At 39.3% G+C, this 72,089-nt stretch overlaps 3 protein-coding genes and 1 pseudogene across 3 annotated transcripts; 3 read left to right on the top strand and 1 right to left on the bottom strand.

The window, feature by feature from the left end:
• Window positions 1-1,333: 1,333 nt before the first annotated feature.
• On the top strand, window positions 1,334-2,214 carry LOC121997882 (F-box/LRR-repeat protein At3g48880-like; the record flags this gene model as incomplete). The annotated part of the gene is made up of 2 exons (XM_042552550.1): window positions 1,334-1,647; window positions 1,731-2,214. Coding segments are annotated over 2 exons (798 nt in total), but the record flags the coding sequence as incomplete, so codon positions are not given.
• A 26,957-nt stretch (window positions 2,215-29,171) lies between these two features.
• On the top strand, window positions 29,172-54,402 carry LOC121997865 (TNF receptor-associated factor homolog 1b-like). The gene is made up of 12 exons (XM_042552531.1): window positions 29,172-29,346; window positions 30,184-30,401; window positions 31,116-31,227; window positions 43,484-43,572; window positions 43,669-43,737; window positions 43,830-43,959; window positions 45,466-45,624; window positions 45,780-46,143; window positions 46,411-46,523; window positions 51,733-52,245; window positions 52,320-52,503; window positions 52,953-54,402. The coding sequence occupies exons 2-12, from the start codon at window positions 30,215-30,217 to the stop codon at window positions 54,267-54,269; spliced, it is 3,237 nt and encodes a 1,078-aa protein (XP_042408465.1). The 5' UTR covers window positions 29,172-29,346; window positions 30,184-30,214; the 3' UTR covers window positions 54,270-54,402.
• Window positions 54,403-57,511: 3,109 nt separating this feature from the next.
• LOC122024604 (protein WAVE-DAMPENED 2-like) lies at window positions 57,512-63,745 on the bottom strand. Its single transcript, XM_042583262.1, has 6 exons — window positions 63,377-63,745; window positions 62,954-63,042; window positions 62,785-62,869; window positions 62,630-62,701; window positions 58,629-58,739; window positions 57,512-58,024 (listed from the first exon to the last, which is right to left on the bottom strand). Exons 1-6 carry the CDS (start codon window positions 63,632-63,634, stop codon window positions 57,725-57,727), a joined length of 915 nt encoding a protein of 304 aa, XP_042439196.1. The 5' UTR covers window positions 63,635-63,745; the 3' UTR covers window positions 57,512-57,724.
• On the top strand, window positions 60,606-60,787 carry LOC122039129 (annotated as a pseudogene).
• Window positions 63,746-72,089: the final 8,344 nt, after the last annotated feature.

Genomic DNA, 72,089 nt, shown 5'->3' with positions numbered 1-72,089 from the left:
CACACGCATGTCCGCCCACAGTAACATTCTTTATAAGATTGTTATTGGGTGTATCCTCCCCATTGTCACTAGAGGGCAAGCCAAGATTCGGTTGCCTCATCTAGTCCTCATGTATGCTTTGGAGCATCGGCTCGACATTGACATTGCCCTTCAGATCTTTGAGTCCATCTTGCACTTTTCTAGCCCTATCCAGGACAAGTTGTGCATGCCTTTCTGCCACATCCTGACATCCTTCTTTGCATCTCAGGGTATCGATATTTCTAAGAGTCAGCAGCATCAGTTGTCCAAGGACTATGATCAGATTGGATCCCGTCAGCTATCTCTCGCAGGGATTGAGAGACGCCAGGGGGTGATGGTGTGGCATGCTCAGGCTGCCGCTGACTTTGACGATGAGGAGGAGGTGGATGTCCCTGCTCCAGCACTGGCGCCAGATCCAGCTCATGTGCCCGTCGAGGATCGACTGACTCAGCTGGAGGAGACTGTCCGTCAGGGCTTTCAGGAGTTTCATAGCTTTCGGCAGGATTGGACTGCCTCTCAGCAGCGTCAAACTGCGATGTACGAGATGCTGCAACGCTGGGATCTGGCTTACCAGGCCCCTCCACCTCCGTCGTCTGGTGACGATCATTAGGCATGATGTCTTGTTGTTTTAGTTGGTGTCGAGATGTATCTTGGCACGGATAGGGTTATTTTCTGTTGTATCTCGAACACTATGGCTCATGACTATGCTAGATGTATGGTATTGTATGCTTTCTACGACATTTTGTGACTGGTGTTCACTATTGTAGCGCCCGTCATTTGCGTATGGTTCTCTATTTTCTCTCTTGCTTGTCATTGAGTTCCTCTATATCAAGATTGGTCTTCTTTCCATGACTTTCTTATTATGTGCTTTTATTTATAATTCTTGATTATCGCGGATGTTTCGAATTAAAGGGGAGTTATATTCATAGTGCCTTCAGGGGGAGTTTCAATTCATGTTAGATTAAGGGGGCACTACAAGAAAACCCCTCATAGACATCGGTGGAACAACAACGGTTTTAAGCAAAAACCGATGTCTTTGAGTATTTTACACCGATTTTTCTAAAAACTGGTGTCTATGAGCGCAGATTTTCACTCATAGACATCGATTTTTTAGCTGATATCTATGAGCGCCTTTTTTTTTTGTTAATAGACACCGGTTTTAACAGCGGTTTTTAAAACCCGGTGTTAATGAACCAAAAATATATAATTTAATTTTTTCACCAGCCAAAATTTACAACGCTTCACAAAGTTCCCTCTAAACCTAAACCAATATCGTGCCCCTTCTCTCAGCCTAAACCTAAACCTAAACCTCAGCCTCATCTCCCTCTTCCCCTTCCGCCGCCTCGCCCTCGGAGATCTCGCCATCGTCGTCCCCTTCGTCTGCAAGTCCTGGTACCGCGCCTCCCTCGACCCTAGCTGCTGGCGCCGCCTCAACTTTCGCTCCCTCGATTTCACGCCCTGGAGCCCTTTCTCCCGCGCCTTTGCGCTCCGCTACCGCCTCCACTCCCCCCTCTCCTTCTCCGCCTTCCTCCGTTTCGCCCTCCACTGCTCCCGCGGCGTCGTCGACCAACTCACCTTCCCCCTTTCCTTTGTCGTCTCCATCCACGACCTCGCATATGCCTCTGTCAAGTGAGTCTACGCCTCCTTCTGGTTTCGTCGCCCGCATCGCTCACTACCTGTTTGACGAATTTGCTCATCGGTTATTAACGCAGATGCCCGAGATTGAAGGCGCTGGCTTTGCCGGACAACCTGATGCTGGAGGACGACCTTCGAATCCCAGAGCTGGTGCGGCGGTGGAAGGATCTGGAGCATCTGGAGATGGAGACCAAGCCCTCCTCGTTCCTGGAGGCGGTCGCCGAGATCGGTCGTAACTGCCCGCGGTTCGTCGAGTTAAAGGTGTGCGGGCTAATCAGGCGTGAGGACGCCAAGGCCTTGGCGCGGTGCCTGCCGGAGCTGAAGCACCTGGAGTTGAGAAAGTCCTACTTGACCAAGGACGAGCTGTTGGTGGTCATCGGCGGCTGCCGGAAGCTGGAAACGTTGACCGTAAAGGATTGCCTCGGATTCCAGGCGGACGACGAAATTCTGAAGCTGGTGTCGCGCATCGAGCGGTTCGAGCACGAGGGGTCGACGCTTCTCGATGATTACGGGTACAAGACCGATGAGTCGGAGCAACAAACCAGATTCTTCCACCGGTGACGCCCACGACCACCATGGCACGGTTGGTCAGCAACGTGAGGGAATCTGAAGGAAGAGAGAACAACACCGAGATCCAGGAGCTCATCTTCATCAAACAACACTTGATTACGAGGGCGGACAGTGTCATCGTGGTGGGCAATAGATTCATGGGGAGGAAGGAGAACGTGCTACACCATTTGGGGAATCCCAACTTCGAGATCATTCGCCTTGATTTGGTGCATCCTCTGCTCTTGGAGGTGGATCAGATCTATCATCTTGCCTGCCCCGGATTGCCGGTCCACTACAAGTTCAAATCTTCGAAGACGATCATATCCTTTTCTCATCCTCCATTCCTTTACCATCGCTTTTCATATACCAGCGATAAAGATGGATCATTTATCCTTTTATATTGATCTTTTCATTTTATTATCTTTTTCTAAAGAAATTTATGTCTAGTAAAAAAACATTGATTTTAACACCATTTTGTATTTTCTCTTCATTTCTAAAGACTACTGTGTTTGAGTAATGGTGGTTCAGGCTTGTTTAGGTGAGATGCCAACATCCTCTTTTAATTTATATGCAAGAGGAATCAATCGAGCAAAAGGAGGAACAGATGATGATTCCTGTTACTTGTGTAATGCCTTAATTCACTATATTTTTTCTGGCTTGGCCAAGTGAGACAGCACCAGGTTTCTTGTCACAAGTACCGGTGAAGTGTATGGTGATCCCCTCCAACATCCACAAGTTGAGATCGACTAGGGCAATGTCAATCCAACACTCATTTTCCTCAACCACTTTGGTGAATTTTCTCTTCACTTGTTTGCCTATTGAAAATTGATGTCTTGGACGGAATGCTTTCTTGCATTTCTGTGTTCAGAGTTGCTATGAAGAAGGTAAGCTACGATGCAACTAATATTTTTTTTTGAAGGCTCTTATCTAGGATGTTGACTTGCAACCCAATAGCCATCCTATGTTGGGAGCTAATGGATCCTGTCCAGATTTGGTTAGTCAATAGTCAAAAGACAATTATTTCATGGATACATATGGATGTTCATCTTAATAAAAAGGTTACATATTTCAGATATTGACAGAACATTAACTGAATGTGGAATTTGCACTAGTTGTGTCCTACTGAGCCTTTTGTGCTTTCTAGAGGTCCTTACTTGTCTCTTTAAGAATTTGCATAGGTTGATACAAACAAATCTTAATGAAGTATTTATGTCTATACGTCATAATATATGGACACTTTTTTAGTTTCATCTTATTCGATTTTACTTTTTTTTTTCTAATAACATACTCTTTGATGCAAGGTCGAGAAAGCTCATACTATCGACCTTTATTGTGTGGACTGGAACCCCTATAATCAAAATCTTATTTTGACTACGTATATTCTTGATGTTTATTTGTTCCCATTCTATAACCTCTGCTGGTTCTTAGGCAGTATTTTGTTACTTTCTCCTATAAACATGATGTCTTGAGTTTGTGAGTCAGTGATTATATGCAGCCTTAGCATTTCTTTATCTATGATCATATTTTTTCTCAGGTTTGTTGATAAGTCTGTGCATATGTTTGATCAACGTAACCTAACTTCTGGTGGTGTTAGTGCACCAGTACACAAACTTGATGGTCACAAGGCTGCTGTTCTCTATGTTCAGGCATGCTATATTACTATATTATTAGCATTGGAATACTTCTGTTAACTGCTGCTATAACTTACTGTCCTTTTGACTTTATTCCAGTGGTTTCTTGACAAAGCATCAATTTTTAGAGGAGCCGCTGAGGATGGCTTCCTCAATATATGGGATTATGAAGGTATTTGTTTATCTATAATGAAGGTTTTGGAAAGTCATTTTCCCATATATTTTTTTGAGGCGAGTCTTTAAAGACAATAGAGGACCACACTCGTCTTCTGTCCTTGATCTATAAGACATACAATATATTAAATCAAAGATATTTGAATGAACTTTGATTAGATATACTATACATTTCATGATTCAACCTGAATCAAAAGTTCTGATCTTTCAAAGTTTACAACGTGCATGTTATGTTAGCAACACGTTGTTGTTGATCCTCTAAGATTAGCAAACATTATAAATTTTAAGAGGTTATAACTTTTAATCCGGGTTGAACTATGAGATACATAATCCTCTAAGATTAGCAATATCTCTTATCGAACTTTGATTTGATATATTATGTGTTTCATGATTAAACCTAAATAAAAAATTATGGCATCTCAAAATTTACAGTTCAACACATTATTGCTGGTCTTTATTACTGATCTTTTGAAGACCAATAATACATTGTTCTTGATCTTCTGAAGAACAACAACATGTTGTTGTTGGTCCTCTGAAAACCAACAACACGTTGTTTCTAATCTTCTGAAGATCAGTAACACGTTGTAGCAACTAATAAATTATAGCTACACGTGTAACACTAGCAACACGTTGTTTCTAGTCTCCTGAAGATCAGCAACATGTTATAGTCTTCTCTGGCGTAATAGCCAGGGGTCGATTCCCAAGAACTGACGACCTCTAATCACCCTACTATGCGCCTAGCACATATGTACCTGTATTTACCTCCCTCTATATTCGTTAGATCCGCACTAGAGGGGTCAATAAGGAAGCAGATCTACTTTTTTTTTTAAAATAAATTGTAGTTACTATAACAACAAATTATAACTTTGAGAGGTCATAACTTTTGATTCGGATTGAACTATGAGACTCATAATATATCAAATCAAAGATCTCTAAACGAGTTTTGATTTGATAAATTTTTTATTTTTAGAATATCACACCCTAGGAGAGTCCCTGCCAAAGGAAATTTCGGCAACATCTCCCCTGTACGGATAACAATCTGAAACTTGACTACAAATCCCTCAGGGCTCCTCAATCCTCGGCCAACACGGTCGAAACATATACAATAATATAAACAAACAATCCACGTAATTTATAATAAATCAGTCTCCGGCTGACTACACAACAAATCAAAACACGCATTTTATTATACAACCTACTCCACTAGTCGAGGAAAACACAACCCACAACGGAAAACCATCGCAACGAAAAATAAGGGTAGTAGACCAAAACTCAATATAAAATCCACAAGTACAAGATCTACTCATCACAAGTATGTAGATCACAAAATAAGGAAATAAAATCCGAAAGTAGAAACCCATATCTACACGAGGTGGAGGACTAGCAACTGGAACCTCCTGACAGCCTCAACCTGAAATAGAAATAAATGAATGGGGTGAGTTCAACAACTCAGAAGGTATCAAGCTGACATGCATAGTAAGATATATCTAACAGTAATAATCATGGAGTACTCAACAAATGAAAGGCAGAACTGAATAACAAATGAAGAACTGTACTCAACAGGGCCTCCTAGCCTGACATAAGGGTCATCAGACCAAATACCTTATGTCTCTTGTATGCATGTCAATCATATATAACCACCAAAATGCAGCATCCAAAATGCAACAATCATAAGCAATAAATGCAATCCATGCATATGATGCAAATGACATGGTCACCCCTGATGCCAGTCAGCTATCTCACACACAATGGTGAGACTGAGTGGGTAGGGCTATGATAACTATGCACTCTGCCATCACTACTCCCGAGTAACCGAGTGGACAGGATGCTGTTGGAGTACACCTATCCTCCTTCCCCAAATCATAAGTGGGGGAGCTCAATGCTCTCATTTCTCTATGTCATAGTCAAGAGGAGGGATCCCTATCCTACTGCCACGCTGCGTCACCACTACCCATGAGTTGACCAACGAAGTCATTGACAGAGCAACCTGCTACAATACACCTTGCCTGATATACCACTAACCAATGAGTGGTTGTGTGTGCATATCCATGTAACTAGCGATGTGCTCAACAATAATGAAGTCGACAATCGCTCAGCATGCAATCATGTAAAATAGTGCATGACACTAAGCATGTAATCCTAAAAATGTCAACCTCCTCATAATGTGTACCAAAAGAAAAACCAAGTCCATATCAATGATCTAGGTACACATGCCAAGTAATAAATCTAGATACGCATGTCAGGTAGTAAACTAGGTACACATGTCAAGTAGTAAACTAGGTACACATATCAAGCAAATCTAGTAGCTAGACCTGTATCCGGTAATGCACTGTATGTCGCTACATAAGTACACAATGCAAGAATTAAGAGGTGTGCCAGGTGCAGACAATTGGGATTTATCCCAGCCTCTGATAAGTAATTCCTAAACTCTCCAAAAAGGTATTTGTCATCACGATTAGACCGTAGTGTCTTGATACTTTTACCATGACGTTTCTCCACATCAGCCTTATACTCTTTGAACTTATAAAAGCATTCAGACTTGCGACACATTAGGTAAATATATCCATATCTCGAATAGTAATCTATAAAAGAGATAAAATATTTGAAGCCACCTCTTGCCTGGTTAGACACAGGACCACACAAATCAGAATGAACCAGTTCCAACACATCTTTGGCTCTATACCCCTTGGCCTTAAAAAGTCTCTTGGTCATTTTTCCTTCCAAGCAAGATTCGAAAGTTGGAAAGTTTCCAATACTAATGAACCCAAGAGTCCATCGGCTATTAGCCTTTGAACTCTACTCAAGTTAATATGACCAAGCCTTAGATGCCAAAGATATGTTTGGTTCATTTCCCAAGGTTCCTTTCTCTTATTAAATTTAGAAGATGTGTTATTAATTTCCATTTGCTGCATCGTGGGAGTTATTGGATTTGGAGTATACAAATTGCCAACGAACGTACCAGAACAGATAACTTCCCTATTTTTCTTAATAACATATTTATTATCAAAATAGACAGAATATCCATTCTTGTATTATTTAGAAACTGAAATCAAGTTCTTTCTAATACTTGGTACGTAAAGACAATTTCTCAAAACCAATATTTTATTCCTACAAACTTCTCCCACTGCAACAGCTGCTACTCCTGTAGCATTGCCCATGTAAACAGTGATTTCTCCTTCATGTAGTTGTCGAGTTTCCTGGAACCCTTGCAAAGATTTGCAGACATAATCAGTGGTTCTCATATCTGCACGCTAGGTACCGGTAGATAACACCACTAAACATGTTCCAACTACTAGAGAAAAAAGATATACCTATATTGTTTTCTTCCTACGAGGGCAGTCCGCCTACAAATGTCCAGACTGCTTGCAAATGAAGTACTTACCTTTCGGCTTCTTCATTCCTGCTTTTAGTCCAATACCTAGAGATCATACAGTCTTGCCTGTCAGCCCAATTCTAGTATCCGAAGAGTTCCTTGAGATTGTACATCATGTCATGGTCAGTAGGCATGGTCTGATGCTGATCTTGCAGCACATTTGACATAAAAGTCAAATGTAACTCTGCGCCATCTCATCTGCCTTGACCCATTTCCTATGATACTCAATCTCCTCTTCACTAGAATCTCTATTAGGCACATTAGGGCAGACCTCTAACAGTATACACTTATAGCCTTCAGCAGTTAGGACAATGTCCAGGTTTCTTTTCCAATTTATGTAATTGGGACCAGTAAGTTTGTTCTCTTTCAGTATAATAACCAGTGGGTTGAAAGTCATCTTAAGAATCATAAAATAAACTTTTGGTCAAGACTCTAAATTTAGAATAATATTGATTCCTCAAACAATATTATTTAAATTTACCAATACCTCAAAACACCGTGAATTTTGCATGTCACGTTAGTGTGGACGTATACAAATTCAAACATTTGTAAGAGGAGGTTTTACCCATTAATTTTATTCTTGTCATCTTAACTTTATGACAAATAAAATTAATAGTTGATACTCCTTTGGTCACACAAATAATAGCAGTGACTCCGTTGGGGAGGATACTATTAAATGCACCTAAGTATATACCATTACTTGATACTTAGTCCATTAAATAGGATTGTACCCCTTCAGTTGGAGAAGATCACACGCTCCTAAATAATTTCCTATAACCATCCATAAAGGAAGTTTGATCAAGTGATCCGCAAACAAACTCATCCATTGTGGAGGGAGGCACTCAGAGCCAACACGCAAGTTTGTTGCATCACTTACAAACCAGTAATGGAGATCGTGGAATTTATTTGCCAATCCCTCTCCCACTTAGTTATTTAAGATGAGGAATTTTAACCATGCAAGCACACATCACACACATCACAATAAATAAAAACAATAAATATGGAAATATAATTTTCTAACTATTATGGCTTCTTCCATTACTGTCCTCCATGTGTTGTCAACCCTAGTTGTTGCCATCTTTAGTCACCGCAATCGGGTCTAGTCACCGTATCTATCTTGCTTCTTTTTCCGCTGCGCTTCTGGTCCTCAAATAGTACCACGCCTCGCAAGGATACGATCCGTGACAAAAATAAATTTTACATTTATTGATCCTATATTCCATAAGGGAATGTACATGTAATCTAGATCGAAATAAAAATATAAAATCCTAAAACTAATACAGCTCCTGTTGTATTTAATACATACAATCATGCACATACATAAAATGTCCTTGACATGTCCAAGGGTCCAATCACACACAGTCACTATAAGCCATAATAGTTGGAGCCTGCAACCACAGAGTTAGCATATCCTACTATTATCTTACCTAAATTATGTATGGCATGTGCATAATTAAACTGAAACCCAAACACACAGAGACAAATCCTAGCTCTGATACCAATTGTTGGTTGCTACTCGGAATATCGTACCGGTTCCCCTGTATAAAATTTTGTACAAGTCCTGAACCATTCCTAACAACCTATTGTGTTCTTTAGAAATTAAATTTGGAATCGTAAATAGAACTTAACATTATTGATTCCAAATTCAACTTATCTATTCTTAAAGGTTTAGACTTGGATCGCAAACGATGCTTAACATTATTAATCCAAATCCACCCATGTTACAAATTTGATTAAATATTTATTTCAGAGATCGACTTCCAGGTTAAACATAGCAAGATACTAGATCTTCTTGGGTATGGGATCATCCACCACTTCCTAAACAAAGTCTTTCAACGAAATTTAATATTTAATCTCCTTATAGTAACCCTAAGTTTAACCATTAAGAACAATCGAACCACAAGATCGAAAAATAAAAGAAACACAAACTCGAATCATAAATTCGAAACCTAGAATCGTTAGCCTCTTGTGTTTGATATTTCAAAATCCGTACAAAGAAAACTAGTATAATGTGGAACAAGACAACTAGTTATACCTTTCTTTGTAGCTAATAAACCTCACGATCTTCTATCGTATTCCTCTTCTTATCTCAGACGTTGTATGGGCGACGATCTACCAAGATGAGAATCTACCCAAGCCTCCTTCTTCTCCTTGCAAGTTTCGGCCACCAAGAATCTCCTAGAGATGAAGGTCTTCGGCCACCAACCAATCTCCAAGGGATGCAAAGAAACAAAGCCTCCTTTCTCTACTTCTTCTCCAAGCAAAATCTGGCCACCAAGAGTCTCCTAGAGAGTTGATGTCGCCGGCCAAAGAAGAAGAAAAGGAGGAGAGGATGAGGGTCGGCCACACCAAGAAAGAGAGGAGAGGAAATAATAGATGATAGGTTATTAGGTGAGGCACCTCTACCCTCTCTTTTATATTCCTTGGTCTTGGCAAATAAGGAAAGTTTAATAAACAAAATTTCCTTATATTTCTTGCCAATATTTAAGAAGGAAAATTTAATTAAAAATTTCCTTTTAAACCCTTAATGGTCGACCACCTCATTGTCCTCCAAACAAGGAAAGTTTTAAACACAAAATTAAAACTTCCTAATTTGTTTTCGAAAATTTTTAAAATAAAAATTTCTCTTTTAAAAATTCCCTTCATGGTTGGTTATAAAAGGAAAATTTTATAAATTAAAATCTCTTTATTAAAACATGTGGATGATTACAAAAAGGAAAGTTTTCTCCAAAATTAAAATATTCCTTTTTAACTGCAAATAAAGAAAAATATCAAATCTTTCTCTTAATCTTTTGTAGAAAGCTATAAAAGGAAAGATTTAAATTTTAAAACTCTCTTTTAAAACCATGAGGATGGTTACAAAAAAAAGAAAGTTTTATCAAAAATTAAAATCTTTCTTTTAATTACAAACAAGGAAAGATATCAAACTTTTCTCTTAATCTTTTGTAGAAAGCTATAAAAGGAAAGATTTAAATTTTAAAACTCTCTTTTAAAACCATGAGGATGGTTACAAAAAATGAAAGTTTTATCAAAAATTAAAATCTTCCTTTTAACTACAAATAAGGAAAGATATCAAACCTTTCTCTTAATGTTTTGTAAAAAGCTATAAAATGAAAGATTTAAATTTTAAACTCTCTTTTAAAATCATGGTTTCCACATAAGGAAAGATTTTAAAATAAACTCCTTTTATTTTTTATGTGGTCGGCCACCTAAGCTTGGGCTCCAAGCTAGGGCCGGCCACTACTTGGTCCATCCAAGGCTTATCTTGGTCGGCCCTTGCTTGGGCTCCAAGCTTGGCTTGGACGGCCACCTAAGGATGGGTAAGAATGTGAATATAAGTGGGTATAAGACTTTATAAATAAGAGGCTATGACAAGGACCGAGAGGAGGAATTGGTTTTGGTCTCCCGATGAACTTGAGCTTCCCGTGTTCGCCCTGAACACTCAACTCGAGTTCATCAATAATATCTCATTCCACTAAAGAGTTATTATTGAACTACCACCCCAATCCCATATTACTATATGGGCTCCTTCTTTTCATGAGTGTGTTAATCTCCCTGTGTTTAAGATGTCGAATGCTCACTAATTAAATGAGTTACTGACAACTAACTTAATTAATATCTAGCTCCAAGAGTAGTACCACTTAACCTTATCGTCATGTCGGATTAAGTCCACCTGTAGGGTTTACATGACAATCCTTATGAGCTCCTCAAGGGGACATCATCAACCTAGATTCCTAGGACACCGTTTCATTATATAATCAACAACACACCATATAAATAATATCATTTCCCAACTTATCGGGCCTATTGATTTATCGAACTAAATCACACCCTTTGATAAATTAAAGAAATAAATATTAGGTATATGTGCTTGTTATTATATCATGATTAAGAGCACAAACTTCCATAATAACAGAGGTCTTATTCTTTTAAAGAGTCAGTATAAAAGGAAACTACCTCAAATGGTCCTGCTCAATACAATCAGAGTGTACTAATGTAATTTTATAGTCAAGATAAACTAATACCAAATTACACTACGACTATTCCAATGGTTTGTTCCTATCCATCTTAGTCGTGAGCTACTATTTATAATTTATAAGGAATTGATAACATGATCTTCTGTGTGTGACATCACACACCATGTTATCTACAATATAAATTAATTGAATAACTACACTTAGCATATAAATGCAGACATTTGACCAATGTGATTCTTTATTTCAAAATAAATGTTTACAAAAGGCTAGGCTTTTAGTATATACTCTAACAATCTCACAACCACTCTTGTTGATCCACAGCCAGGGATGGTTGCTATCGGAATAGTAGCTGCTCGAAACCACCTCACTGATCGGATCAAGAAGGAGATCAAGAAATCAACACACCAATTCCACAACCTAATTCTAGAACAATTTGTGCACCTTACCTCTTCCTCCCTAACTGTCTGTGATAACCAAGGATCCGGCGATGCAAACTTCCGGCTAACAGGAATGTGGTGGTTGGAAATCAATTGCTGCTGGAACCTTGTGGCTTCTGTGGCAACAACGCAAATGATTGCCAATGTTAGATCAGCAAGCACAAGGATGGGATACTTGGTGTGCACGACCAAGAATAGGTAGGCGACGGCCAAGAATCTAGAGTCGATGACCAAAATTCCCCTCCGATGATGGCACGACGAGGATAGTACTGCACAGAGGGTGATATGATCGGAAGAGGGGCAGTGGATCTAAGCTAGGGCACGCCTCAGCGATGGATGGCCTCCCCTACGATCAGGAAAATGCTCGATCTAGATCTGCGCTGGAGATGAAGAGAGGAGGTGGCTCTCGTGATCGCTAGCGACGAGCGATGACCTGTGATGGCTGACGGTAGCACAGAGAGGGGAAAAGAGAGGAATCGGCGTGAGGTGGAGAAGGATGGAAGAGGGAGGAGTTGTGCCCGATCTCCCTTGGTCGACGGGTTTTTGTTCGCAAGGGAGGGGAGGCGTCGCGCGACATTAGGTTGGCAGTGCGTCGGTTAGGGAAGATGAAGAGGGCCAGCGTCGGGTTGGGGAGGAGAGGAAGGGGGATCGACAGCAGGGAAACTAGGGCTCGGGTGAGAAAAAGGAAGAAAAGAAATAAAACGTTATAAACTTAGGTATTTTAATTAAACCTTAGGTTCAATTCCTCAACCAACTCCCATCTTTAGATATTCCAAATAGGCTTTCCCCAAACCTATAAATTCATCCCCCTTAAACTCGTCATACGAGCTCCAAAAAAATTCCAGAAACTTTCTAAAAATTCCTAAAAATTTCAATAAAATTATTCGTCTATTAAATCTTATTATTTAATTATTATTTAGGTACCATATTTTACAGAATATCCTAGGTTCATCAGCCGATTTCATCCTAAAATTGACCAATGAATCTAGAGAATTCGGAATGATATGAAACTAGGATCTCTGTGCTCATTTAGTTCTCCTGATTATAATCATATTCTTAACTATAGGTGCAATATATCATATTGAGAGTAACTTTTTTCAAAACTAACAACACAAATTTATTTTTAATGTAATGTCATTTTATAGAAAAAGGTGTCTGATAAAATCTCATTAATAATTTATTACCATTATATATTTAAATAATAATAGTTTTAAAAGATATAATATCATTTTATAATATACCAAATTATTTATAACAAACAAATTAACTATAATATGTTAACGACAATAATAATTTAATAAAAAATATTTATCATACTAGCATCAATTTATAACAGTTATACCATAAAATAACAACAACAATTTTATTGAGTTTTATAACAACAACACATAAGAAGAGTATGATAATTTTAAAAAAATAACAATTAGCTATATATATTAATAATAATTATGTAGACAATAATAATAATAAAATATTATGAAAATTTCTTCAAAATCCATAGCAAATCATTCATGTTTGCGATTTTATTGGCTATGAAGAGCAAAGTTCTCCGTATCATCTAACAAAAAATATAATTTTCTAATGTTTTCAAATATTCTAGATGATTTTATATAGTAAGATAGCTCAAGTGATCCTCCTTGGCATGACTTTTGCTTTAGATTCTTTTATTATCTTTAGTCTTTTATGAGAAGAGATAAATATTATTCAAATAACAATTAAACAAGTTCTTGTTAATTTAGAAGAAAAAGGAATAGAGCCAGATTAATGTTATTATAATTATAAAAATAAATCTATTAGTATTATTGTTTAAATTTATTATAAGATTATGACATTTAATTTCATGACAGAATTTATTCCAGGGCAATGCCATTCTTTTCTACATTGTTTTGAAAAGGTAGAACATTTGAATTACAGTAATAAAATATAAAGATAAAAAAATAGAGTTGAACAATTAATATATTGTTAATGAAACTTTTTTATATGTTAAGAAAATCAATTCAATTCAAGTAATTAGTAAAAAGTCAAAGTTTCTAATACTAAAATATCTTATCAAAGTGACAACAAAAAGTCCAATAAACTAATCATTATATAAAAAAAGTTAGGCCAACTTAAAATTATAATCTTAGAACAAATTAGTTAGGAGGCCATTTATTTTTAATCAACTTTACTAGAATCATAAAATAAATAATAAAAATTATGAATAATGAAATCCAAGATTCAATTAGACAATAACACAAAAGTATTTTTAACTTATCAAATTTAATGTACTACCTTAAACATGAATTACTATTATCACAAATCTAATAAGCATGAGATTATATCATAATCATCTCATTCCTTTTCTCACTTGGATAGTGTGACGGTGGTGTAGAGGGGCGTTGGGGTGGTGGGGATGACGAGGAGGGCCGACTATTGCATCTCCAACTCGTTCAGCTACTGCTCATGGTCCATTTCGATGATATGGGAAACTACGAGGATGAGAAAGATAGTACCAACAATCCACGTGTCTTTTCTGGTGCTACGAATGTGCTTCTTGGTCACAGTAGCAGGCTCGGTGGCGACAACCCTACCTTACGTGATAATCATAGACTCTTAGACGAAGCTCAACATGTGGGAGAGCAAGCCATCAATTCACTCCATAAGCGAACTCTTCGATGGAGACAAAAGAGGAGATTAAGTTTTTTTTTGAGAAAAAAAAATAAAATGGTTCAAATTTTTTTTCCGTATGAATAATAAAAAGGAAGAGAAAGGTATTATAGGAAAGAAAGTAAAAATGGCCACTTTGGTCAATTTTATATATATATATATATTAGTAATATGCAAAACTACCTACGTTGTTGTGAGGCAAAATCTCCTGGACCATTTTTTATGATTTAAGGGATGGAACATTCATATTTACGGTTGGATCGTGGTTGCGATTCGGTCGTAATTGGTTACAACCCTTTCTTGGATTCATCGTCCTCACTATGTTATAGTTTGATTCGGAGCGGACGGCCGGAGGCCGCCTGGAGGCCATCGGTGGTGGATAAGTAGTCAGGCTATTGGGCGCCGAGCGAGAGTGCCCTTCGAGCGACCTCTGGCCGCCCGCTCCGAACCAAACTATAATCTGGTGAGGGCGGTGAACCCAAAAAAAGATCGCAACCAATTGTGACCGAATTGCAGTCACGATCTGATCACAAATACGAATGGTCCATCTTCTAAAAAAAAAAAAAAATTGATGCAGGATATCTGCTCTGTTGTTGGGTAAATTATAATTTTAAACTTAATAATTCTTTTGCTTAAAAAAAATTGTAGTTAGTGGAAAAGAAAACTAATCTCTTTCCCGCATTATAATTTTTTTTATATGAACTATATTATTTTTAAAAAAAATCATTCGCACTTCACATTTTTTATTTAATTTCCTCTTTCTTGCTTGATGTTAGTGATTATCATAAAGGAAAAATAGAAACTAAAAAACTTTATTTCTTAACAAAATAACCCATGTATTTACTATGCCATTTATAAATGTAAATGGCAACTTTTTATTTATTTAAATTTTCAAGTGTTTACTTAGAATAAAATTGAGAAGGCAACCTCTTACATCTACGGACTGGCAAGTTGGTATTTATCTTTAATGTTACTTTAATAGATGATGAGATATCTTATCCAAATGATCATTATACTTAGTGAATCCTATAATTTACCTCTCTTTCAATTTATACGGACAGTCGGAAGAAGTCCCAATTAAAAATTATCATTTTTGCTACAACCAGAGAAGGCAAAAGATAACTCATAGTTTCTCAATTTTAATATTTCTCTTATAGTATTTTTATGTTTAATTTTTAATTTGAAATAATTGATAAATTTAAAAAAACTTGAATACGGTCTAAATATACCAAGAGTCTTTTATTTATTAGCATTAGTAAGGAAAAACTCTATTGTGGGTAAAGAAAATCTCTAGTTTTAAGTTGAATCCAATTTAATTGTGATTGTGAAACTTTTTTATTTCAGAACATATTTTAGATTTTCATTACTGAAAATATAAAAGAAACAAAACACATTTTGAGATTCTGAACAATTTTAAGTGTGTGCTTTTGTGGATTTTTTTGAAATCTATTTGTAGAATTTAATATAATTTTAGGTTTCTTAAAAATTTCTTATAATAGTTGATGTTCTAATATTTTTAAATTGTGAGGTATTTAAAACATGATTAGAATCTGAATTAGATAATTGAAGTCCATAAATTTCTTTTTATAAATCATAGCATAACATTAAAACAATCTCATAATTCAACGAAAACAGATTAAACATCCACATTATAATCCAAATTTAATCATATTCAACACAAATAAACTAAATATGAACAAAAATAATTAGCGGGTTTATATACCAAATATATTTTTCCCTTTATTTTATTTTAAACTTAGAATTTAGAATTTATGGTATAGTCTTTATAGTTTAGGATTTCAGTTTACTATTAAAGTTAATGAAATTAAAAAAAAATACACAATGTGGTGAGCTAATACACGAGTTTACTATGTTACAAACCATACGTCACGTGATTGTATAGACCCAGGATGCTTGCATTAAATCCTGGCGTCCTGGGTTGAATCCAGACACCCTGGGTTGAATCAGAATATTTTTTAATTATTTATTTATTTAGTGTATATTATATGTATTTTGAGTTTAAGATTTTAATATTTAGAAATTAGGTTATAATAAATTTGAGCAAATAAGATTTTCCCTTTATGATTCAAGCTTCATTTTTAAGTTATAGTGTTAATGATTAAACAGATTATATTATATGTATTTATGGTTTAAAATTTTAGAATTTAGAAATTGAGTTATAATGAATTTGAGTTAATAAGATTTTCTCTCTAAGGTTCAGACTTCTTTTTTAATGTTCATGATAAAAAAATTTTAGAACTCATAGGGTACAATATTAATTTTTTTTTAAAGAAGCGTTGTTTAAAAAAAAAATCTAGGCACCTGGATCACTAGGCGTGCATAGACGCGCAACGTCTATTCTGCAATAGAGCATAACACTATATGATCCGGTGATGACTGAGTGGGGTGATACGGTGATGACTCAGGAGGGCCCACCTCCGAGGAAGTTCAGGGCTTCGGTAGGCGTCAAGGTCAGTGGGGGTCAACTAAGTGACCAGCCGATCGGAAAGCTCTCCATCCTCGATCGCCCGGAAGAGTTTGGCGAGAGATGGCCGAGCTTGCAGCGCACAAAGGCAAAGGATACTCTAGCCGATCAGCCGTAGGACAGGCATATAAGATTAAACAAGCGACCGACCGAACCAATCGAAGGGAGCCCAGTCAGACTAGTAGCCGACAAACATGACAGGGGGGACACGTGCATACATCCTTTTGGGAGTTAGTACCGCCGACGATTAGCGTAAATGGACAAAAAATCGAACGGCAAGACAGAGAATTGTATGAGAGAAGGTTCCGCCGCCTCTGTAGAGATATGCACGCCCCGTTATGGTAAGATGTCAGGGACACCTTCTCGATGCTAGCTTTTGGGGAAAGATTGGGGAAGTCTGTCCACTCGGGAAGCGTGCAATCTACCCATCGAAGCTCTATATAAGAAGGGAGATCGCCCTCCGCGGAGGTACGCAGGATACATCTCTTGAAGCCACTATTCATCACTTTCTTTTTGCTCCTATCTTTACTAGTCGGTGTGTGACTTGGGCGTCGGAGGGCCGTCACCGGGAACCCCCTCCCAGCTTGGCACTAACGACTTGTGGTTGCAGGAGTATAGGATCATCAGTGAAGACGAAGAGCCACCTCAGCGTTACTTCCCGGCTACCATCTCCTCAACTTCGGGGCAGGATCAAATTCGCGTCGTCTATGAGAACTTCAACCTAAACCCGGAAGCAGAAGATGGAAGAAGCCGGACGACCTACGATCGTAATGCTGACGACAGAAGAATTGGTAAAGCTGATCTAGGCCGGAGTGGCGAGGGCGATAGAGCAGCAGCAACGATTTTTGGCCGAACGCCCAGCACAAGAGCCATCCGTCTCAGGATTCGGCCAACTTGGAGATCAGGGTCACGAGATTGAACCCGTGGCCGACCAGGAAATCCGTAAAAAATCGGACACATTCGGACCAGTACCCAACGCGCCGATCCCCTTCCACCGAACGTTGTTCCGGACGCCCTCGGAGGAAGGAGGCTGAGCCCGTCGAGACTGTGGTTCCTCGTCAGATGAGGCGCCCAAAAGGGATGCTATGAAGGGAAAAGCGCCACGAGACGATGATTCGCCCGAATGGGTCAACAATCAATTCTTGCGAGGAATTATGGAGGATCCCCTACCTCGCCATTACACCCCATTGGCGATCGGGGAGTACAATGGGAGTGCTGACCCGGATGATCACTTGGCCAAGTTCGACAACGTGGCCACACTACACCAATACACCGATGGGGTGAAGTGCAGGGTCTTCTTGACAACCCTATCGGGACCTGCTCAGCGATGGTTCACCAGGCTGCCGATCGGGTCCATCCGTAGCTTCAAGGATTTTCGGGCTACCTTCCTACACCATTTTGCGAACAGCCGCCGACATCATAAGACGAGCGTCAACTTGTTTTCACTGAAGCAAGGTCCTCGAGAAACACTCAAGACTTATATCCAGCGCTTTAACCAGGTGGCGATGGATATACCAGCAGTCTCCCCGGATGTACTAGTGAACACTTTCACCCAGGGACTCGTAGAAGGCGAATTCTTTCGGTCACTCATCCGCAGGCCACCATGAGATTTCGCCCATCTATAGAAGAAGGCATAGAATATATCAACGTGGAGGAAGCATAAGTGGCCCGCAGAAAAGAAGCACCCGCCGAGCCCCATGCGCCATTCGAACGAAGGGTGCCCAGCAACCACCAACCCCCGCGCGGACCCCGGGCCACAGGAGTACAACAGTATCCCGAGCCAAGGACGCATGCAGTGCATATAGAGGCCAATCTGCAGAAGAAGGGCAAAAAATGGACCCCAATGTTCTGTAAATTCCACCAGTCAGGAACGCACAACGCCTGGGAGTGTCGTGGCGACCCTAATGTTCACTGACCAAACTGAGGGAATACCGACACCGGTCGCCCACCCCAGAGCAGCATCCCGAACGCAGAACCAAGCAAAGGACCGATGGTTGGAAGGCGTGTGACCAACAAGGGCATCATCGGTGAGATCGGAGCCCTACTCGCGTTTCCGTCGATCGGAATAGGCACCCTACACGAGAGGAAGAAAATAGAAGAAACGCCTCCCGCGGAGAAATCGAAATGATCTCGGGTGGCCCGACTAGAGGAGACTCCAACCGAGCTCGGAAGAGCCACGCTCGGCAATTATCAATTTACGCGGTGGGTTGCAGCAAGGAGAAGGCGAAAGGGCCAGAGATCAGTTTCGGCCCCAAGGACTTGGAGGGAGTGGAGGTCCCTCATGATGACGTGCTGATCATCAAGGTGGTAATTGCCAACTACACCATCTGCCAGACTTTCGTTGACACGGGAAGTTCGATGAATATTATTTTTAAGCAAGTATTTGATTTATTACAAATTGATCGGGCTGAGCTCCTGGCCATGGCAACTCCGCTATACGATTTTCACCGACAACGAAGTCTTGCCGATCGGGCAAGCGAGGCTAGCCATCTCGTTCGGAGAAGAGCCACTGGTTAGGACGCGCACCACGAATTTCATTGTGGTGGATGCACCCTCAACGTACAACGTGATATTAGGCTGACCGGCCCTCAACGAGTTTCGGGCAATGGTGTCAACCTATTGCCAAAAAATTAAATTCCCTGTTGGGAAGCTGGTGGGCGAGGTCCGAGGGGACCAGGTGGTGGCCCGACGTTGCTATGTTGAAATGGTCAAGGAGGAAGCTAAAGTCGCCAGGAAATGCCCACGGTTGGAAGTGAACGTCATCAGGGAAAAGCCTCCCACGCTAATGTACGACGACAAGGAGGAGATACAGATACACCCGAGCCGATCAGAAGCTACGACATGCCTCCGATCTGCCAGACCAGCAAAAGGAGGAGCTGATCGCCTGCCCCGAGCATGGCATAACATGAACTGCACGTTCGGCCAGACGCTCGACCAGTCAAGCAAAGGAAGTGCGACTTCAGTGCCGAGCAGGATTTGATCATCCAGGCCGAGGTTGACAAGCTGCTAGAGGCCGGACACATCAGGGAGATTCAATTTCCGACCTGGCTCGCCAACGTAGTGTTGGTCTCCAAGCCAGGTAATAAATGGCGAGTATGCATCGACTTCAGAGACTTAAACAAGGCATGTCCCAACGATTCCTACCCCTTACCACGGATCGACCAGATGGTGGACTCGACGGCCGGATGCGAGTTGATCTGCATGCTTGATGCCTATCAAGGCTACTACCAGGTGCCACTCGTGCGCAAAGATCAGGAGAAAGTCAGCTTCGTCACTATTGATGGGACGTTCTGCTACAAGGTCATGCCGTTCGGGCTAAAGAACGCCGGCGCCACCTATCAAAGGATGATGAACAAAGTGTTCTGAAAGCAGATCGGGCGAAATTTGGAGGTATATGTCGACGACATCCTCATTAAATCCCTCCGATCGATCGACCTCTGTGCAAATGTAAAAGAAACTTGTCGGACGCTGAGGACTTACGGGATCAAGCTCAACCCGACCAAGTGTCTGTTCGGCGCTAAGAGTGGGTATTTTTTGGGCTACATCATCACCGAGCGAGGAATTGAGTCGACCCCCGGCAAAGTAAAGGTGATCCAGGACATGCCACCACCCCGCAATCTGAAAGAAGTACAGAGGTTGACCGGAAGAATCATGACCCTATCAAGGTTCATCTCCAGGTCATCCAATCGGAGTCTGCCGTTCTTTAAGATATTACGACGAACGACCAAGTTCCAATGGAACAACGAGTGTGATCGGGCCTTCGAGAAGCTCAAACAATATCTTAGCTCCCTGCCCATCCTAGCCAAACCAACTGTCGGGGAGCCGCTTTGGATTTATCTATCATCCACTGAGTATGCGATCGGATCGGCATTTATCAAGCAAGTGGGGGGAGAACAGCAACCGGTGTATTTTTTGAGCCACATATTGAAAGATGTTGAGTCTCGCTACATTGGTCTTGAAAAGCTCGCTTATATGTTGATCCTCGCCGCTCGAAGGCTCCGACCTTATTTCCTGACCCACTCCATAATTGTGATGACCAACAGCGCCTTGGGTCGAGTTCTGCTCAACCCCGAAGCATTCGGTCGGCTAATCAAATGGACCACTGAGCTCGGTGAATTTGACATCCAATATCAACCTTGGTCTGCCATAAAAGCACAGGCCTTGGCGGACTTCGTCGCGGAAGTACAAAATCTGGAACCTGAGTCCTCATGGAAGGTGTACGTGGATGGTTCGTCCGCTCGCCAAGGAAGTGGGATCGGTATATTACTCATCTCTCCTAGAGAGGACCGGGTGCAGTTATCCATTCGGCTGGATCACCGGGCTACCAACAACAAAGCCGAGTACGAAGCACTCATAGCCGACCTGCAAGCTACTCAACACGTTGGGGCCACCAAGGTATTCATACATTCAGATTCGTAGTTGGTCGCGCAGTAGTTGAACGAAACGTTCGAGATCAATAGCGCTCGACTCAGGCTATATGCGGAGGCCTTTGAGAGGAGGCAAGCTTCCAAGAGGTCATCGTACGCAAGATTCCTCGATCGGAGAATCAAATAGCAAATGAGCTGGCAAAGTTGGTTAGTGCACTAACGCCGATCGTCACTAATTATCCAATTGAGCAGGTCTCCCTAGTGGCGCACGTGGACCGAGCGGGAGGAATACCATTTCCGGAAGATTGGAGGACACCCATCGTGAAGTTCCTCCAATCGGGAGTTCTGACTGGAAATCACGATGTCGATCGGAGTTTAAGGAGGCGAGCCGTTCGGTTCACACTGGTAGGAGAGCAACTATACAAAAAGGCATTCTCCCGCCCTCTGCTCAAATGTGTGGGCTCGGAGGACGCCAAATACATCCTCTAAGAGGTACATCAAGGCTCCTGCGGGGGACATTCGGGCGGGCGATCATTAGCCAGGAAAGTCATCCTGGCAGGATATTTCTAGCCCACACTCCAGGAAGATGCAAACCGAGCAGTGGCCACCTGCTTGTCCTGCCAAAGGTATCACAGTTTGGCACACCGACCGACCGCGGAGATGAAGACATCCACTGTGACCTGTCCATTTGACCAATGGGGTATGGACATAGTCGGCCCTTTTCCTATGATGACTGGTCAAAGAAAGTTCTTGCCGTTGTTGTGGATTACTTCTCCAAATGGATGAAAGCCGAACCGCTAGCAAGGATAACAAAAAGTATGGTCAAGAAGTTCATATGACAGAACATCATATGCCGGTTCGGCATTCCACGTCTGCTCGTTTCGGACAATGGGAGACAGTTCACTGGCCAAGAGCTGAAAGAATGGTGCAAGGGCTATGGCATACAACAAGCCTTCACCTCCGTGGCCTACTCCCAAAGCAATTGACAAGCGGAGGTCACCAACCGAGAGATTCTCAGAATACTGCACGTCCGGCTCGATCACATGGGAGGTAGTTGGGTGGATGCGCTACCAGTGTATTATGGGCGCTGCGTACGACACCCAAAGAGGGAACTGGTGTCACTCCGTTCCATCTGATATACGGCGGGGAAGTGGTAGTCCCAGTAGAAATCGGAGTCGAGTCTGATCGGGTGTTGCATTACGACGAAGGAAATGAGGAGCGGAGGCTGATGGAACTCGACATGGTCGATGAGGTTCATGATAAGACAGCCGCCCGACTGACGGCATATAGGCAAAGGATGCAGCAAAACTACAATCGGCGGGTAATCCCTAGATCTTTTCAGCCGGGCGATCTCGTATGGAAGAAGGTCAAGTCGGTCGACGATGTCAAGAAGTTGGAAGCTCCATGGGAAGGTCCGTTCAAAGTGTTGGAAAAGCTACGCTCAGGCGCCTACTATTTGGAAGACGTGGAGGGAAGAAAGCTGGATCGATCGTGGAGTGCGAACCACCTCCAACCCTATAGAGCTAGGTGAAGAGGTGCACGAATGAATTCATGTATCCCTTCATTTGTATATCCTTGTTGAATACAGGAAGAAAACAACTAAGAGTTTCCTCAAGTCCCCGTCTAACCAACGCGTCATCGGCGATCGAGCAGCGATCTTAAACCCTTGCGTCATCGGCGGTCGAGCGGTGACCTTAAACCCTCGCGTCATCGGCAGTCAAGCGGCAACCTTAAACCCTCGCGTCATCAAAATTGCACCCAAATCGTCGGTCGGATAAGTATGGTCAAGACGATCGCCTTGTCATATCCGAAAGCTACCGGAAAAACGGAGAAAGGTGTCGAATATGAAGCAAACCCGAGTTACGCCTTAAAGTTTCTACCGACCGGGTACTTACGGGGGCGGACAAAAGTACAGTTCAAAGATTACCTAGCAAGGTGAGCAAAAGGAAAGGTTTTTAAGGGTTCATTCCAAATAAGTCAGAGCATCGTCAGGGATAGAGTCGTTGAGTTGATCGCGGTCAATGATAGTGTCGGGTAGATCGGCAGGCAGGTGCCCCTTTTTCTTGAGTTGATCAAAGATATTGTCCACGGCGCAGCCGAAGAGTCTAAAAACCTGGGCAACGAACTTGTCAACGAAGGTGTCAGACCGGATGTAGGCCACCTTCATCTCCTCGAAGAGGCTATGCTCGCTTTCTTTATGCGCCTCTAGGGCCGATCGGGCGCTCTCCAGGTCCGCCTTCACGACCGCGAGATCGGCATCCTTGTCGGACAGCTGGCTCCTTAAAGAGACTTTTTCAGACTCGCGGGTTTGCCGTTCGGACACCAGGAGGTCCTCAGCCTTCTTTAGCTCGTCTCCTATCTGTTTCAGCCTCTGCTCGAGAGCCCGGGCCTCCACATTCTTCTTCTCTAGATCATCAACGGCCCTTTGCTTACGGGTGGTGGCGAGCGTGATTTTGCTCTCGAAGGTAGTGATCTCTTTTTTGAGTCTGTCAATGAACCCGGCCTGCTCGGTGCTCTTACCCTGTTCAGCGGTTAGCAGCTCTTCACTCTTGGCCAAGTCAGCCTATAGTTGGGCCACCTGAGTGTCGTTCAGACCATGAGTGGTCCCCGACTGGCCGGGAGCCTCCTTTAGACGTCTCGGCTCATCCTCCATAAAAGCAAGCCTCTGGACATCGTCAGGTCGTCCACCAAAAATTGCAGAAACAAGAACCTGGAGTAGATTAGAGACGAGGCCAAACTAGTTGGTGCAAGACCTGAAAGAAAAACTCACGCCGGTGAGTTGCCTAGTGTGGCTATTCGCCAGCACACCCGAAGGTGTGGTCGCCGCTCGGGCACGTGCATCCTCCCACACCTCGGCCAGATGGGCTCGAATGATGATCTGGTGCTCAGTCTGAGCCGCCAAGCCCCCTAGTTCCGAAAGCTCTTCGGTAGGAAGATGGAGGGTGTCAGTGACGCGTCTCCGGCCGGCCGGGGCTGAGTGAGAGGAAGCCTATCAGCCGGTACGGGGTAGAAGAGGGTGCGGGGTGAATGCTTGACCTTAAGAGACGACCCTGACCCGATGGTGGCGGTAAGCTGGTGATTGGAGAGTCGACAAGAGGGTCGGAGGGTGTCCGGTCAGAGGAGACATTGGCGGCCTCCGGCACATCCGGTCCGGAAGTGCCAGTTCGATCGACGATCCTTGCCGCTGAGGAAGCTGAGCAAGCAGTTTTCTCCGATCGGCGCCTCTTGCGCATATTCTCGAGCGGCGTCTCCGATAGCGAGCCCTCTTCTAGAGTAGATTGAGTGGCCGGAAGTTCTGCAATCGACGCACCAATTGCCGCTCCTTCGATAGGCACTTGACCCGACTCCCCACCGACCTCTTGAATGAAGACAAGCCCGCGCTCGGTGGGTGACTGCTCTGGAAGATCATCCGGTCGGAATCCCTGCTCGGCCAAAATTCGACCACTACTTTGTCGACGTCAGCGTTGGTAAGCTTCGATTGCCCAACCAAGCGTGCCCTCATCATGATGTCAGCTGCAAAATAAAGAAGAAATCAGTTAGACAAAAGGGAAAGAAACGGGTGAATAGTTTACCTAAGTTGATCGGCTCGGATGGGCTGATTGGGCTAAGGCCGAAGAGTTTCAGGACTCCTTCCTCCAGCAACTTGTGAATGTTGAACTTCTGACTGGCCAGCATGGAGGCAGCATGTCAGTAGGTGGGAGTGCTCTTATAACGGAGCAGTGAAGGTTGGGGCCCTAACGAAAATTGTCAAGTGGTTTGGAAGGGTAGTCGATCGAGGAAGCGAACAAAAAAGAAATACTCTCTCCAATACTTATTGGAGGAAGACACCCTGTCAAAAAAGACCAGGTCAGGGCAAGCCTGCAAGAGGAAGGTGCTTGGCTGATAGGAAAGCTTTGGGTAATAAAAGTAGTGGAAAACCGAAGGGGTCAGAGGGATGCGAAGCAAGCGGAACAAGATAATTACCCCCACACAAAAGGCGAAAAGAATTTGGAATTAACTAGGAAAGGGATAAGCCAAAATATTTACAAACATCTATGATAAAGGGATGGAGGGGGATTCGTAGGCCGGCAGCAAACTGGTCCTGGAAGAAGCAAACACAGCCTCTCGGCAAAGTGGATGGCCGATCGGTGGCCAACGGAACATGAATCTCATAGCCGGGAGGAAGTTCAAAGGTATTCGTGAAAATCCGAGCATTGCCCTCATTGAACCTGGACTCCAGGAGGTCGTACCAAGGACCCGAGGCAGAGGTCGAGGGTTGCGAGGAACTGACCATGGTCAAAGAAATAACCGAGAAGAGCCGAGGAGAAACAAAGGAAAAGGCGCAAAGGATAGGTAAAAGAGTTCGCCGGAGGGGGTGTTGGAGATGGCAGAACAGAAAAGGGTTGCAGAAGGAAGTAACGGACTCACCGAGGGTGGGAACAGCGAGAGAAGAAGAAGGATTCATCGAGAAACACTTAGGAAGTCGCCGGAAACAAGAACGATGAGTAAAGGTGGGGGGAAGGCGGCGACCGCGAGCTTATAAACATCAAGAGGCAAGGCTAGGTCGTCCGATCGGTAGCACGAATACCTAGAGGCAAATCTGGTCGTTAAAATTCAAATCGCCAAGGGCCACGTCCCATCCCGTCACCTTAAGCGTGCGGCGACAGGCGGTGACACGTGGCATGCACTCATAGGGCGGTTGTCAGAATAATTAAGGAGGCATGCTCCGCATTAACGCCTCATATTGGTGCGCACTCCAAGAGATTTTGCTGATAGGAAAGGGCAAGTGCCAAGGCAACGGCTCTACGGGTTGACCGGACAAGAATAGCAGACTCGTGGTCAGACGCTCCCTCATACTGACCAATCAACCTGCTGAAGGCATCACCTCGAGAAGAAAACTGAGGCCAATCGATTGAACTCCAGCAAAGAGGCATAACCGACCGAAACACCGATCAGAAAGTAATATTTTCACATCATTTTGTCCAGTCAGTCAGACTTGTAGCCTCCTTCAACTAGACTTAAAGGGGAGACATGTGATCCGGTGATGACTCAGTGGGGTGATACGGTGATAACTCAGTGATGACTTAGGAGGGCCCACCTCCGAGGAAGTTCAAGGCTTCGGTAGGTGTCAAGGTCAGTGGGGGTCAACTAAGTGACCAGCCGATCGGAAAGCTCTCCATCCCTGATCGGCCGGAAGAGTTCAGCGAGGGATGGACGAGCTTGCAGCGCACAAAGGCAAATGATACTCTAGCCGATCAGCCACATCACAGGCATATAAGATTAAAGAAGCGGTCTACCGAACCAATCGAAGGGAGCCCAGTCAGACTAATAGCCGACAAACAGGATAGGGGGACACATGCCTATATCCTTTTGGGAGTTAATGCCGCCGACGATCGACACAGATGGACAGAAAATCGAACGGTAAGACAGAGAATCGTACGGGAGAAGCTTCCGCCGCCTCTGTAGAGATATGCTCGCCCCGTTATAGTAAGATGTCAGGGGCACCTTCTCGATGCTAGCTTTTGGGAAAAGTTTGGGGAAACGTGTCCACTCGAGAATCGTGCAATCTACCCATCGAAGCTCTATATAAGAAGGGAGATTGCTCTCCGCGGAGGTACGCAGGATACATCTCTTGAAGCCACTATTCATCACTTTCTTTTTGCTCCTATCTTTACTTGTCGGTGTGTGACTTGGGTGTCAGAGGGCCGTTGTCGGGAACCCCCTCCCGGCTTGACACTAACGACTTGTGGTTGCAGGAGTATAGGATCATCAGTGAAGACGAAGAGCCACCTCAGCGTTACTTCCCAACTGCCATCTCCTTAACTTCGGGGCAGGATCACTATATATATATATATATATATATATATATCTTCATTTATTCTATTTGAATGCCCCCTCGGGACAGTCTAGTGGCTAGCATATGAAGTGTTACCATCATGAGGTTTGGGGTTCAAATTTCGGCAAAGTTGAGATAAATCCTTCTCTTATGTGCTAATCATTATTCTAAAGACTAGTAGCCGTCCATAATTTATCTCCTCTGTATTAGCCTTAGAACATATTAACGGACAACCTATTCACTTTTTACTATCATTTATTTTATTTGAATATCTAATACTAGAGTTAGAAAAAATTATCATTCCTAATTCTTACTTTATTTTAAAAAATTATCAAAACAACACTTCATCTCTATTTTCTTATCTAGAAGGATCCGGACGATCTAAAGTGAGTTAGATATTTCGATTGACTTTTGAACAGTAGGAGTTCACTCAGTCATTTATGGAATCGTGCACGGACGGATGTAAAAACTAAAACTCCTCGTAAATAAAGAATAGAAGGTTTCTGTTTTTATGTTCTGTCAATTATAATTACAAATCAATTATAGAAAGCTACAAATTTCACTCTAGAAATTTCCATATCCCTGAATACAGATTTAGAATTTTATAACTAGTCATAATTCCAACTCTAAATTACTTATTGAAATTAATATATGAAATGTTACCATTTAAATTATTATTTACAATTCTTTAATAAATAATTGACTTAAATATTCATATTTTATTTTGTAAATATAAAATATAGGTTTGGCATAAGCTTAAGTAGGGGTGTAAATAAATCCTATATCTGTGAGAAGTGAAAGGGTGTTTACGTCCGATTAAGTGCAAAACATCAATTAAATAATTCAAACTGTTTTGTTAATAAAAAATTTATAAATTATTCATGAGTAATAGTCATAAACAAAACTGTTAAATTAAGTGAAAAAAAAAATTGATGGTCTGACCTCTTTTTCGACCCTAGTCCAACGCTCTTTAAGGATTTCACTAGACCTGACCTATGTGATGTATTTCTGAAAACTTTGTCTGAGTAAGACATCTCCTATGCAACTCTTATCTGAGTGAGCCGCCGTCTATGAGCCTAGTTTGGTGTGTTTTTTTTCTTATCACTTATGCATAATTCGACCCATTGTAATCTCTAATAACAGTTTTGATTCACTATAAAATCCATGTCAAGTAGACCTTCTTCGATCTCAACCTCTGATACTTCCTGACGAGTGCAGTACTAATCATAGTGAGGCAACCTACACTAAAGCAACATCTAGCTAATAGTCCAATCATATTAGAAGTACGATCCAAGTACTATCACCTTGGTGCCCTACTACACTGCGCGCCTAGCCAACAAGTTTCACGTCGACGTGAAGATTCCTTCTTGTTGGCTATATAAGGTCCAACCATAGAAAGTGAAAGTATGAACTTCTTCTCGTGCATAAAGATTACTTTTTCCCGTCAAACTACCTCTTTTTTTTCCTTGCTCGCACCCTTGTGAATCTTTTTCTTTCAACTCTAAGCTGACTTGACTGTTAGAAGGGTCATGTCGATCATATTGACCCAGTTGATATGTCATATGCTTTGACATGTAGGGGGAGATAAGAAAAGGAGGGATCGATCAAATTAAAAATTTGAATAATAATTCCAATAACTTAATTTTTAAAATTGACTTAGCTAATCTCTATTATAGTATTATCTTATTAATTAAGTTTAAATAGCATAAAATGTAATTCAATGACTCATTTACCTGTGCCATAAATTTGACTGACCCGACCTAATTTATTGGCTTGACAAGATCTAGTACGATGCCATTCATCATAAACTCCAATAAATTTTAAATTTACTATAAAATTTATTTTTAAAAAGAAAATTCAAGCGGATGAAATGAATAATGAAAAGAGATAAATCTTTCAATATTATTATCAGCAGTCACGCTAAAAATGTTACAAGTATACAACGAAAATTTTCATTTCGGTCCATTAGTTTGATTGCTGATATTTCTTCCTAAATCTTTGAGGTTATAAATGCAAAGGCGATGAGTTCGATATATAATTTGTTGCTGCTACAAATATAATTTTTCCCCTTTTACTACGGTCTGTCTCTTCGGCCTTTCCGTGTCCCCCAATCTCGCTTTTCTCCGGGTTCTCTCGCTCGCCCCTCGCGCTCTCCCTCGCAGGCGGGCGGGGGCAAGGCTTTTCCCTCTCGAGCTAGCTCTTTCGGGTCGCTTCCGCCGCGCCTCGGCACAGCCTCCAGGTAGCCGATTTAGATCTACTTTCGGTTTCGAACTCGCGGCGGCGGATTCGCTTGTTTCGATGCGATTCTGAAATCGGCGAAACGTCTTGCCCGATTCCCACCTTGGTCTTGGTTTTGAGGGAGGTCGATTGTGCGGCAGGGGATGCCGCTAGGGAAGGAGATGTCGATTTTCGGTCCTTCACTTTTTGATTTGAGTTTGGAGGTTTATGATTATGGAGAACAAGGAATAGGCTAGTGTTTTAATTGGAATGTGTCGGTCAATATTTTTTTCTTGATTCCCACGTTGATTTTTCTTTTTCCTTTTATCTGCTGGATGGGGTGAGGTCATTAATGGAAAGGGAAGGGGAGGGAGGGAAAGGAAAGGAAAGGGATCCCAAATCGGGGTGTAAGTAAATAGGCCATTTGAGATTTGAGGGGTAAGGGAGGATAAAAGTTCCCCTTCCCTCCCCTCACCTCCTTCACCTCCTCCCAAAATGTCTGTTTCAATCGATGTATCATGTATGGTTCCCTAACTATAAGGAATCAAAATGTGAGAGAGTTTGGTAGATTGAGGTTTTCATCAATATGGTAGCTTTTGATAATAAAATTGTGTTTGTCTTCTTGATTTCTCCCTTTTTTCCGAAACTTCTCGGTCGCATGCTGGAGGATTTTCTGTTTAAGTTTCATTTACCTCCCGTCTTATCTAAATCAAATGGTTTACTTACCACTTCAAATTGCAAAAGTGGAATAAATAAATAAATACCCTGCTTTTTTATACTCTATACTCTTTGCCTTGTGTCCTTCCTCTTCCGTATCTAACTTTTTTGAAAAATAAATATATATAATTTATGCTTGCAGTGGAAGGAGTGCAGGACGAAGTAAGTTGGCAATGGCCGAAAATATAACAGAGAATTCGGGAATGAGCCTTAGGCCCTCTGTTACAGATGGGATGTTGAATGAGCAGCGTTGCCCATCTGGGGACTCCATCACTGAATGGCGATCTTCTGAACAAGTTGAAAATGGAATAACTTCCACTTCACCTCCTTATTGGGATACTGATGATGATGATGACTGCGGTGCGTCTCGCTACCCCCCCTCAATTTGCTGTTTCTCCTCCCAAGTTTCTTCCTTAGCCCATCATGTAATTAGCATTAGTTTTTGTTAATAACTGGAGGTTCTTGTTCACCAGGCCAATGTAGATTGGTCTCTTTAGATACAAGTGTGCTTGCTGATTGACTTTAGTCTTCATGCGCCAAAATCTTTATGCTTGCATCGAAAGATTCTTTTTATGAAGCTATAGCTGAATTAAGCTAGTCATTTGGAATTAATGATCTTCCATTGTTACACAGATTCATAAACAAATAACACCTATGTGCCAAGAAATTTTGATCGTTAACATGCTAAACAAGGAAGCAGCGTACAGCTCTTCGTTTGCTCTTGTATTCATAGGCTCGATGTGCATGCAGGTCTTACATATCTTTGATAATGCAATGATATGTTGTCTTAGATTCTTCTTTATTCTCATTATTGATTCTTCTTGATACCCATTGGTCTTTCTGCTTTGGTGGGTGATATAATTAGAGTATTAGACCCTGAAGACTTCTGAATCAATTAGTTGTAGCAATCTTCTAGCTGAAAAAAATGGTGCATCTGGTTTACTTCCTCTTCCAAGAAACTTGCTTTTTGTTCATTATATTGATTCCATACTTGTTCCTGCAAATTTTGCTTTTTGCATCCTACATTGGCTCTTTAATACCGTGATCGAACCTCTTTTGTATCTCCTTTTGTAGGACCAAAGCCTTCTGATCTCTATGGAAGATTTACATGGAGGATTGAAAATTTCTCAACCATCAATAAAAGAGAATTGAGAAGTGATGTATTTGAAATTGGTGGTTACAAATGGTATATGTTTAATTTTCATTCTATTACAATCATTGATCATTTCATCTGCTTATTTTTTCCCCCATTATTTTTCAGTTTGTGCTTTCTTTGACATCCAATTTGGTGTATTTGATCTACTTAAAGTTTGTATTTCATAATATACAAGGCTAAGAGTTTTGTTTCAATAACCAAGCACCTACCAACTTCGAAGAATTCTAGTGTATTACTATACCATGAAATTCTGAAGCTCGTGGTAGCTATAAGAATTTCATGTTATTTTCTAGTTTTAGCTTCCAAATATTTGTTCTGCAACTTCAAAAAGATTTGCTATGCCAATTTGCTTATACTAACTTCAAATTCACTGTTGCAAAAAATTTGATTTTGAAAAATTTTATTACCTTCCACAAATCTTGTATGTATGTTGTTGCAAGTGGTAGGGTGTCCTGTAGCAATGTGGATCCATATGGAATAAAACTGATTCTTAATAAAATAAAGACTTTTACACAGATTCATTGTCTATAGGTTGAATTGCCTATGCCAACTTGCCATTCTAGTCTCTTATCGCCACGTGTTAATTTTGTGTAAGTGTTTTGTGCTTTATATATTTTTTGATAAAAAAAGGTTGAATGTTTTATTTTATAGTTTAAACAACATATTGGATTAAGTAGATAATACGGATCATGTTTGTAGAGAAGGATAATAAGTAGAAAAATCTATAAAGAAAGAGGGATATTTAGTTGCAGCAACTGCCCCTCAGAATGGTTCTTTACGTTAAAGAAGTGTTTAATGCATATGCTTTTCTAAATGCTTCGTTGCTGTATCTTATGTTAGAATGGTCATTAGTACGAAGGTGAATTTTGCTTGTTGAACTAGGTCTTGCCAATGGGATGGAATCCTTTTGCTATTCTTACCTGGAACTATCTAACTTCTAGCATCAGTTGCTATCCCTTCTGTAGAACAAGAATTTGTGTTGGTGAATGGTGAAAGGCGGGAGTAAGCGACTTACTGGAGCAGAGGTGATGTACTGGGTGTTGGTATCCTGGAGCAGAGAGGAGGGAGAAATAAGAGAGTGATGTTGAGAAAGGGATAAAGAGAGATTGAGAAGGGATTAGAGAGAGAGAGAGAGAGAATGTGAGATTGAGAGAACAGAAGAGATAAATAAGATCAAGAAGATAATTTTATTGTCTTAGTTCTTATTGTACAATAGTTTATATGGATAGAGAAAGATTATACAGGGGGAAATCATAATATTGCTCTATTTATTGAAATAATCAAAGTGATGTCCTTTTTTTTTTATCAAAGGAGCACCAGTGCCTAAACATATCCCCATCCCTTCAACTGAAAAGAATTACAACTCAATAGCCTCCCTGAAACTATTCAGCGTTTCTAGCTTATAAGCGTTAACATTCCAAAACTATCTAGAGTTGCACACAAGAATTATTACCCTAAATTATATGATTATTTAAATTATATTTGTTGATAATGTTGATTTGTGACGAACTGAGCAGAATTGAAAGGGAGCAGTTTTAATGAAATTGTTTAATTTTCTACTGTGGGCAAAAAACATCCAAAAGTATCTGAGTATATGCACACAAGTATTATTGCTCTGAATTGTTATTCTTTAATTATGTTTGACTAAATTATGGAGATTGGATGAATTGGAAAAAATTGTTTTTACTGGAACTGTTTAGTTTCTCCAAAATTTATGCAAAACCATCACAAAGATAAGATATGAATATCTGCTCACACATATTGTTGCATCAACTTACATGTTATGTCCCCATTAAATAAGGAAATTGTGGATTTTGGACAAGATGAAGAATTTAACATTCTACAAGTCTATAGATTGCACACAAACCGTTTAGCTTTTCCAAGGCTGTGGAAAAACTTTCCCTTGTATGTGCATTTTGTCTATGCCTGCTACGAGTTGTTCCTTCACAAAAATAATGAATAAACAACACTAGTATAACGTATACCAAGGTTTTCAGGAATGGCTAGATTGTGAAAACTGGCAGTTTTTTTAGGTTATGGGAAAAATAAAGATGCCCTACTTTTTGCACCTGCTACAATATCAAAATCATAACAGAATTAGATGAATTACTACACATCTTCTGTTATAGAACAATTGCAACTCAATGACTGCACATCCTCTACAATAGATGCCGATGATAATATAAATAAAAACTGAACATTTTCAATGTTGAATAAATGTCTGTCGTTTCAAGTTTGATATCTCAGATTAGTATTTTTTTTTAATTCATTAGATCATATTGAATGCATTAAGAACTACACCATTCTCCATCAACTAGCAATTTATTCTCCTGTTTAAATTCCATTGACCTCTCTTTCTCCTTTGTGGGTTGCTTTAATAGAAGATAAGAAAAAGATCTCCCCAACACAGTCTATCACCACTATTTATAGGTAACGACTTATAATCTTATACAAAGTTAAACACCAATCTCTTTCTTCTGATGACCTCGTTACAAATTTTATGAGGAAGAAGGTAAAGATTGATAGATTAATGACTAGAGTTGATATTGGTATCTGCATAAGGATTGCATCCCACTCTTCCAGTTGTAGTGCCATGCATTGCAACATTAGTTTAGGCCTCAACCAAGGAGCACTTCAGAGGGATGAGGGTAACAACTGAGAATGTATTTATGCTCTTTTGGACCGTGAAGTGCTGCTGGATGAGGTTGTGTGCGATTCCAACAGGGGGACTCGGGCGTCGAGCCCAAAGGTCAGGCATATCATCTCCTTATCACCTGGATAAATGATTTGCATGATCAGGGCATTATTATAATTTTTGCCCAATTATAAACCAATGTCTAATAAATTCCCTTATTTATTGGAATTATAGTTTCAGTAGTAACAATGTCCTTCATTTTGTTATCAGGATGTCTTTCTACTATGACTAGAGTGTTAAGTTTATCAAATCCATTTAAGGATGTTGCTATTTCCACTCATGGTAATCTCTCCCTTATTTCACCGACTTCAAGTACTCCCACTATGATCTTTTGGGAGTCGAGCTAAGTTTATAACTTTCTCACCCCCATCAAATCCTTGTCAATGATTCTCTTGGTTCAATGAGTAGGCGATCAAAGTCTTTGTTAGTGATATCTTTGTTTGGTGTGTCAATTTTTTCTCATAGTCTAGAGATTTAATTGTGGTCGTTATTGTTTTGCAACTTCACTCTTGTTTCTTGCTTTGTGAATCGTGTGCTTATGGTGTCAAAGATGTTGGGATCTAATATACTTGATCATTTAGTATATTTCAAATTTTGTCCTTAAGAAAAAAATGAATCAACAACTATAACATCAATGTGTTGGATCAGATTGATGGATCCGTTGGTGGATCAATCTCGGTAACAATGCTATTTTTCTCCTCTTAAGATAGCTTTTGGAGTTGAAGGACAGTAACCTCGTCTCCCAACATATATAAGAAAAATAAATAAATACAAGCAAATACAAACTCTATATATAAATCAAATGAAAGGTCTCTTGCTTGGTTGGTTGTTTTGTTTGCTCTTTGAAGGCTCTGGAATATAGCAACACTCGCCTAATAACCCTCGCGAACATATCTGAACCACTTGCATAGGGACTTTTGTTTGTGATTTAAATTTGTTGATCAGTTGATTATTTGTTGTCCTTCAGTCGGCTGTCTACTTATTAACCATTGTCCAATTGATTGCTTGCTTATTAATCAATTGCTATCTTCCTTACAATTGACTACTACACTGTAGCTAGTCTAATTCAACCATTGTCAACACTTTATTCATATTTTGAATTATTAATAGATCCAATTTTAGTAGCAGTCGATTGGTAGTCAATTGATGATGTAATAAAACTACTACTACAAAACCTTTAGTTCATTTTCATTTAATCTTGAGGTGATTATTTAGTTGACTTCATCAACAACAACTACTAAGCCTTTATCTCAATAAGTGAGGTTGGTTATATGAATCCTTTGGGCTCAATTGTTACTATATCCTCATTTATGCTTTAATGAATTTTATCTTTTTTAATCGTTACTAATCGAGTTTTGGTCTTCCTTTTCCTTTAGTAATGTGCGTATTTGTCAACATTACCAAATTGGGCATTTATTGATCTTAAGTACATGTCTTACTATCTTAAACATATCTTTTGGAGTTTTCCCTCAATAAGTGCAACTCCGACTCTCATGTTGGACTCGTGTGCTTGCTTCATAGCCCAACATTTAGTTTTATATAACACAACAGATTTAATTGTCATTTTGAAAAACTTTTCTTTAAGCTTTATCGGTACGCTATGATTATAAAGGACACGTGCCACCCTCTTTCATTTTAACCATCCTACTAGTGTCTTGAATAAAACATCCTTTAACTCAAATTTTATATATTCTATCTTTACTAAGCCTAAAATCTTTAACGTTCAATTTCTTCCGCCAAGCTACGAGATTAACATTTACCCTTTTTCGTGTCTAATCAACCAAAACAATGTCATTTGCAAATAACATGCACCATGATGTGTCTAGTGAGTTGAACGTAGAGTTGATCCTTGATACAACCTTATTTTTATATGAAATTCATTAGTTGATCCACTCGGAGTCTTCTTATCATCACATTTTCGTACGTATCCTAGTTTCAATATAAGCTATGCCTACACATTTCTTTTCTAGAATTTTCTACATTTGAAGGTGGCATAACTTTTTTCTACGTCAATAAATAGTTTTTTTTTTTATTTTTTATACTTTTGAATTAGTTGTATGAGAGAGTATAACTTTTGTCATCGACTTTTAAGGCATGAATTCAAATTATTATTTTTGATTACCTTTGTCTCCTTAATAATTTTTAATATTAGTTTTTTCTAAAAATTTATGGTATGACTTATTAACTTAATATTCATATAATTCTCATAATTTTGTATGTCTTCTTTGTTTTTATACAAGGGACTAAATGCTTATCATCCATTGATAAAATTTTTCTTTGTTCTTATTATTAGATTGAATAACTTCATAAGTTATTCAATATCTTATTTTTCTAAGCACTTTCATACTTATATTGAAATAAATTCAGTCCAATTATTTTTCTATTTTTCATCCATTTAATGCTGTTCGACTTGTAAAATTTGAGTTTTCTAATATAAAAATTTAAATTTCTATGCCTCCTCTTGCTTAACTTAAATTTACTAAACTAAGTTGGTCACCTAAACTTTCATTAAAAAGGAGTTGATGAAAATACCTATTCCATTTCTCCTTTATATCCTCATACTTACTAGTACCCTATTGGATTCATCTTTAATACATTTTATTTGGATAAGATCCCTTGTTTTCTTCTCTCTCGCTTTAGTTATTCTATAGATATTCCTTTTTCTTTCTTTTGTATCAAGTTATTTATACAAGGATTCAAAAGCCTCATTCTTGGCTTCAATGACTTTTTTTTTTTGGGGGGCTACTACATACCTTTTAAAGTTTTCTTCATTCCTACGAATGTACAGGACAATTTTTTTTAGTTTCTCGCGTACTTTCTCATTCCACTATTAAATTTTTGGTGGTGATCGTCCTCTTATTCGAGTATGCTTTTGACTATTATTTTCAAATTTAATATCATTTTATCCCATGTCATATTCAAATTGGTATGTATTTCTCTTAATACTTGTGTTTCTCCCCTCTCTTGAAGATATTTTACTTTTTATCCTTTAACTTCCACTACTTGGTCTTAGGTGTCATGCATTGATACTATTCTTGAGTGTCGTCAAGTAATAATAAGATCAAATCCACAGGGATTGTTGATTAAACACTAGTTAACTTCACAGGCACAACGAAGTTAAAGGTTGGTTCACGAGTGCTTGAAAACTAGAAATTGAGAGAAGAGAGAGAGAGAAGTAAAGAGTGAGAGAAGTGAGGGGGAGGCAGAGAGATCACGGAAGGAGGTTAGAGTGATCTAGATTAGAGAGCAGAGAGATCACAGGAAGTGACAGCGATGATCAGAGAGAGAGAGAGCATAGGGTTATCAAAGCTGGTTCGGGAGTGAAGGGCAATTCTAGAACTTCAGTTTCACTTAAATGAATGTAAACACCTAATCTATGTTTGGTTTCCCATCCTCAATGGGCAGTTATGTAGGTAGATCATCTTATGATATCCGATGTGAATTTTTGCTTCTACAACAACATATCAACCCTAATCATGTTCTACAATGAATTATGTTTGATCCATTAAGCTCTATGGTGGCCTAGGACTCCTCGCGGCAAACCGGGTTACACTTTCATATCCGACTTTTCGTGTCTCGGTTTTCTATAGGTTGGAGGGTCGGGTTCTCCTTTCTGTTCATCCCCAATCCCTCGTGGGATATGAACTTCGTGCTTTTGGCATCGAAATCGTGCTAATACGGTAGAGTCGGGCCATAAACACACATTTTCTCAAACAAGAAACATGCAAACATATAGATTAATCGAAAAGATGTTCACATAACAAAAGGGTCACTCCCTACATCCTAGAATCATGAGAATTACTCCATAACAAAGGTATTACAATCCAAAGACTACAATAAAAGCATTCATACAATCAAATTAGAGAATAGAGTTAAGAGATGCTCAGGGAGAAGTATTTGGAGTAGTTTCTTGCGCTGGAGGTGGATGGAATGTTAGAGGGGGCGAAGTTCCCTTGTTTTAGCCCCCTTGGCCGATCCCATCGAATCCTCTTTTATAGGCGCTAAGGTCGGTCGCGTGACACGACTTGTGCCACTAGACACGGGCGGCTGTGTCGCACAAGAAATCTCTAGATTGGCGGCCACGACCCATGGTGCTAACCATGGGCGCTCGTGGTGTGGCTGTCGAGCCTGCCATGACCCGTGGTGCGGTGGCCGAAGCTGTTATGGCTCGTGGCGCTTACCATGAGCACATCATGGTGGGGAGGCAGACCTTGCCATGGGCTGTGGTGCTAGCCACGATCGCTCGTGGCAGGGCAGGGCTCTTTGGCTAGGTCTTTTCGCTCTCCATTTCGCTCCAATCTTCGTTCTTGTCATCCAAAATACACAAGAGCAGTATCTAGGATCAATAAAACATGTAAATCAAGCATAAAGGCAAGTTATCTTAGATCATGTATGCAAAAGTGGGTTGAATGTAGTGCGAAAATACGATGAAAATCCTATATACTTCACACTTGTCAAGGCGCGTATCTAACATCATTAATGTATGTTGGGTGGTTAGTACCAAGCAATCTTTATAAATTTTTTTCTTCTCTTCTTTCCGACCATAAGAAAGTTAATTTATAATTTATTGTTTTCACTTTTGAATGTAATTAGGCGCTCTTCTCTCTTTTTGAAAAATATATTAGTTATTATAGGTTTATATGCTATCACGAAATCTAATATACCTCTTTTTGTTCATATCTTATTCTAAAATCATAACCCCCATGCACCCTGTCATATCCTTATTTCTTAATCCTTACATTTCCATTAGATCTTCTCCTATTAAAATTATTTCATTTGTTGAAATTTTTTGTTTCATCTCACCCTTGTCCATCCCGCATATGTCATCACGGATGGCTTTCACTTATTCCGTCTTTGTTGCAATTTATGCTGATCACTTCTTTTGTTCTTACTCATTTTTAGGCACGTTGAGTATATTGCCCACAATGCCTTCTATCATTTTCGTTAAAAAGTTTTAATATGGCTTGTTGGAACTTATTGTCCATGGTTGGTGCACATACAAATTGTACATACATGATTACGTGATTAATATGAACACTGGCTTGAGCCCTAACTAGCTGACGAGCGTGGAAGGTGCTTTCTTTTCTATTCACGTGGCAAAAGGCGATTCGCTCGCCCCAGCGCCCCTGCCAACCCGTCCCTAGGCTAACACGGAGGAGATAAATCACGGATGGCTACTAGCCATTAATGCAAATGGCCAAGACATGGGGGAGGTTATGCTCGGTCACGCCGAGTTTCGACCCCAAGACCTCATGTGACAACACCCCATGTCTTAACCATCGCACCGCCCCGAGGGGACACTTTCTTTTCTATTCACGATCTGATGGCAGCTTGATTGCCCGTGGTTGCTCATGCATAAAGGAATAATCTATATTGGTTAATGGGGAAGGGAGGGATGGTGGTTGCATGTGACTTGTATAGAATGTATGCTGGGTTTGGTATATTAGAGTAGGGAGCAGAAAGAGATAAGAGTTCAGAGAGAGATAAAGAAAGATTTAGCATGGAATAAAGAGTGAGAGAACATTTGAGATTAAAAAAAACAAAGAATAGCGATAGGATGGCACACCAAGAAATGAATGAATTATCAATCAAAAGAATAATCAGTAATTTATTATTTGGCTGATAATTATGATTTATCTACCAAAAAATTTTGCAAGGTGGCCGATAATCCATGGCCATGGTTAGTGAATGTCATTTATCAAACAAAAAAAGGCTAGCATTTTTTTTTAAAGTATTGGCCAAAGCCGGTAATTATAGCCAAATATATTTGTATTAAATTGACAACCAAAATACATTTGACTCTTAAATTTTAAAAGAAATTACTAACCTTTTTTTCTCAATTTATGGAGCCTTTCTCTAAAAACTGTTTTGTAAATTTGTGAAAATTAGTCTAACATTACAGCCAATTAATTTTTCCACATATTTTTCTAAAAATATAATTATTAATTTATATTGGTATTAATTTACCCACCTATTAATATTAATGTATGTATAAATAAATTTCTAAATATTAATTTTTATTAGTAATCCATTTTTTTCACATTGAATATATTATTGTCAATATATCTTTAAAAATTCAATTGTATATCATACATATAAATAAAATAAATAGTAAAATATCCAAAAATGATAAAAAAAAATACCATCATATCATATAAAAGTAGATAAATGATAAATTCAATGCCAGACAAAAGTAAATTTTTACATGAAAAGTGTTTTGCAATTGCATAGTTTAAAATCTTGATCCAAGCTAAAGGTGTTCCCGGGCTAGAATGAGATGTGTTAATCATGCTAGTGGGGATTGCACTAGTGCCTATGCCCAACCCTAAATAATAAAAGTTGAGGGGGAAATACCAAAGGAGCAAGAAGTTTCTTCCCACTTTGTTTCTCATGTGGGTCTATTTTGGAGTGATAAAATATAAAATAAAATATTTCTTTATTTATAAAATATATATTGTAAACTAAATTCAAGCGACACAAATAGAGTAGGAGGGGGAAATCAATTCTCTCGCATTTTTGTCCCTCATATATTCAGGTTCAAGTCCACACCATTTACATTTTGGATAGGGTGAGGTAGCCTCAATTGGGTCGGGGTGGGAAAGAGCAAATTGTCATTTTATTTCAAATGAGTAGAGAAGCAAAGACACATTTTCATGTCTTGCGTTTATTGATCAATGGGCAAAAATCAAAAGGGCCCTTTATTTTTGGAATCATCAAGATGACGCCCCACTTTGATTTTTTTTTTGTTAAAAGTGCGCGTCACCGCCTTGTAAAATGACACAACTATCCTATATTACAGTGTTCTCATTATTATCGCTCTCCTATATTTCCTGTTTAAATCCTAAACATGGGGCGCGTTGTAGCAACTACCATTCCTTAGCTGCTACAACTGAACTATCACAGTTGTAGCAGTTATGATTCGTAGCTGCTATAACATGAGTTTTTTTTTAAGACAAATTGTTTTAAGTCTTCGAAAATGATTTAAATGATATTTTTTTTTGAGTTTGAAACCGGGCTATTATGGGTTCCACCCTGTAATCAGTTGTAGATCTTTGAACGTGCTTCGATTTGATATATTATGCGTTTCGTGGTTTAACCCGAGTCAAAACTTATGGTCGCTCAAAGTTTATGGTTTAACATTCACGTTATAATAGTTACGACACCGTAGTTGCTACAACTATATGGCAACTCAGTTGTAGTAGCTACGAAATTGTAGCTACTACAGTTTCCTAACTACTACAACTCAAATGTTAAATCTTTAACTTTGAGAAACTATAACTTTTGACTCAGGTTGAAGCATGAGATGCACAATATATCAAATCAAAGCTCATTTATCTACAACTGGTTAGATGTTGAAACTTGTAACATCCCGTTTTCGGCTCAAATAACGTTGTTTAAATCTTTTTCAGAGGCTCCGAACAATTTTAGTCTTAATTTTTTTTCCACCATATTGTAGCCGTTACGAAATTGTAGTTGCTACAAGTTACAATGTGCTCCAGGTTCAGAATTTAGGCCAATATAAGAGAGAGATAATAATGAAAACAATATAGTGGAGGATAATTGTGTCATTTTACAAGATATGGGGGTGCCTTTATGATAAAAAATCAAAGTGGGGCGCCTTTTGATGATTTGGAAAAAAATAGGTGCCCTTTTGATTTTTGCCCTTGATTAATTGTTGGAATGAGATATTTCACCCATGACAATTAACACAGAACAAAATCATGGGTTATCTGTCATCGTCTACATGGGTTTAGCCACATGACTTTGGATCTTATCTCTCCATTAAACTTATGTACGTGACGTTATATGCTATTTGGGTTTGACTTCATGATACCTATCCCCATTAATTTATACACAAGGCTATATTGTTGGTCCCATGTTGGTGTGTTTGATCACTAGAGGAATAGCATACATGTTTGCAAATTTAAAATTCCACTTCTCTTGTTGCGATCTCAGCAAGGTCACAAAAAATTATTAGCAGCGGAATACAAGAAAAACATAGAGCACATACCATCGTATGCATTACTTATGTGGTTTACGATTCTCCATAATCAATATGTTCATGGCCTATACCCCTTTCAGATAATTACTCCCAGAATCTACTATTTTTCTCCTCTTTGATAAATTGTACAATATCAACGTTTACAGGAGTTTTTACAAAGAGGTGGGATAAAGCGATAATGCTCAATGACAATGAATAAAATTAGGGCTTTCTGTAGAGGGAAGATGATGCTTTGTTTCAAACCTTTGAACTCTTGCAATGACCTCGTCCACAGTGCTTCTCTGGCACAACTTTGCTGATGTGGCATCCAGTAGTCGATTGGTAAAACACGATCGGTTGATGGTATGATCATTTCTCTTGCTTGCGACTAGTTCATATGATGAATGGCGTCTTCATCCGGGTACTATCGGTCTATTGATTGCCCATCTTTAGTTGACTGGTGTGATCGTTTCTCTTGATTTACAACCAACGACTCCTTCATCAAAGGTCATCAATCTCAAATCATCAATCAATTGGACATCATCCATTAGTCGACTGATTTAATCGAGTCCCATAGTTTGAGATATTTTCGTGCGATAACACAAATATCCCTTGCAGTTGACTTATAATAAAATTTTGGTCGATTGCACATAAATTATTAGTCGATTGCACCACTTAATACAAACTTACTGTAAGTTTGTAGTTGACTAGTTTAGGTACCCTCGGTTGATTGCTCTAGTCGACTTGTTAATTTGACTTTGGCCCATCTAATGGTCGGGTTTGCCTAGATTGAGTTCTACCCTCACCCAATTACTAGTTTGCTCAACCCTTAACTTACGGTAGTTGCCATCTCTAGTAGTCTTCCACCATGCTTTTTGTCCTTGGATGCATGAGCCTTCTAGCTCCCTTTCTGTGTCATCCTTTTTACTCCACCTGGGTACTCTCCCATCAAGTTTCTTGTCTCTCAGATGCATTGAGCTCGTCGGTTCCTTTCGCATGTCATCCTTCATGCTTACTTGCGTCATTTGCTTCTTGGTACAGTTGCCTTCGATGCTCCCCATCCTACGGTCCTTTGAGTGTCCCATACCACCCTTCTCATATTTAACTTGGAGCTTGAGCCATTGAGTACACACTTAGATGCACAAGTTAAACCATAATGCAATGACTAACTTAAACCTTTTGTCCAAAAATCAAAACCCATGACCACACCAAATCACTCGGGGTTCCAACATATATCACGAATAATATCTAAATTATTTTTATTATATTGATTAATATTTTTTTTGCTACATCACCAATTAATATGCAAGTTTATATCACTAGTATTATTCAAATTAATTAAATTATTTTAGTTACATTAATTTGATTTTTCAGTAATTGGTTACTTAGGTCAACTACCACTACTTTCCATCCCAGTTCATTTCGTTTTGAACTTCTTGATGGTCAGCTTCCTCAACAGACTAGTGATGTTAGCCGATATACTTGTCATTATTAATAGCTGTGTTCTATCCAGATTTTACCATAATGTGCTATAGATATAGCTTCTTAATGCACTCTGCTGAGAAAATAGCCATTCTCCATTTATTCTAAATATTTGATTGAATTCACAGGTACATTTTGATCTACCCTCAGGGTTGCGATGTGTGCAATCATCTTTCTTTGTTTCTTTGTGTTGCTAACCACGACAAACTTCTACCAGGTTTTCAACATAATTTTTGGTGTTCTTATTGGTTTACACAGATTAATCTCTAATTTTAGTACTGAACTTGTGCCTTTGTACTTCACGTATTGGCAGGGTGGAGCCATTTTGCACAGTTCACAATAGCTGTAGTCAATAAAGATCCTAAGAAATCCAAGTATTCTGGTTAGTCAATGTCCGACAATATGAACTTGCAGGTATTCTATTAAGTTTTACTAATCTTTAGCAGGAGCTTATCCTTATAAGAAATTTTGCAGATACATTACACAGATTTTGGAAGAAGGAGCATGATTGGGGTTGGAAAAAGTTTATGGAGCTATCAAAAGTTTTTGATGGTTTTATTGTTGCTGACACACTTGTTATCAAAGCTCAAGTTCAAGTTATAAGGTTTCTGTTTTGTGACTGCTTCCACACTAACATTATTTCTAACTTGATTTTTCTACTTGAATGGATGTCATAGTTAAAAAGAAAGCTTCCTTGTGTTACATATGTTGTATTATCGTTCAAGTAATATAGACCATGCTTGTTGACAGAAAAGGGAATAACAAGTGTTAAAGAGTTTTTTTTTGTTGATATATTCTAGTATTCCATATTTTGTATAGCAATGTGTCTAGATATTTGAAACCAATGGATTTTTTGATATACCTTAAAGATTCATATTAGAGTATAATACTTGCCCTTTTGATGTATCATATGGGACTATGACTATGACTAGCTAACTTAAACCCTGTGATCTGAAATTGTTAAGTTAACAGTTCTCTTATTACATTTGTCATTTGAAAATTTGATGTTATGTTAGAGTCACTCTATATTTTTGTAGTAATAATAGTTGTCTTTTGACTTTAATACAATGTAATTTTATCTTCTTAATTTGGTGTTCGCATGATTCTCTTGGATTAAGGATTTTCTTCTTGAATCCCCTTTAGAAGACACTGGGGTTTCATGTGATGGCATGACCTTTCCTTCTCAATAATGTTACTTGTTCTTCTACATCACCATCATCATGTATTCTTTACTAGTTGTCATTCTTCTCCCTCTCCACGATGCAATTCCTTTTGTTTTTTTGTCATCTCACTGGCCTTTCTTTTCTACTCTCATGGCGGTGTCGCCTCTGCCTCTCCTAGGGTTTCTTCTCTCTTCCTTCTGTTGTTTCATCCGTCTGATCCTCTCTACAACCCTCACAATTTGTCACTTAATGGTTGTAAGCTTTCTTATGATATGTCCACCATGAAGGGAGAGTTAAGGAAGAAGATTATATGAAGATTATATCTAACTCCTTTGAAAATTCATCACAAACTTCAGTCCAAATTGTTGTGCATGTAAAAGTTTCTCAATTGCTACATTGGTTTTGCATGTCTATTTTTCATTGAGTGGCTTATTAGTTTTGGTTTTTCACTTGCAGGCTTTTTTCTACTTTGCGTCATAGGCTATGGATCCTTCCTCGGGATCCCGCATGGCAGGAGTTTCGTGCACCGGGCTGCCCTTTTATATATTCTCTATCTTATGTAGGTATTAGAGTTATAAGATTATAGCTTAGTCCCACATTAAATTTGGTCATTTGGTGTTATGCTAGAAGATAGTGTATTGATTATTTTGTGATCCCAAAACACAATTTTATCCCTTTATTATTACAATGAAATTTTAATACCCATGCTTTTATTATGCATGGTGTATGAATGCCTAATGTGATATCTCTGTTGAGAGCTGTACTTTTACTTGTTTAATCTTATATTCTAAGTTCTTATTATGGTTTCTTTGCTATAGTTGTATAATTTTGTTTTGGTTGGATTTTGACTACGGATATTTTACTTTTTTTTGTACCATAGCTTTTCATCACTATGTCTATGTTTGCTGATTTTTATAATTTTTCACATCTGAATTTGATTTTTTTAGGGAGAAGTCAGATCAGCCTTTCCGTTGTCTTGATGGGCTGTATAGAAGGGAACTGGTACGAGTGTATTTGTCAAATGTAGAACTAATTTGTCGGCGTTTTCTAGAAGAGAGGATAGGGAAGCTTAGCAAGTTCATTGAAGATAAAGTAAGGTGGTCCAGGTATGCATTTTACTGATCTTTTTTAACTTTCTTTGTGAATCATGAACTTCATTTGTATCTATTTTTAATTGCATCTGGTTTGTATAGATTTTAGTATCCTAAGATTTTCTTTCCCTGGGTGCAATATTGTGTTGAATTTTACTTGGATTTTGCAGTTTTAGAGCCTTTTGGCTAGACATTGATCCATGCAGTAGGCGGCGTATGTCAAGAGACAAGACAGATGCTATATTGAAAGTAATAGTCAAGCATTTTTTCATAGAGAAGGAAGTCACATCTACTTTGGTTATGGATTCCCTGTACAGTGGGTTAAAAGCTCTGGAACTTCAGAGCAAAAATTTGATAGGGAGATCTAAATCAGCAGATTTAGAAGAATTACCAGCGCCTGTGGTTCATGTTAATAAAGATGTGTCTGTATTGACTGATGATATCCTTTTGTTGATTGAAAGAGTGGTATCTGACTTTTTGCCCAATCAACCTTTGCCTTCAAAAGATGACAAGTGTTTACAGAACCGTACAAAGGTAAGAGATGGCGTCCTATGGTACATGTACATGTGCTGACATATGAGTTTCTTGTTTTGCAATTCTACACACACTGATACATATAATTTATTCATATATGTGGGACATTTTGTTTGGTTATTATCTGTTGAGCAGTTTGTCCTATGAAAAGTTATTGTTTCACATTATGGACATGATTTCCTAGTATACATTAGAAGTCATCATGGCAATGAAATACCTTTTTCCAGCCATCCATATCTAAATATTTTAATTAACCAAAATATGCAGGAAGGGAGTTCTGGAGATGAGTCTATTAAGGATTCTTTAGACCGTGATGAAAGGCGGCTTATGGAGCTTGGCCGTAGAACTATTGAAATTTTTGTCTTAGTCCACATATTTAGGTAACAAGCAATCATTTTACTTGTAGTCAAATCAAAGCCTAATTCTAGTTAAAAGGAAAAGAAACTTTTCACCTGTCTATCATAAATATTATTTTTATATACTTACATCTTAGTTAGAAGTCAAATCAAAGCCTAATTCTAGTTAAAAGGAAAAGAAACTTTTCACCTGTCTATCATAAATATTATTTTTATATACTTTTACATCTTAGTTAGAAGCAAGGAATTAAATGTCGTGATGACCCTGCGGTCCCTGCTGGCAACGCCGGACGACCCTGCCGGCGACGCCGGCAGGGTGCCGGCACTGCCGGACCCTTCCGGATGCTTCTGACAATGCTTCAGGCGTTGCCGGACGCCCCTGCGACGATCGCGGGTGAGCGATTTGTGCGATTGTGTTTTTTTTTCTTTTTTCGATAAATAATTATTTTATTTAATTAATTTAAATAATTTCTAAGGATGTGTGATATTACCAATAGACTTTTATAAATGCTAATAAAATTATCCTAATAAAATATATTTAAAATTAAAATAAATTTAATAAATTTTATTAATTAATATTCTGTTTTTTTTAAATGTTTTAAATTTTATTTAAAAATTTCTAATATTTTTTTAATATTTTGTTTTATTTTAAATTTAATTTAAAATTAGAAAAAATTCTTTAAAAATTCTATCTAATAAATAATATTTATATTCTGATATTTTTTTAATATTTTTTACTATTTAAAATATATATTATTTAATAATAATTAATTAAATGAATAAATAGTTAATTTATATAATTATTATTATATATAAAGTAATATCTTATATTAATTTATATACTTATTATTATAGATAGATCCATTTTAATTCGAATTATTGATATATCAATTTTATTTAAATAAAACTATTTCTAATTATTTTTTCTAACAATATTAAATTGTTCAATAATTGAGAACTTATAAAAAATCAATATACAACTTATTTTTATATACACTATAAACATATTTATCTTATAATTATTATATATAAATAAAAAAATACCGAAACTATATTAGCACGGTACGATATGATATCGAAACCGTATCGTTCCAGTCTGAGACCGAAATTTTAGCACGGGTCGAATTTTAAACCTTGGTTAGAAGTCAAATCAGTGAAAGGTAATATTTTTATAATTCCATCTTGGAAACTGTTTTGATTAGATGTGTGTATGAAGTGTGAACACTGCAATTTATGAACTTATGCATTTTCTACCGTTTGTTTATCACACGACATTCTCAAAACTCGTCTCTCATCACAGGCTTATAATTTTTTGCTTTCCTATTTAAATTTCAATATTTATCAAGGCTTTTTCTGAGTAACATTCTGTAGTCCTTATAAATATTTGTGCTTAAACATCAGTCCACCTTATCTGCTGGATTTTTTTTTTGAGATTGCGATTCATAAGGATTACATTTTAACATACTTCAGCTGTGAATTGCTATTATATGTAAATTAACCTGCTTTTTGGTTCCATGTTAATTTCACAATTGTGTTCGAGCAGGACATCCCTTTAAAATAGCTAAAGCTTATCCAAGTACAATCCATAAGTACAATAGTAAGCTTGAATATTAGTCCTGCATTCTCAGTAATGTAAGGTTGGCCATAGTGTTGATCTGACTGATTGAGTCTAGGAGTCTTGTGTTAAGGCTCTGTGACTTGGGCAAATTTTGAGTGTTGGGTTGGTGACCATGTAGTATTACTATATTACTTCAACCACGCTTCTTTATTACTGCAAGTTTTTCAGTCAATCCCAATAGATTCCATGTAAATAAAAAGTTCTTAGACTATATAGGCCTGATAAACTAACGAACAGAAACTTCAACCTCACATCATCTGGCATGCACAACATAGTGTTTGTATAAAATCTGCCACTCTGCACTCAAAAATTACATTTTCTGGTTTAGCTGGCATTCCATATATTGACTCACATTCTTATTCCACAATAGAGGTGAGGAGCTTCTTGAGAGGTCACCCATCTCATCTAGCATGACTTACAGAGTACCTGAGTAATTTGCACTAAAAGACATCTTATTACTCATCTTTAATCTATTTAAGACACTTTACACCCATGGTCCATGCCCTAGAAACTTGTTAGGAGTTGTACCTTATCTAAAGCCCTCTTCCCTAGCCATCGCCCTTATCCTCATTAGATTGAGTTGTTAGAGGCCTTCTGTCTTCCACTAGTTCTTGAACCACACACAACTACTAGAAGGGATTTAATTTGATACCAATATTAACATAGCATGTACTTGACAACATCCAAACATCCAGTTATTGTCCAATTTAGCCAACATCCTATATTGACAGCAAATTTTGACTCCAAAATGAGGAGCTTAACAAGAGGTCATCTATCTCGAAATTGCTTCACACCAATCACACTTAAATATGGAGTTCCTAGGGAGAACCTAGTCAATTCTACCAAAAGATATCTCTTTATTGGGATTACATAAAAGGGCCACCCACGAAGCTCCTGCCAATGCGGGGTCCCGAGGAAGAGTTCATTGTACACCGTCTTATTAAAGCAAGAGACTATCTTTGAGACTCGAACCCATAACTTCTAGGTCATACGACACAACTTTACTAGTGTGTCAGGCTCCCCTTCTTTAATTGGGATTACATATTTAATCATATTTTACATCCATGGCCTACCATTGTTTCCCCTTTTGGGGTGTGTTCTGATTTGGTTTTGCCCCCTACGCCCTAGAAGCCTGCAAGAGCTGCACCTTGTCCAAGCTCTCTGCTTGGTGATCACTCCTGCTCTTGTCAAATTGTCATTTGAATCTTGTTTATTCTTGCTATTTTCCTGCTAACTAATGTTATTGTGGTCTATTCTCTTTCTTCTGATATAATAAGCATATTTAAGTTTTTTTTACTTGGTTTCAAATGTAAGATTTCAAGTTATTCTAGTCTTTCATAATCCATGGTTCTTCAACATCATACAGACCTCAGTTTCCCTTGGTAACTGGTAGCATCTTGAACAGCCTCACAATTGTAAATAAGCTGCGACTCTTTTTCCCCACTAAAATTCACTTGCTCTCTATATTCTTCCAAATCAGATATGCTATAGTTAAGCTAAAAAGAGTTTTTTTGTTTAAGCTATGAAATCATCTAGTTTGTCATTTTCGCAGGCTAACTTGCCAACCTCCTTTTATGCCTCTCTAAAGTTGTAGTTGAATATTTCTTGAGTTATATAGAAGATAGTTACATACGATTCCAGCCACTGGGCCGGCTTACTCAAAATATAGTCAGTCTAGTGGTTGGGATAGTCTTGGCCATCAATCTATGGAAGAGCCTTTTTCTTGGTATATGAGTTATGCACTGCATTATGGATTACTAGGCCTATGCGAAACATTTGACCAAGATTTTTATACTGAATGGATTTTTGTCTATTTGTCTTCTTCTATCTTGTTTAGGATAAAGGTCCAAACATTAGATTGATGCACGGAATTAAATGACATTTGAGCCAAGCAAAAAAAGGAGGATTCATTTGTATTTTGAAAACTAGTTGGAGTCCATAGCTCATCTTTTTTGAAAAAAAGAAATGAATGAGCTTGAACTGAGCACAATGATAACTGAGCTTAATATTGTTTTGTAAGAGCTCGTTAACTCGATTTTCTGTCCAAAGTTCAACTAGATACATATTGTGTTTACAAGTTTGCTAAAGCACGACTCATTAGATGAACCATGTTTATTATTTGTTTAATGGTATATGTTATTGTTAGCATTGCTTGAAAGAAGAGTTTATGAGATCAAAGTATAATTTGATTTATTAAGTTATTAAAAAAAATCATTATTAAGATGCTTGAAGAATGAAGGACAAACATTTTAATAAAAATAAAGCTGTTATACAATGTTATTCTAATTTTTGAGTAACAGATGAAATCACCATTCTTGAAAATCAATTTAATTTTATGTTTGGAAGATCAACTATAAATTCTATTTATTTGATAAGACAAGGGAAAAATATAGAGAAAAAAAAGTATTCATTTGTATAGGATTTTTATTGGTAGAATCCTAAACTATTGTGGTAAATTTTACAGAAGAAAAGAATGCCTAATAGTTATATTAATGTAATAAAAGCTATGTATACTAATTTTGTTACTAATGTTAGAGTTAGTATAGCTGACAAACAATATTTTCTATAGCTATAGACATCAAGGACCAGCTTTAAGCTCCTTTTTTTTCCACATTAAAACTAGATGAACTAACCAATGATAGTCAAAATAAATCTCCTTAAGACAATATTGTTTCCATCTAATATTGTGCTAATGTATGAAAATGTAATTAGATTAAATTTGAAGCTTAAATGGAGAAATATTTTGTAAACTAAATGTTTTAAAATAATAATTAAAATACTAAGCTGTGCCACTACATACAAGAGGCATTTATTGTTCTGCCTGTTAATCGACATTGGAACTATTCCGCACCAACACTTGGTGGCAGGCTCTTCACCCGGCGACAATGGCTTCGAGGAGAGACCTCAGCTAAGGGTGACTATCATGACCTCATAGCGGCCAGGCCTAGCCATGACGGTAGGATGTTGCCACCGGCAATGCTTCACGACTCCCTGGCCTCCACGGCAGGTTGTTGCCTCCAGCAGCGCCTTGCAATTCCCATATTTTCCCTCTTTTTATATATTTTTTTTATCCCTTATCTCCATCATCGCGATTTTTTTTTCCCATTCCTTTCCCTCTTTGTGTTCCTTTGTAAGAAAAAGTATAACAATGTAGGAGTATAAGGAAAAATATAATAATGCAGGACCAAGATTGAAAAGAAAATTAAATAGAGTATAATTTCTAATCTTATAAACTATATTACTATGATGAACCAAATTATTCTATATATAAATTTGGTTTAATTTATACTGATAAAAATAAATCTAAACTAAACTCAGTTTGAACCTACTTGATCATAATCGCCAAGTTTACTATTTGGTGGACTCCACCTGCCCCTAAATCCATTTTTACTCGGCCCTAATTTTTAAAGTTTTAATTTAATTTAACTTAATTAATTATTTTAAAAAATTAAAAAACTAATTTAAAATGTAAATTTTTTAAATAAGATAAAATTTGATATATAAAATATTTTTGGTGTTCTAACTTTTATGATGTCAATAGAGATTGAGAAATAGTGCTAGCATGTGATACAAAAACTAAAGTTCTAACTTTTTTCTACATTTGAAGCATTAAAGTAGATTCTTGCTTAATGCACCTTGCATTATTTTTTGCTTATTCTTCTTCCAGGCTAAGCAGAAGCGCAATAATCGAAAAGGTAAAGAGAAGGGAAAATATGATAGGGGTAATCTTGCGCAAGAAGTACTGCAGCAAGAAACTTATGAAGAAGAAAGGACTTCAGATTCATTCTATACTGAGCCAGTAGAACATTCTATCAAGAAGATCGGTGCATGTGAAGATGCATCTGATATTTCTGACACTGTAGATGTTGCTACCGAAATGCTTCAACCTGATTTAGATGATCAAACTGCCAGTCCTATTAATTGGGATACAGATACTTCAGAAATTCATCTTACCACTGAAGCTAGTGGCAGTGATGTCCAGAATGGGCACATTGATAAGAGGAGCCAATCTATTATCGATGATAGTTCCTCAACTTGTTCGACTGACTCCGTCCCCTCTGTTTTCATTACTGGAGCATATAAAGGAACCATTTCACCAATCAATATAACTCAATCATCTCCCAACAGGTAAAAAATTTGTGAATCTTCAGTTTTGATTGTAAGACCTCTTGTGTTTAAGGTGTTAAAAACTGTATCTGCAGAGGAAAGAACCACCGGCGTAAAGAAACACACAGCAGAATCAGTTCGACTGTGCGAGCTGAAACTACTATTGTTGATAGAAATTCAAATCATGTCTCAGATAGCAAAGTTGACCAACCAGAATCTGCACTCACAGAATCATCCTCGAAGACTGAGATGCAACAGCAGCAAATTCAAGTTGAAAAGGTAGAATTTTTTGCCACAGTGAACTATCAGTTTTGTTCTATGTATTAGGGATGGGCAAAAATTCCAACTCACCTGACTTGATATGGAAACCAAACTGAACTGACTTGGAAGTTTAACATTTGTTTTTCAAATTTGGTTCAGTTTAATGGTTTATATATTTTGAAATTGTGTTATGGTTGCGATTTACCTGCATTTACTTTAAATAATAGATATACCCACATACAATACACATATCATTATAACACATGCACCTGTGTGTGTGCGCGCTATCAGAAAAGTTGAAAAACCTGAACCTGAGCTAAACTGAAGCAAATAATCACTTTTGATTTTCTCCCTAAATTCAATTCTGGTTCTCGGTTCAGTTTTATATTTATATATATATACAAACAGTTGAGGTTGGTACTTGGTACTCTGAAAGTTATTTACTTAATGTTACTGTGTCATTTTAGCAGGTCCTTTCTCTGCAAAACATGCAAATGGCCAAAGATCAGGTTGTGGTGGAGAGACAGTCCTGTTCAAATCTTGGTGAAAAGCAAAACAACTCTATTCAGCTGCTAAAGCAGTCAGCAACATTTACCTCGGACACTCTTGTCAGCGCTTCCAACAATATAGTTGAGCCAACTTTGAAACTTTCAAATAGCACAGCCCTTAGTGATAGGGTTCTTGCTCCATCATCAGGATCTCAACCAATGCCCTCCAGTTCCCTGGCTGAAGCTCAGAAGCAAAATGCACTGGCAAAACATAGTATTGCTCACCAAGACAATACAACGTCAAGGCCATCCAGTGCCCCTCTTACAGCAGCACCAAGGTCCACCGCATCTATTTCTCCCATTGTCCAAGCAGTACCTCTACTTTCCCGCTCGGTTAGTGCCGCTGGTCGGTTGGGGACTGATCCGTCTCCATCTGCCCCAAGTTATGTTCCTCAATCATATAGGAATGCTATAATGGGCAAAACTACAAGTGCAAGGATGGTAGGTTCCACCGATGTTTATGCTTCCTCAGGGCAAAGTGCTGTATACTCACAGTCTCCTCCATTGCAGTTATCATCTCCATTAAAGCTTCCACCTCAAACGCCTTTAAGGACGGACCAAATGTTGATTCGGCCTGGATTGACTTTTGGGTGCCTTAATGTGGAAGCAGTCCGTAGCCAGCACCTATGGAAGGATAGCAACCAATACAAACCCAGCAGCAGCAGTGAAAGCAGCAGTCAGAGGTATGGCTCAGCTTTGATGGATAATGATATGGAGAAATTCAATGTTTATGGAAAGTTGCAAAAAGAGTTAGTTGGGATTGCTTCGCGGACTATGCCCTCTCCGGTACAAGGGACCATAACAGAGGAGTTTCCTCACCTTGATATTATCAATGACTTGCTGGACGATGAACAAAACTTTGGTTGTACAGCTAGAGGTCCTGTTCATACTTTCAATCGGCAGTACTCCTTACCAGGCAATCTGTCAACCGCCTCCAGCCAGCATGACCAGTTTGAGCAGTACTATGAAGAGGGCGTTCTTAGGTCATATGGTGCTTCCAGTAACCCTCTTCAGGGGCTGCGAGATGGACTTCTTCAGCAGCCAGAGTTTTCACCTTATTCTAATAGATATGGCCAGTTTGATGGGTTGATGCGGAATCATTTGCCTTACATGAATACTGATCTATCGATGCTCCGATTAGGGGAAGGAGACGGCAATGGATATCGTTACCAACTTGGAGACCATTTGACAAGAGTAGGGAATGGATATTTGTATCGTCCTGCTAATGGGCCTTGAGAACTAGGATTGGTTATTTTGTCATATCAACGGGTGTTATCAAGGTAATCTTTTCTTATGAGCTTTGCAGTGAGCTGTACGTTTCCGTGTTCGTTTTTTTCCTTTTAAATTAAAGAATTTCGTTATGAAGTGATTCTTCTATTCCCCTTGATTCGGTTTGTTTGCCATTGATATTTATGTGACTTACATTGCCCGAGAAGCCGAGCCCTAAAATGCCATGACAAACCCTCGAGTGTCAACATTGTATTTACAAACAACTCCATCGTAGTAGATTAGTTGAAGTGCTCTTCCAATAAGTAACAAGTTATATTTGGATTGCTCTTTCAAATTCAATAACAACAATCTAAACTTGTGTTCCTTGTCAAAGCTTTTTTTAGGGACTCTAGTTCTCGCGTTTTTTTTTTCTTGCATCTCCTGGCGCTTAAAGTCTAAATTGCAGTTATATCATTTTAGGTATGTGGAATGTTCTACGAGTCAAATTTATTTAGATGCAACGAGTGCCATAGGATTTAAGGCTACGACCTCAAGGCCCAGTTGAGTCAGTACCCCTTGATCGCCACTAAGTCAAGGCCCTCTAGCTCCGGTGGCAGTGTAGTTAAGGATTCACCATTGTCCCTCTGTCGTCATCATGGCCATGCCGAAGACGACGAGAATTAGAGCCAACAAAAGACGACCGACTCGCTTCATGCCGGTTGGTTTGCTCAAGGACAGGAGAATGAGAATGGGATTGGATTGGAATTCACTTTTAGTGATGGAATGGCTAAGCCTATCGGGTCATTGGTTCGACCGGTTAAATCCCACGTCGTTAGATGCTTATTGACTATCACCGTTATATTTCATTTTTTTAGTTTTTATCAACACATATCATTAGATTTTTCTCCTCAACTTGTCAATTCAGTCCGGTCCAATTTTCAAAACATTGATTATAACCTTTAACCACTTTTGATACACCAAATTTAAAAATCTTCAAACGTGATTTGCACCAATTCTAGTACCCATTCTAGCAAATGGTACCCAAAACGCTTTGGATTTCAAAATAGAATACTTACGAAATTCTACCTAAACATTTGACAAAGTTTATGAATCTTAGACTCGCGATGTAAAGTTTTTTTTTTTTTTTTGGGTCCGAGTCTACTCAATTGTTTTGGTGTTACCACTAAATTAGTAATATTATTGTCATAGCCAAACAAATGAATTTATTTTTCATAAGGTGGGATGGTACAAATTCTTTGATCTTTCTAGCGGCATATTTAACATTGCTATTTGATTTCAGCAACAATAACATCACCGATACTAGCATATCAATAATTATCAGCTTCCATGGTTCGAATACACCACTTCAATTCTGGAACTCTACTATCATCCACTCCATTCAAAGGGTTTAGAGGTGGCTGAGGAAAAGATAAAAGAAAATATTTTTTGACCAGAAATAAGTGTACGGATGATAATGGTAACAATTTTTTTTTTTAAAAAAAATCATCCTTTTTACTATTTGCTCCTATAAATATCTTAGAGAGGATGAAAAATTGAATGGATGACAGAACCCCTCTCCTCCCCCCGTCCACCATTTTGGTTCTCAAATCAAGTGAAAACCAAATCTTTCTTCCACGTGGAAATACTCACCTTTTCAATGGCTCAATTGAATTGATTAGGCCGAGCAAGCCAAATAAATCAAATGGGTCGGACATGTCGATCTAATCTAATAAATCAGTCAAGCCATGTTGTTCGACTAGGTTTTCAACACAAGATAATTCTTTGGTGGATCGGATTTTAAAAACACTGGTATAGAGAACCAATTCCTCACATGGAAATTTATTTGAACAATATATAGCATAGTATATCACAAATCCAAACATATTTAATTATTATGTTATTGGAACCAACTACAGACTGCAGTACTTGTTCTCTCCATCCCACTCAACACAAACATGTATGTAGATTTAGACCTACCATAAAGACCATACTAATCGATGTTAGTAGCAACACCACCAATGGCTAATTCGTCCGTACAGCATATGTTAAGCCTAACCGCTTAGTGAGGAGGGCAGGGCCTGCTAGATCCCGAAGGATTGGCAGAGGAAACAGATTGGCTGCTAGGCGGCACACTTCGTTTGAGAAACGACATAGACAAATAACTTGGATTGAGCAATACCTGCCCAGCGTCAGCCACAAGCAGCGAGGCTGATAACAGGAGAAGGAGACCTGAAAGAAGAGGCTTCTTTGGTGGTGATTCTCTGAGGACCTAAAGTTGTGTTTGTTCTTTGAGAGGCTTCCATCTAAGTAACAAATAAAGTTGTGTTTATTCTTTGATAGGAGGAAAGGCAAAGACATTGCAGGATCACCCTATCATCTTCCTCGCTGACTCACTCGCCCTACCCGTGAAACATTCACTACTGGCTTCCCTCCCTCACTTGCCTCCTTGTCGACTCTCAGACACTAATATTGTGTTTACTCTTTGATACAAGCAAAGAAAAGAGATGAAAGAAAAGGAAAGAGATATTATCCCTCATTTAGAATCATCTCCTTGTTCACTTCCTTGCCGGCTCACCCTGCCTGCAAAACCCCTACCACTCTCTGCCTTACCTGTTCACTGCCTGTTACCTTCCCTTACTCGAAGGCCTTGTTCGGAGAACCCCCACCCCACCAAACTCTTCATTTCCTTATTCATCTCTCCCACCAACTTGAACCTGAGCCTCACCATCTTTGATCTCAACCCCCACCAATGCGCAACCTCATCCTCATCTCAACCTTGTTCATACCTGTCATCCATTATCTGCCAACCACCATGGCTGCCCAAGCACACCTCTTTCCATTGTCACATTGCTTGAGTTCACTGTCCAAAGGCTAATAGCCGTCCGTGATTTATCTCCTCCGTGTTGGTCCTGGGACAAATTGACGGGGGCGCTGGGACGAACGTATTCGCCTTTTGCTACCAATTGCTTGAGCTCACTGTGCAAAAGAGCAAAGACCATTCACTTGCAATACTTTGGAGAGAGCATATGTTCGACTTGGGGCAAACAAGAGTTTGCTCTAAATCGCATCCATGGAATCCTGATAGAAATCTTTCCTCCTAAAATTTTGAGAGAGAGACAAAGGGAAGTACCTTGAAATAAGTAATTTCCTCTCCTTTCATTTTACTGACAGTAAACATGGCGTGGCACAAACCACAGGAGCAAAAACCAAAAAGCAAACCTTTACTACAAATGTGTCCTTTGAATTCTACTAATATTGGCATGAGCTACTGATGCTAAAAGGATCATAATAAAAACTAAAATTGCAGCAAACCCAGTGCCATGATCTAACATATATAGGTACCTACAAAATTTACATTATACCCGTGAAGTCCACTGACACTACCCATCTTAATTGGATAGTTTGAAATGGAGATAAATTATAAATTATAGGGAGAGTTTTGCAAGTTCAAGTAAATTAAGATTAGAACAACTTACGAGATGCTAAACACTGGGGCTGACTGGTGACGCTACATCAGATGTAGCCTGAGAGACCTCTTTGTTGGTAGGCTGCTGCTTAAAGTTCTCTCTAGTGGATTTGATCCCTTCTTTGAGTTTATTCACTGGGTTCTGGTTCCTGGGGGTAGTGTTCAACTTGTTTGTAGCATCCTTGCAAGTGGCTAAACTGTGACGCTGAAGTCGACCACGCCCCCAGCCACCATTTTCTCCTTCAGCGGCTGTGTTCATGTCACCACAGCTCTTCCTTCGACCCAGTTTTGGTGATCGAGCACGGGTAGGGGGGACCTATTATGTGAGGATCACATTAGGTATACACCATATAAGAATATATGATACAAGAAAAACCAAAAGATTATAGTATGTGCGGCTACGTTGGATGGAAGATGCTACACATCTTCAAATAAGACTGACATGATGAGGCATTCTCTATGAGAATCATTTTGAAAAGAATCCATTACAAATCTAAGGTAGCTTTTATGTGAACATTTAGTATATCATGGCGGAAGATAAGTTAAAAACCCATAATCCTGACCATATGGGTATCTGACTTAATGCAAACTTATTTTAAAAAGACAAACAGCATTTCTTTTTCTCCTCACTAGTATGTGTTTTCAAGATTGTTGTTTGAGTATTAACACCTTCTAGTCAAATTTTAGTTCAAGGTTATCAAGAATAGGCAAACTATCAATTATCATGCAAACTTAGGCGTTAAACTCAACCCTCTACTAAAACAATATTGAATACAGAACAAAAATCAGCCATGAAATACTTTACATAGCCCTAGTAAATCCAATCCGTTCAAACTATATAATTTATCCAGACAATAACATTTTAATTTAACAACTCCCTTAAATGCACTAGTTATCAAGTCAAAGCTTCAACTTAGTACCTTTTTAAGTTCGACCTTAGGTGGAGGTCCCTCGTGATAGAAGCTGGGCATTGGTGTTGCTCGGAAAGTCAAATTTTTCCTTAGTTGCTTAAGAGCAGCCTCTTGTTCTTCCTAAAACGTCAGAAGCTCAGATAAGAAGCTAGCAAAAACGTTTGTTTGCAGGAAAACTATTCAGAAGTGATTCATAAAATATCAAAGGAACATTATTCTCAAAGTATCCCTGATTATATATGAGAATAATGATAACTATAGTATTATTAACAATTGATGTGATATTAACTAAATGCGACAGGCATGAATGCTAAGCATTATATTTAGTCAATATAGACAAAACCCACAAGAATCCACAGGAGAATACACGTCACTCGTATTAATTTATGTTATTTTCACAAAATTCAGCAAAGAAGCTATTGCATACCATTACAGACAAGAGGTGAGTGGAAAATGAAATTTCTGGCAATGAAAAATGGCTTATGCTACATGCTTTGCAGCTGAAGTTTAAGCACCATATAATATCCTTCCATATGCATTCTATTTCTCTTGATTTAACATGTTTATCGGAAGCTACAAACATGGTCCTGTAAGGCTGCTTTTGGCTCACTGTCATTGCCACTTGGGCTGCAAAGGAATAGCACATTATTGTGCTATGTTCAAAAAACTCCTTATCGTATGGGTGATCTTGAAGTGAGAGTAAAGCCCCAGATGTCAGGTGACTCACGTGAATAAATGCCTTAGTGGCCTATGCTCCTTCATAGGCCACTGAGTAATAAAACTCAAATTTCCATACATGCATAAAGTCATTATCTGGGAGTAAAGCCCCAGATGTCAAATGCCCTCACATGAATACAATGACTTCTGCTCCTACAAAGGCCACCGACTAATAAAAATTGTTCTCATTGGCTTGCTGAAGCATTTCAGCTTTGAAATAAGATCAGTATGATTTTGCTGGTTGAAAATGCACCACAAGGTAATGGAAGATGCTTGAAACCTATCACAATTGAACCCTATGCATGTAATAAAGGAACTGGCCTCTTGTATAGCCACCTTGGTCATCTTTGTTGAAATTTTCCATATTGATTTCTTCCTCTAGATGGTTCATTACAAAGTACAAACATTGAAGGTAAGACCCCAAAAGCTCTACAATGGTCTATTATGTTTATATATTAGAAGGCTGTTACCACCTCAAACGACTAATTATTTTCAGATGGAATGAGCTCCATCTGAATTCAACATGGTATCTAAACTCAGAATTTCCTCTTAGTTGTGATGGGTGTGAAAGAGTATCTTAAATCTAAGAAACTCCATGCTCATTAGTCCCACATGGACAACTGCAGTGGTAAATTATGTGTATGACTAGTCATTTTGGGATGTAATAGGCTCTACCACAATTCAATGAGTCAAAAGTCAACTCTACTAGGTCAGACTCCTCGAAAATATTTAAGCACCTACAAGCTACAAGGGATAAATCACCATCCTAACATCAAATTCAAATAAAATATTTAATCACTTACAAGCTACAAGGGATAAATCACCCTCCTAACATCAAATTCAAAAGACTTAATATTTTACAAATCATTACCTAAGCATAAAGAAATTTTTTTGATTCATATAAATCATCCATCAAATATAAGATTAGCAACATAAAATGGGTGCATTTACAAGACCTTGCTCAGGCTATTGTAGCAAGTAAGAAGCTAATAGTTATACAACAACTCCAGGAAACAGCTAATCTTAGTATTTAATTAAGAATACGACCCTTTAATAATTAATTTTGGTGAAGCCTAAAATTAAATTATGTTAATGTCATTTTTTTTCTTTTCACACTAAAAATAATTTTAAGGCTTGTTAGTAATTTTCTCTTGTTGTTTTTTATATAAAAAATATGCACTTCTATGGTTCTCTTTAATCCCACATCTTAGGATTGACAACAAACGGAGAAACTTCTATAAATACCTTAGGCCGGCGACGTTAGAAAGCATACCTTTTTCGTCCTTTTGGCTAAAGATCAAGTGTAGTATCTATTCTTATCAGTTTAATATCTGATATAAAAAATTAAATTAATTTTTTATGAGGGAGAGTCTGTTACAATAGCTTGTTGCTGCTGGGTTCTTGAGCGTCGCCCTTGCGTTGCATTATTGCATGAACTTGGCGCACCCTTACCGACAATTTATGGGTCTGGGGCACTAATTTACTCGTGTTTAGAAAGGTGTTTGTATAATTGAGGGGAAATGATCATATAATAAAGGCAACCCGTGCATGAAGCTCCTGTCAATATGGGGTCCCACGAAAAGGTTGGACCACATTTGATCAATTGTACATAGCCTTACCTTGTATTTTGCAAAAGATTGTTTCTGATTCGAATACGTGACCTCAATGTCACATGACAATAATTTTACCGTTGCATTAAGGCTCCCCTTTGGAAATGATCATATAAAATGACTAAATAAATATTGAAAGAGAAAGATAGCAATAATTGTATTTTATTTTATAAAGTTATAGATAAAACATTTTCACTCAGATGTAGGGTCAAATGTTGCAGATTTTTATGTCTCTTGTGTTGTCAATTTTACTTAGGCCATCAATTAGCATTGGTACAATTTTGACATTATTCTTCCCTAGTTAAAGAAGATTCAGAAAATCAAGACAATCAATAATTTAAGAAACACAAATTTAATCCATAGCTCTAACAAATCAATCTAAGAGTTACCTCATGACAAAATACAAGCATCCTGAAAATAAGCAAAAAAGCACTCAAAAAAACACATAATCGGAAGCAAACGAGCTGTTATGCATTTGCATGCCAAAGCCAAGGATATATGCACCCAATGTGAATATTTTTCAATAGATAAATTACAAATATAATACATCATTCCAATTAGTGGCGGAACTACATGAGGGACTAAGGGGGGCTTTAGCCCTCCATGACCATGAGTCCATCGGAACCACCTAGTATGGCGGTTCCTGACCATGGCTCCGACAACCCAATTTTATCCCTCTTTTATAATATTAATTCTCCAAACAAAAATTTGCTCATGGCCTGTGACAGCTCACAGCAGCAGTGACATCTTCTCTGGCGACAAGTCATGGCGGCGGCGACGTCTTCTCCGGTGACAGCTCACAGCAGTGGTGGAGCATCACATGCTGGAGAGGTGAAAAGCAGGGGGCAAGTGGTTTGGTGGGCGTGCGTTCGAATAGAGGAAGTCAGGGTAGGAATAAAAGTCAAGGAATTAATTGAAACCCTTAATTAGCCAATAAAAATTTAATTTAAATATGATTTTTATATATTTAAATTTATTTATTTTTCATATCATTAACTAATTATTATTATTAATCAAATTATTAATCTTATTAATTTAATTACTAAATTCATTGTAAACAAAAATAAAATGACTAATTCTATTTATTAAAAAGTGAGGATAATTTTATAATTTTATATATTAACCTTCATTGCCCTCTCTTTCCTCCTAGACAAATTAATACATATTAGATTAATGAATCTTCCCTCCCTCCAAAATAAGGAGAAGATAAATGCTTTAGTTCCCTTCCCTTTCCCTCCATTTCTCTTCTCCTTCCGTTAATGAATCTTCTATCACCCCATCCAAACAGAAGCTGAAGGGTATTAAAAAATAAACAGCCTTTTTACAAGACTGAAGGCTGAGCCTTCACATGATTTTCCTCCAAAATTCCTACATTTCCCCATTCTTCTCCCTCCCCGAAAAAATATGATTTAAATCATCTCATGAGAATCTATTAAATTGTTAACATGATAATGAGCACTCCTTCCTATGCAAAATCTGTGAAGCAACATATATAATAAGCCAACAATTCAGCTTATACGTTCTATCTCAACAGAAATCTGTTTCAACTGAAAGCATTCTTTAACTATTCTGCATGTGAAGTCATGTCTTGCCAAAACAATTGTAAATGAAACTATGTTCAAATGAAGATTAATTTATTGAGTAACATCACTTGTAAGAAGTACAAAATAGAAGAAATTATACCCTTGTTTTGGCTTCACTTTGGAGCTTCTCTGCTTCCAGGGCCTGATGCTTTTCTTCTAATTTTGAGTAAAACTACACAAGTAAAGAGCTTATTAGATGGTGCCGAGTTGGATGAGAAATCAACTCCAAGGGCTTAAAACCAATGCAATAAGCACCTCCTTACGCCTCTCTGCACGCTCACTGCTCCTGAATGTTGGAGCAACTGCCCTATTTTTCATACTTTTTATAGATGGTGCCATGCTGGGAATAATTCAGGAAAATATGATTAGAGTTTTCTTTTAGCAAGCAAAGTTATTTCACAAAAAAAACTTGTGAAAAGTATACGAAGAAGCAATGGAGCAAGAGTCCTCTTCATCTGGGTGCATTATGTTATCAAGATGCAGATGCTTCCAAGATGCGACCTTTGAGTAACCCTGCAAGTAAATTGAAGAACTCTATCTTGAAAAATCCATATGTCTTCTAATTATAAAATTTTATGATTAAAAATGAGAGTTTAAAAAAAGTAAATTAATCTTCCAATATATAATGGTTTAATGCACTAGAATTTGACCCTCTCTTTTGATATCAAGTGCTAACAAGAGCAATAAGATAATTGTAGATTGAACATTGTAGTTGGTTATGAAGAGAAAGTGAAGAAAATATATTGAAAGACAAAACACAAAAGGAGATAACTTTACATTCTGAAAATGCTCCAACTAAACTGCACCATTTATATATTATACTGATTTCTGATGCAATAGAAAGCACCTGAGCAGTCTTTTGAATATTTGCTGATTGTGTTTCAATATTAGGATATTTTTCTTCACAAGCACTATTTTCAGCAACAAAAGCATGACATTCTTGAGAAGCATGTTTCTTTGTTGCAAATGGATGTGAAGTGGTTTGATTTGATTGTACAGTTCCATGAACAGAGTTTGATGCCACTGACTCCTGATCCATTCTCAAATTTTTAATCCGAGGTAAAACATGCACTTGGGCATTAGAAGTCTCCCGATTATTGTCCATGTCTTCATTAGATGCTGAAGATCCAGAAGGATTGTTTCGACTGTTTTGGTAAGTTTAACTGATCCGGCAGTAAGGACGGGGGACCCCCTTTGTGGGGAGCCAATGACACGTGGAGGTCAGAAGTCAAAAGGGTCAGCATGAGGTCCATCCGATCGGAGAAGGGTCGGGTCAACCGGCCAAACGGGTCCGGGCGGAATCAAAGACAACCCGATGGGGAGTTTGGTTTCCGACGCTCATGGTGAACAGCGTCGCCGGGCCGAGCGGGTAGCCCGCTCAACCGAGGCGTAAAGCATCAATGCTGTGAAGGAACATTCTCAGCCGAGCACGCGATGGAATGAAATCTTCTCGGTCGGACCGATACCTACGCCCGGTCGGACCGATGCCTGCCGAGCGGATGGAGGCTCAGCTCGGGGAAAAAAGAGATAAGGACAAGGGGACATTGGGGAACATCTTCAGACAACAGGCATGTTCGACGACCAAGCCATACGCAGAATCCTACGACGGAAGGTTCTGCTGTCCCATCAGAGAGGTGTAGCAGTATGATGTCAGACATGCTCCTCTGGTAAGCCCATACTAAGGTATGGTAAAGGACACGTGTACACCTCGGTAGGTGTGCATAAGCCTCCCCACTTAGAGCCCTCAGACTTCGCCGGAGGTACGCGGTACAGTTCCATGAACAGAGTTTGATGCCACTGACTCCTGATCCATTCTCAAATTTTTAATCCGAGGTAAAACATGCACTTGGGCATTAGAAGTCTCCCGATTATTGTCCATGTCTTCATTAGATGCTGCAGATCTAGAAGGATTGTTTCGACTGTTTTGGTAAGTTTAACTGATCCGGCAGTAAGGATGGGGGGCCCCCTTTGTGGGGAGCCAATGACACGTGGAGGTCAGAAGTCAAAAGGGTCAGCATGAGGTCCATCCGATCGGAGAAGGGTCGGGTCAACCGGCCGAACGGGTCCGGGCGGAATCAAAGACAACCCGACGGGGAGTCGGGTTTCCGACGCTCATGGTGAACAGGGTCACCGGGCCGAGCGGGTAGCCCGCTCGGCCGAGGCGTAAAGCATCAATGCTGTGAAGGAACAGTCTCAGCCGAGCACGCGATGGAGTGAAATCTTCCCGGTCGGACCGATGCCTACGCCCGGTCGGACCGATGCCTGCCGAGCGGATGGACGCTCGGCTCGGGGAAAAAAGAGACAAGGACAAGGGGACATTGGGGAACATCTTTTGACAACAGGCATGTTCGACGACCAAGCCATACGTAGAATCCTACGACGAAAGGTTCTGCTGTCCCATCAGAGAGGTGCTCGGACTGTAGTAGTATGATGTCAGGCATGCTCCTCTGATAAGCCCATACTAAGGTATGGTAAAGGACACGTGTACGCCTCGGTAGGTGTGCATAAGCCTCCCCACAGCTCTATATAAGAGCCCTCAGACTTCGCCGGAGGTACGCGATCTCTCATCTTTGGAGCCACTTCATCGTTTTCCTCTTGCCTGACTTGAGCGTCGGAGGGTCGTCGCCGGGAACCCCTTCCCGACTCGACTTCCTTGCAGGTTCGCCGGAGATTTGTGTAGCTGGTCAGAGATAGGGGAGAGCGCCACGTCCCCAGCGTCCGTCGACTCACCGTTCGGACATGATCAAATTGGCGCCGTCTGTGGGAATGCACCTGCATCCGAGCGGAATAGATGGACGAAGCTGGACGACCTCACACCGTGATGCTCTCCCAGGAGGAGCTCGACATTCTAATCGAGGCAAGAGCAGCTAAGCTCGTGGAGCAACAGAAACAGAAGGCGTAAGCCGAGCGACTAGAGCAACAAGCGACGTCAGCGTCAAGAGGCCGAGCGGCAGCATGGGGCCGAGATAAGGATCCGATCAGCATCCAAGGAGAAGCACCGCCTGCCCCGATTCCATTTCATCGGGCCCTATTCCGTACGCCTCTTGAAGTCGCACCAGCTAACCTTGATCGAGGATCTTCATCCGACGAGGCGCCCAGGCGAGACTACAGAAAAGGCAAGGCTCCCCGAACGGACGCCTCCCCCGAGCGGATCAACCGGCAGTTTTCAGAGGCCATCCTGTGGGACCCTCTGCCCAAGCATTATGTGCCCCCGCCGATCGGGGAATACAACGTAACCACCGATCCGGACGACCATCTAAGAAAGTTCGACAACACAGCTACACTGCATCAATACACAGATGGAGTGAAATGCCGGGTGTTCCTTACCACCCTCTCGGGATCGGCCAATTTGATCCTGTCCGAACGGTGAGTCGACGGACGCTGGGGACGTGGCGCTCTCTCCTATCTCCGACCAGTTGCACAAATCTCCGGCGAACCTGCAAGGAAGTCGAGCTGGGAAGGGGTTCCCGACGACGACCCTCCGACGCTCAAGTCAGGCAAGCGGAAAACGATGAAGTAGCTCCAAAGATGAGAGATCGCGTACCTCCGGCGAAGTCTGAGGGCTCATATATAGAGCTGTGGGGAGGCTTATGCACACCTACCGAGGCGTACACGTGCCCTTTACCATACCTTAGTATGGGCTTACCAGAGGAGCATGCCTGACACCATACTGCTACAGTCCGTCGTCGAACATGCCTGTTGTCAGAAGATGTTCTCCAATGTCCCCTTGTCCTTGTCTCTTTTTTCTCCGAGCCGAGCGTCCATCCGCTCGGCAGGCATCGGTCCGACCGGGCGTAGGTATCGGTCCGACCGGGAAGATTTCACTCCATCGCGTGCTCGGCTGAGACTGTTCCTTCACAGCATTGATGCTTTACGCCTCGGTCGAGTGGGCTACCCGCTCGGCCCGGCGACGCTGTTCACCATGAGCGTCGGAAACCCGACTCCCCGTCGGGTTGTCTTTGATTCCGCCCGGACCCGTTCGGCCGGTTGACCCGACCCTTCTCCGATCGGATGGACCTCATGCTGACCCTTTTGACTTCTGACCTCCACGTGTCATTGGCTCCTCACAAAGGGGGTCCCCCGTCCTTACTGCCGGATCACATAATAATGACATAGATAAAAGAAAATGAGAGGAAAATAACATCAACAATGATGTGCGAGTTCTTTATTAGTTATTATCAGAAAAAATCTATGTCAGTCAAAGTGAGGAACAAGGTTATTTGAGGCTCCATAAGTTAATGCAGAGAAAAACAGACTCCATAATGAAGTTCATCAGTTGTAATTGAACCCTCGTTGAATTCAGAACTCTAATGTAAGATTGCACAAAAGAGTATAATTCTGATAATCAGATTCAACTACTGCAATCTCAGTAGTTCTCACTTCTTTGGGACTTGTTCTCTCCCGTTTCATATATAGTCTCCATCTCCATATATTTGTAAGTTTCAGAAGATTTATAGAAGCTAAATTGAGTCATCGTCTACTCAATAACTACTTAACAATCAAGGAAATAAACTCAAAAAACAATTCCCTTAAGCAAAAATAAAAATAACAAACTGTATCAGAAAAATTTGACAGACAACTGAAACAATCAATGCTTTTGGACAAAAGAAGTAAAACATTTAAAAGCGCACCAAAAGGGAGAAATTATCAAGAAACAATAATAGTTCGTTAAGTAATTAATGAGCATGCTCGTAAGCCGATTCTACTTCTATTAGCATTTTATCCTGAGACTCTTCGTGAGACCATATCCCAACGAATAAATTTAGCGTCGAAAATCACATTACCAGGATTAACATTTTACGAAACCCCGATTTTTATATCCAAAACCTTTGTCCAGGCAGACCAAAAGGTAGGTAAAACACAAAATGCAGACAAATTTTCGCAGATATCCCGAACAAATGGGCCAGATCTCAACCACCACTGCAGATCCATCGTCCACTCAACCGAATCCTTAGCGCATCGCATTGCCGACAAGAAGTAGCAGATCGATAGCAAAGAATGCCGGATCCAAACGGAGGAGATCAACACAGGTAACTTACCCACCGCTTTCCGAGTACAAATTGGGGAGATCTGGACTCGTCCTGAGGTGATTTTGCTTGGCCTCCTTTCCCAACTTTGCTCGGCTCTATCCACCGCTCCCTCCCCCTCGGGAACGGCGACAAACTCGGCTGTGTTATATATTTATAGCTGTGCTGGCGATAACGCCGTCAGGTAACGGCGGAACGCGACGGGCAAATTGCTTAAAAACCCATGCGCGACGACTAATTACGATATTCATTTTAGAAATTGATGATCGGCAATGTCGGACTCGGCGGAATGTTCTGTTAGAACAGTAAAGCTACATTTAGTAGGGGGTAATTTAGGTATATTACCAGATTTATTATTTTGTTTATTTTAACTTTAAATCTGTAATATAATGTAATGTAATCTCTATTAAAAAAGTAATGAAGTTTTATAATCTGGATTACAAAATAAATACTATGTAATCCGATTACATTATGAGTCATTGTTTAACCAAAAATTGAATGTCGAATATACTCCTAGTCAGTCTACCGGTCGTCGCCGTCGCCGCTCACCGGTCGTCGACCGCCGGCCGTCGGTCGTCGAACATCGGCCGCCGGTCGTCGACCGCCGACCGTCGGCGGCGGTCGATCGTCGACCGCCACCGATCGCCGGCCTCCACCAATTGTCGGTCGTTGTCGATTGCCCGTCGCCGGCCGCCGACGTCGGTCGTCGGTCGGCGCCCGTCGCCGCCGTTGGTCGGCGCCCGTTGCCGCCGTCGGTCGGCGCCCATCGCCGCCGTCGGTCGGCACCCGTCGGCGCCCGTCGCCGCCGCCGGTTGGCGCTCGTCGGCGGCCGCCGGTCGTCGGCCGCCGCCAGTCGTCGCCAGTCATCGACCGCCGGTCGCCTGCCGGTCGGCATCGGTCACCGTACACAAGCTCCGATAGAGGTGCGGCGATCGTCGGTAGAAGTCGCAGGATATTTTTTTCATTTTATAATAATATGAATTATATTCCTTATAAAAAATAATGGATATCAAATAAAAGAATGTAATCATCCCTGTAATCAAAGATTACATACATTATATTACCAAACGAAGTAACGTAATCAAGATTACATTACATTACAAATTTAATTATATTACAAGATAGATTATATTACACCCAACCAAATGTAGCCTAAGTAAATAAGCGAAGTCGAACCATATCGATCCAACTTATATAATAAATTATATAAATTTATTTTTTTAATTATATATATAAAGGCTTACAAAATTATTCATACGGAAGAAGTAGGTAGAATTATTTCATAAAATAATAATATATTTAATTTTTGTTATATTATTCATAAATTATTTACCGTTTGAGATGCTAATATTAGATTAGACATCATACTAAAAGAGGTCATAAGAGATTTAAAACAATTACAACCTTTTAACTGGAATTAGATAAAAGTTTTTTGTAATGATTTTTTAGTCTTAACAACAGTCTCAGACAATTACTGTAATCCTGAATTAAGAAAAAGACTATTTAGTAAACTATCAAGTAACCTAGGAAAAAAATACATAATGTCTGAACTGATATGAAAGTAGCACAATAGTATGATAATATTGGAGTACGAATACAATACATTATTTCCACACTAAAAGACAAATGCACTTATATTCACATACAAAAATAACTTAAAAACCAACAATATGAATTTTATAGTTAAATTTGCACCCCTCAATAGTATAGTATAGCTCCACCTTAAACACAAAATAACTATAGGAATAGTAGAGCTTCTAAACAACCTGCTGCTAAACCAAAAATAATAAGATCAAGAAAAACCTACTATGTTAGAAAAAGCAGGGAAAAGAAACCATACTTAAATAAGGACAAACACGTAAGAAACTTTAAACCAAAGACAACCTATGCCAACATAATTACATGTTTTGCTTATAATGAACTAGAATATTTATCTTCAATGTGCCCAAATAAGAAAAATTTATATACATGAGAGGCAAAATTAGTTACATGTACTAATTTGGATTTAGTAGAAATCTAATTTGACATTTTAGACACATCCCCCTCCCCCCCTTCAGACTTAAATTCATTTCTATATCCTTCATCTTTGTCTCAGTGTTATCCTAAAATGCTAGACTTACAAAAATACATGCCATTAAATCATGATCAGGACTTATGGGAAGACATCCTTGGAACTAATTTAATGTTTCCAAGCTTAATACTGACACCAAGGAACCTAATTATCCACATGATTGACTATTAAAAACAGGAACTGATAACATGCCTTGTTAATGTTGGCGCAGCAAACCAGCAAGAGGGGAGGGGTGAATTGACAGAAATAGAAAAATATACCCTCTCCGTTTTTTCAACTCTTCTTAAAATGCAACAACAATAATAAAATAAAAATGACAAAACTGAGGAAGAGACTCGGGATTGACTTGGGTCCAATCTAGGTGATTGTTAATCTAAGGCAGTTGCAAAGCTCACTAAGAATCTCCTTTCTCTAAAGGTGGAGAAGCCTTTTACACACAATGAAAGCTCGAACAGTTGCTAGGAAGTTAATACAAGAGTTGATGTCTTATCCCCTAGCTCCAGGGCCCTTTTTATAGTTCCTGGAAACTCTATCCGCGGCTTGAGGGCGCCTTCTAAGGGCATGGAGGGCGCTTCCAGCGTGGCAGCAGTGGATAAGATTTTATTCGCTGCAACGGCTAAAAAACTAGGTCGAGGGCGCCATCCATAAGCATGGAGGGTGCCTCCCATACTTTATGGATGGTGCCCTCTATGCCTCATAGAGGGCGCCCTCTATACCTCATGGAGGGCGCCCTCCACCTGCAGGGTATAAATTGCTTCAGCCTTTCTTTGGTTCTTCCGCTGCTCCGTTCGCTTGGGTGATTGTGGCCAACCGAAATAGGGCTCACCCGAACCCAATTTCTGGCCTTTTCCTCGAGCAGGCTTCCGCTTCGGCTTCTTGTCCCTCGAACATCGCGTACATTCTTCTCATCCACCGGTGTACTCTTCCGCAACTCTTTTGTCCATCGGATGCACTGAGCCCGTCGGCTCCCTTCCCGTGTCGTCCTTCTCGCCAGCTACGTCTTCCGCTCGACTTCCTGTGCTCCTAAGCTCCTACACACTTAGACACAGAGATCAAAACCAAACAGGACCTAACTAACTTGGTTGATTACATCAAAACAACCACGAAGTCCAACAATCTCCCCCTTTTTGATGTGCATCAACCCAAGTTTAAGTTAGGGTTAAAACAAACAAGTAGTAATTGAAAAATAAACATTTAAGCATAAATTTGCAATAAAAGAAATTGCAATATAAAATGTAATTCAAATTGAAAAAAAAAACTTAAATAAAAAAAACTTTACTCCCCCTAATTCCCCTAGAACTTGTACCTATTTCACCCCCTTTGATCACATAAAAAAAAAAATGCTTGTATTAGGTATAAATTTCCAAGTTAATGATTTTCTAAAAAAAGATTTAGAAATTTTGAGATAATAAAAAACATTAAAAATTTTTAACACAATTTCTAAGTTATGAAATTTTCAAATAATTGACAAGAATTTAAAAGCATTATCTTAATCACATGCTTATCAGTTTGTTAATTAAATATTCAATTCGATAATCGACTTCCCGGCTGTGACGAGGTACTAGGTCTTCTTGGTTATTGGATCATCAACCACTTTTAGACAAAACATTTGAAGGAATTTAAGTATTTAATTTTTCTGAGAGCTTTAAATTAAAAAAATTTAAACTAAGTACGATTTCGAAACCCAATATAGGTTCCTTCCTACTGGGTTAGTTGAATATTTGGGAGGTACATATCCTCTAGGTAGTCTTCTAAGTTGTCCTTGATGTTTTCTAATGTACCAGTTTAACTTTCCATAAATTCTAAGTTTTGATTTTTGAAAGTTATTTTTTAAACATGTATCTTTTTTTAAGACGTCGATTTGCAGTTTCAAGTTATCATTTTCAGATTTTAAACTGTTCAACTGTCCAGCGGACCGACAAGAGGGGAGGGGTGAATTGTCTGAAATAGAAAAAGATACCCTCCTCGTTCTTTCAACTCTTCTTAAAGTACAACAACAATAATAAAATAAAAATGACAAAACTGAGGAAGAAACTCAGGATTGACTTGGTTACAACCTAGGCGGTTGTTAATCCAAGGCGGTTACAAAACTCACTAAGAATCTCCTTTCTCTGAAGGCAGAGAAACCTTTTACACAGAATGAAAGCTCGAACAATTGCTAGGAAGTTAATACAAGAGTTAAATATCTTATTCCCTAACTCCAGAGCCCTTTTTATAGTTCCTGGAAATTCTATCCGTAACTTGAGGGTACCTCCCAAGGGCATGGAGGGAGCCTCCAGCGTGGCAGTAGCGGATAAGGGTTTATCCGCTACAACGACTAAAAAACTAGGTCGAGGGCGCCCTCCATAAGCATGGAGGGCACCTCTCATACTTGATGGAGGGCGCCCTCTATACCTCATGGAGGGCACCCTCTATGCCTCATGGAGGGCACCCTTTATACCTCATGGAGGGTGTCTTTCACC

This window comes from Zingiber officinale, chromosome 1A (genome assembly GCF_018446385.1).
Source record: "Zingiber officinale cultivar Zhangliang chromosome 1A, Zo_v1.1, whole genome shotgun sequence".
Lineage (NCBI taxonomy): Eukaryota > Viridiplantae > Streptophyta > Magnoliopsida > Zingiberales > Zingiberaceae > Zingiber > Zingiber officinale.
Note: the sequence above shows the minus strand (reverse complement) of the source record. Positions and strands in the feature narration are given on the sequence as shown.

What these genes read in the sequence shown, in the direction of transcription:
- LOC122024604 (XM_042583262.1), bottom strand. Translation starts at nt 63,634, where the DNA reads ATGGACAATAATCGGGAGACTTCTAATGCCCAAGTGCATGTTTTACCT. An exon ending in ATATTCAAAAGACTGCTCAG is followed by an intron (nt 63,043 to 63,376) that starts GTGCTTTCTATT and finishes ATTTACTTGCAG; the next exon opens with GGTTACTCAAAGGTCGCATC. An exon ending in AAAGTGAAGCCAAAACAAGG is followed by an intron (nt 58,740 to 62,629) that starts GTATAATTTCTT and finishes CTGACGTTTTAG; the next exon opens with GAAGAACAAGAGGCTGCTCT.
- LOC121997865 (XM_042552531.1), top strand. Translation starts at nt 30,215, where the DNA reads ATGGCCGAAAATATAACAGAGAATTCGGGAATGAGCCTTAGGCCCTCT. An exon ending in GATAAAGTAAGGTGGTCCAG is followed by an intron (nt 45,625 to 45,779) that starts GTATGCATTTTA and finishes TGGATTTTGCAG; the next exon opens with TTTTAGAGCCTTTTGGCTAG. An exon ending in GTCTTAGTCCACATATTTAG is followed by an intron (nt 46,524 to 51,732) that starts GTAACAAGCAAT and finishes GAAGCATTAAAG; the next exon opens with TAGATTCTTGCTTAATGCAC.